The following is a 72,089-nucleotide window of genomic DNA, read 5'->3' as shown; positions in this document are numbered from 1 at the left end:
CTAGTGGAGCAGCTGCTTTGATCCAAAATTGACCTGTTTTTGAGTGTTTTTCAGTGGAGAACTGGTTTGCAGTGCTGTGGTTTGCTGACCTTGTTCCTCTAAGGGTAAGAACAACATGTTTAGGGACTTTGGATCCCTTAGATTATTGACATTTCATGCTCTATGTTGTAAGGCACAAAAATGTCTATAACAGTTGCCCCCTAAAGTATGAGGTCGTTTATCGGGTGAAATGCTTTATTAGGAGGATCCGAAGTTCATCAATCGTCGGGAGGTGACCTGTAACAAAATACAATACAATACATTATCTTTTCATACTTTCTTTTCATGATCTAGCTGAGGCGGGCATTTCCCATGCTCAACTTTATAAATACATTTGTTGTACATAAACAGACGATCGTCTGATAATAGACTGATAATTCTCTGCTTTTAATTATCATCCTTTTTTAGTAGGATGATCATCTGCTGCACATGTCTATGTTTTTATCTCCTGAATATATATCGCAGCCCGGATGGATGAAACTAGATCCGGGGTCTTCAAACTTGTCCGATCTTCACTTTAGTACAAGTCGATCCATGTGAGAATTTCTTGAAGTCGAACATGGAAAGACATCGCTTGATTACCAGTCAATAATGTAAACTGTTAACAAGCGCGAGAGGAATCACCGATAATGATGATGACCCTCAAGGTACTGCAGCACAATTCACGTGGTGTGAATATAGGATTTGACGTCGAACACCACGCAAAGTCTCATGGTCGAAGGTCATTAATGTATACCTATCGCTGGGAGTGAGAAACTTGCCATTGAGGCATGCAAGCTTCAAAGTACTGAGGGGGTGTTCCTAGATCAACTTCTTGGATAGTGATCTGATGTCGACAAGAAGTGATCCGTCAAAGGAGGGCCTTAATGAATCCCACATCAGTGACACGGAATGGAGCTAGTGATGATGGTGAAAACGATCTGTGAAATATGATTCAGGGTGGCGGTCATGGAAGGATGAAAGATGATGTACGGTAGTGGATGGGACCCGGTTGACACTTTCTGAATGACATCTCTTGAACATATAACGACACTGATGTGATGGATCGGTAGCATTACCCCATGTATGGATGGTATGGCGAGACCATGGTGAAGGGACCAGTGAATGATAATAACCCAACTCGATATTTACGGAGGCAAAAGTGTCATGTTCAAGAGCGACTTGCTACCATTAAGCTTTGAGGTTCTTCCCAATTTTTCCCCAGTCAAATCTGACCAGTACCTCTTTATTTTTGTCAAGCTTGAGGAGGATAACATATGCTTGATCTATAACCTGCCCTTCGGGCAAGCCCATCGCTATGTTTTTAATGAGCTTAGCGATAGGGAAACTCGTTCTTGTCTAAAGACAAGTTTGTCGCTATCTAATATTTTTAACGAGCCCAGCGACAAAGACAACTCGGTCCTTTTCATTTTTAGAGAGTCTGAAAAGGGTACATAAAGTGGACTCCAGGGGTCCTTTTTCGTCATCCAATCCCTTAAGTCCGAAAAAGTATAAAACAATACAGAAGGGATGAATGTTCGATATCTTTATCGAGCCGAACTAGACAAGCGCTCGATCTTTTTGTGCAATAATCCCTCAGGTCCAAAAAGATTAAAATCTAGAGGAGGGATAGCTCTTCCGGTCCTTTTAACGAGCTGGAAGGCCAAAACTCGGCAAACTTTTCATTTTTTACGAGTCAGTGAAAAGAGCTCAAAGAAGACTCGTCTTTTGAGGAACGAGTGATAAACAGGGATAACAGCAGATTCCAGGTACAGGTTGGAATTTTCCAATCACGGCAGTATTACGAGGATGGCTAGGTGGGATCACTCTTCGCAGCTGTTCCTCAAAATAGGTAAACAATCAAGTGGATGTGAATGATCGGCCAAATGAAAAGTGGAGGTGACGGTGCACAAACACGACCAAGGCTTTTATGGCTGATGAATTTACGGTCTCAAATGGTTATTTACCGGTTCATTTTTTCTGAATGAGCTTGAACTCTGGGGGAAGCCTGCTCACAAGCTTACGTTTATTTTTTAACGAGCATGAATTTCCGCATTAAAACTGCTCGGTTCTTGCGTTTATTTTTTAACGAGCATGAACTTTGCCAAAACTGCTCGTTTTTACTAGTCATAAAGTAGTAAGGTCTCATGGAAGATTTCTATTTTTTAAGGAGCTTCATCTCCCTACGCTTTGCTCCATATCCTCTCTTCATGCAAGCTGGGTATCGGCCTATCCTACGGGTTAGAGGGGTTAGTCCTACCTAAAACTAAAAAGCCGCCCGTGCTTGCCTTCCAAGAGGTTTGCATGCCCCCAGGTATAAAGTATAATTTCAAGGTTGCCCCTCCTTTCCCCTACTTTTGGTTTTCTTTGGGTGTTCGCAGCTACTTGTCGTCTCGTCAGTCCTAATGTTAACGATACTTGTCTTCTCGTTATTTTTAACGGGTCTTACGCGGTACTTGTCTTCTCGTCAGCCCAATTTTTAACTGACCTTCGAGAGATCGCAAGAGAACAGCTACTTGCGACAAGAGAACAACTACTTGCGACAAGAGAAGAACACTTCTCAATAGACAAAACATTGGTAGGTTTGAGGGAGGCTTACCTCTTTCAGGTTACCCAAAGATTGGTTTTATTTGCTGCCGCAAATGAAACTCTTTCTTCGGCGATGTCTATCATTAGGTTATCCAAAGATGGTTACAATTTGTTGCAGCAATAGAATCTCTTTCTTTGGAGGCTGCCCCTACTTATCCTCTAAAACATTTGTTTTAATGGGTGAGGCTTGCCTTTTATCCAAAGATGGTTACTACTTGCTGCCGCAAACGGATCCCCTCCTTTGGTAGAGCCCACCTATTTAGACAAAGGTGAATGACAACGCTCCGCCACACACTTAACTTTAACAAGAGAATCTTATTCTAGAACAACCCCACTCCCAATTACCCCTTCTGAGAGCCCATCTCTCTCTTTGTCTTCTTGTCCTTCTTCTCCATGAAGATGGCTCAGAGGAAGATTCTCAAAGATGAAGGGGGGGATGGGGTACAGACTAGTCATATTCTCCCGCGGAAATTCTACTTTACACCCAAGGTTTTTTCTGCCTCCAGAGCAGACCAGGATGCATGCCCCCTGGGTTCCGGCCTTCTTTTCCCGAATCACTCGCCTTCATCAGGAAGAAGAACCGGAGGTAGAGACCTTTCTTGATCAAATAGACCATTCAGGATAGGTATGTGACTATTTGCGATGCGTGATCCCGGAAATGAAAGTTGGTCTACGAGCTTGACCATTCTTCCTTCGTATGGAAAACACATTATTCGAAAGAGTGAGGAGACTATTGCTTCCATGCAATATATGTAGTCTCGTCCAAGGAGTAGGTTATAATCCAAGGGTCCTTGGACGACCATCAAGCCCATCTTGACAGCCTTCCCTTTCAAGGTAATAGGCACATTAGGTAGAATCCCTAATGGTCGACTGGTTCCTCTGTCAAAACCCGAGAGATTTCTTGTCTCAGGCAAAAGCGCCGGGCAACCCAGTGCTTTCCAAGCAATAGAGGACAAAATACTCACAGATGCCCCTTCATCAATGATAGTTCCAGCCATCACCATTTTGTATATTTGGACTATAATTCTAAATGGTATACTGGCTGGTAACCGGGGTCTGCCTAGTTGGTTCCAATCAAAGGACGCAACTAGGTTGCTTGGTGGTGGGACCGAATATACGGCCGGGTATGATCCTGACGATGCTCCTTCCCGCGATAAAGGAGTGGGCACATTGCCCTGATGTTCATCAGAATCGGTATTGACGAAGAGAACCTGGACGGTGTCATCCTTACTCTCTTCCGTGAGGGTGTCAACTGAAGATGAATCCTCAGTGACTGTGGTATTTGAAGATGAAACTTCTGAAGGGAGAACCGGGTCAACTGCCGTTTCGACCTTTGGACTTTCGTCCGGTCCGGATTCAGTAGGTTCACTTTCAGTGACTGACACTTCAGCTGGCCCTCTGAGCAAGACAGCTGTATTTTCGACCAACGAAGGACCTGGCGCGAGTTTTTGATATCCAGGAGGAAGTAGCACCGGTGCCACCGGTTGATCTTCCAAAACTCTCTTTGCCTCGTCTAAAAAGGGACAACGGCGAAGGGTGTGATCGCCTTCACACAGTTCGCAGGGGAATCTCATCCCCTTTCGTCGTCTGCGACCTTCACTTTCGTTGGTCGACGGTAAGCATTCAACCTGGTTGTCAGAGGTTGATGCTTCCGAATCGTGCAAACGAGGGGACCAGTCCCTTAGTATCCGGGGAATACTGGGACAATCATGGTGGAGGTGGTCTCCTCTACATATGACACATGGCGATCTGGGCCCGGTCCGTGCTGTGTGTGGGTTTTCGTTAGATACCTTTTGCTTGCCCCCAGGTGCCTTTGGCTCCTTCTGCTTCTTTTCTTTCTTCTTCTTTTCCTTCTTCTTTTCTATGGGAGCTCCGCTTTTGGCGGCTTGACCTTTCGAAGAAGAAGGATCGTAGGAAGGCTCATAAGAAGTGGAAGGCTGGAGGGTAGCTCTAGGTTGGTCTAACTGTTGACTTGACTGTTCAGGAACTGTGGTGGTCTGAACTACAGCGGTTGAGAATAGCCAAACTGGCAGGCCAATCGTCAGTCCTGGAAGCGACAATGTGGCCATGTGGGGCGCACCAACTTCTCCCCAAGAGGAGAAAGGGCTAGGGTTCCCATCATGTGGAATCCCTATGTTGGTGTGTTCCATGTTCTCAACTTTAAGATCAACGTAGGAATCAGGGGTAATTATGTTCCGTTTAAGATGAATTTTATATGACGACGCTTTTTTAAGACACAACTTGCTTTTTCACTTTTTAAGAGTCGAGAAAAAGCTAAAGATGACTCTAGTCTCCTTCGATGTATTAACGAGCCCGAAGTGACAAATGCTCGGATGGAATTTTTCAGTTATAGAGTTTGAAAAAGGCCAAAAGAAACTACTCTGGAGTTCTAGGCAAGGGTGTGCCAAACCTTTCGCGAAACCACAGAATACGTTTTACGGTACGAGTGGTCGATCTTCGTGAATGCTGTGTTCACTGCATCGCGATCAATAGGGCGGCCGACACGGCTTCCTATGGATAAATGCTTTGTTCCTATAGGGGTCCCCCAATATACGCGACGGTACGCGGGGGCACAAGTCCGTATTAGTGCTATCGTCCCTCAGGAGGAATCACCCACCTTCGTAGAGATCGACAGTCACTATGTTTAACGACGCCGGTTCACGTCTCTACCTAGACCTCTACTGTGTTTCGTTATGTTTCAAAGCGTTGTTAGATAAATTCAGTTCTTTTTAGGTTGATCTTGTTTAGCAGTTTGCCTTTATGGATCACCACGTGATGTATGAGACAACTCCTAAATGCAGTCTAAGAATGATAAGCAAGCTTTTTCAATTCTTTCAACTTATGAAAACCTTAACTACTGAAGGAAAAGAAAGACATCATCTTTTCAAACAGATCATAGAGCACACACTGATGCACTTTTCCTAAATCGACATGCAAGCTGTCAAAATGCACATGCACAATGCAAGTATTTCTTTTCTTCTTCCTTAATGTTGATGTATACAAAAAGAAAGTTGTTGTATAATTTCGAATTCGATTTCAAGCGTAAGCAAACAAGTTTTGTCCAATAATCAAAAGAACACCTTAAGATTCACTCGTTTCAACACAAGAAATAATGAAATTCGAACCATATAACGAAAGTAAATGCTCAAGCAGCTATGAACAACAATAAACTAACTCTTAGAATCACACCGACACTTTCTCACAGGTCTAGATCCAAGAGGTCATAGCAAGACTAGTTCGCTTTCGCTATGGGAAACAGTGAATGACAGCAAGAAATAAAATAAGAACAATCACGGTTTCTTCATACAACTGAGGGGGAATGAAGGCAAAGAGAAGTGGTTTCAGCTGGGTATACAGGTTGACAACAGGCTGCAAAAACAATACTGAAAACTGGGCAACAGACAGTGGGTAATCCCAGCTGCACAAGGCAAAACTGGATCAGCGCAGGTGCTGCACTGTCAATCTGAGATGCAGCGCAGGTAGCCCCTTCGGGACCTGCGTTGTCAGTGCAGGTAGCCTTTGTTGCAGCTGCACTGATGAGACAACTCTCGTCTCTCTCAGATTCCGGCTCACAGTTTGCTAAAAAATGAACGGTTTTTGGCCAAATCAGTTGCTATCAGTCAAGTATACTCTAGAGGATGATTAAAGGAAGATGAACACTATCACAAAGAGCTAAAAAGAGTCCTTGTGGATCAGCTCTTCAAATCATAAACATGCCCAGCACTGGGCTAGAGTAGCTGCCCCTCTACTTTGCATTCGAAGGACTCGAATGCAGTTCGATTCGGTACTCTTTTGTTTAAGAAATGAATAACAAGAAACACAAGCTACCAACAAGACACGATCCCCAGTGGAGTCGCCAGTCTGTTGTGGGGGAAAGTATCCAACTCGGAATGACCCTAACCCACTCTAAGGGTGACAGTTCCTTAGCAACAGCTGAAAGCAAAGCTATCTAAAGTTTCTTCTTTATGACATGCAAGAGATAGAAGGGAGAGATCCACTTACCGATGTCTTGCGCAAATGGTCGATCCTATCTCCTTTGTTTGCCGCTTGCTCCCAGCTCCAAGTCTTTTCACGGGCCCAACTACACGAGATCCTGCAAATAAGACAAGAAAAGGAAACTACAAGAGGCATGCATGCATAAATGATTCAAGGATTAGCATAAATCAAAGACGCAAGTAAGACAATACATCATTGAAACACATGCGAATATAAGAACCTCAAATGCTTTATTAATATATGGAAGTAAGGTTCAGGTGGTGATACAACCATGAGAGGTCCAATCCAGCATCACCTTCCCGACGGAGAGAAATCTCTTCTTCACCTCCCTCAAGCAATCACCCAATGCTCACAACTGTAAACCAACAGCAATTCTTCGCGCTAAATTCCGGCCTCTAGATCCCATGGGATGAGATCCTTATATAGAGTTTTGGAGTGAAGATAAGCCATCTTGATGTGTGACTTATTGTCCTCTTCAACCCCAGTTGTTCTTCAGTCCTTCACTCAGAGTTTCTGCCTTCCACTTGGAGTTTTAGAAGCTCTTAACTCATCATTAGGCGAATCTTATGATCAAGTGTCTTTTTAGAAGCTTCCTAGGCACTGGCACTTTGAGAAAAAGATTCCTCCACATGTCCAAGTACGCCCAACGCAGGTAGCCTTTGTTCTACCTGCTATGCATAGCAGGTAGCCTTTGTTGTACCTGCTATGCAGCGCAGATGCCTAGTGGAGTAGCTGCTTTGATCCAAAATTGACCTGTTTTTGAGTGTTTTTCAGTGGAGAACTGGTTTGCAGTGCTGTGGTTTGCTGATCTTGTTCCTCTAAGGGTAAGAACAACATGTTTAGGGACTTTGGATCCCTTAGATTATTGACATTTCATGCTCTATGCTGTAAGGCACAAAAATGTCTATAACACCGTGGCTTTGAATATTACACACATTCGGGCGGTATCCTACCCAAGGACTGTAGCATGGATTGACCCAACGAGTGATCTAATCAAATTTAACCCACGGGTAGTGTATTGATGAAAGAGTCTAATAAAGTTTCACTGCTTAGCATTTTTATAAGAAGCAATGGCATCAGTGGACTAACATTATTATACTTTGGCATTGGTGGATTGTTTTATAGCCATGCATCCATTTAAATGTATTCAGTTTCCCAATGTCCATATTCAAGTGCCAGCATGGCCGCATTTCTATCAAAACATGGCTTCAGCTTCCCAACGTCCATATTCAAGTGCCCGCATGGCCACGTTTCTACCAGAACCCTGAAGAGAAATGACATTTGTAAGCACATGCTCAAAATTGCATGTAGAAAACCAGAAACAATAAAAATACAAATGTTTTCACGCTTTCTTAAAAATGATTTCAAGGTTTCTTACCATGAGTGAATTTTAGTTTCCATTGCAGTGATTATGTACAAAAATAAATCAAGATGCAGACTGTGATTGGCGGCCTGAATCAAAGGGAGAAAGGCATGAAGTTGTTGGATTCTAAAAGGGAATGACATTGTTGGGTTGTGTAAATAGAGTGGTGGTCTAGTCACTTAAAATGTATCAGCCTTAGAAAGCTATGAAGGTTCTTGCATAAATCTTTTGGTTCATGCCTCTGTTTCATAGAGAACAATTATTGCTATTGTACTTTCGCTGCCACTGGACACCACAACTCAGAGATTGAGAAAAACCAATACTCGATGACAACTGGAGCACTAAGAATGTATTAACTCACGGGAGAAATCAATTGAGGACAGGAAAGGTCGAGCAACATACCAATGGTCTGCCTGCTCCACTGTTCAATCTAAGCTCCCTCTTCCTTCAAGTCTAGGAATTTGAAATCGGTTTGTTTTTTCCTTCTGGTTTTCTTTGTACAGTTGGTTATGGCGTAAAATAGCAATTTGGCATAAGCTGGATAAGGAATAGAGGTCATAAAATTGTCGTGTATGTGATTTGATGTCAATTTTGGTATGTGGGAAGTCATATTGTTATTTATGGAAGGTGATTTAACAGGTCTATGTGTTGTGATTTCAAGTTCCACTGTGCTTTCTTCACAGTTTTTTATGCAACATGTGAGTAAAGGACGTCGAACCTGAGCTCTAAACTTGACATGCATCCTAAGGAAAGGACCTAGAACCATAGATGCTTAAGAAGGAGAACCTTAGATAAGGAAAGTATACCTCCTGAGAAAGATAATGAAGGTCATGCCAACCGTTTGGAGATAAGGTTTGGGAATTCAGCACCGCTGAAAATGGAAAAGCTCAAGCAAATGAAGGACTCTATACATTGTGGGAAGTGCTGGAGGGTGACGTATTTGTTGGGGTACTGTTCCTGTTTTTTAAATCAATATTTGATTCAGATAGAATATATATAATGTAAATGATTCGTATTTGTTGGGGTTACTGTTCAAGTTTTTCTTTTATCAGTATTTGATTTAGATAGAATATATATGATGTAACATGTGAATATTTTGATGATTCCAAGTTTTGACGCCGACAAGCTAATTCATAAGTAGGCTCACCCACCCATAGTCAGCAGTATCAAGGGAGTAGCTTCAGCCTCACTGACTCCCGATGGTGCAACTAAGGGTAATTAGTTTGGCAGTCAGTAGTTTCCTTCACCCTTCACCCTGATTTTGGTTGTCCTTATTTTTATTATAATAGAAGCACATAGAAATATAGAAATAAAGATTGATTATAATAACTCAAATGAAGATGATGCACACAAAAATAAATATAAAGGGGAAACCATTTTTCTTGCAATCAAAGGGTATAATAGTTCATGGTGAGTTTATGCTTACCAATCAATTATTTTTTGTTTTTGGTCTGAGTCCTCTTTTGGTCTGATTCCTTCTGGATTGGATGCGCTTAAGAATGGTGCCCACAATTTGCAGTAAACCAGTGGAATTCACGTTTTTCCCATTCATGCAGTTATGTGGTACTGCTGAAGGTACACCTATTTTGGAGTTGGGAGCAAAGAGAAAAGCAAAGCTAATTGCAGTTGTAGGGAGGTGCTGGGAGGTGTAGAGGCTTTTCCACCAATAAGATAGACATGAATCCTAATCCCATGAGGCCGTTGTCTGCTTCAATGGCTTGATCTTGATGTCTGCTACAACTTTTTGCAATGAAATCTAGATGTCTGCTGCAACTTTTTGCAATGAGGCTATTGTCTGCTTCAATGGCTTTGCAACGAGGCCGATGTCTGCTTCAATTGCTTCAATGGCTTGATCTTGATGTTTGCTACAACTTTTTGCAATGAAATCTAGATTTTTGCTGCAACTTTTTGCAATGAAATCTAGATTTTTGCTGCAACTTTTTGCAATGAAATATAGATATGGAAGGTATGCATAGCGCATCGAACTAGTCCCTGACATTGAAATTTTAATTCTCAAATTCATTTATTCAGGCCATAAAGCTCAACGCTCATTCAACCCATCAAGCTCGACGTTGAAAGATGAACCAGTACATGCAGAAAGCCTGTGGTATGCTTTCTATGTAGTCTGGTGGCATGGTGGCATGTTTTCTGTGTACTCTGGTGGCATGTTTGTGGGGTGGCATGTTTGTGGGGTGCCATGTGTGTAACTTACCTGTTACATATGTATAATAGGGATATATAATTGTTGAACAAGATATATAACAATGGGGATATATAACAGTGGATATAGATGCAAACTAAACATTTCTTGCTAGAGAACTAATGTTGGCATTAGTTTACACTGTTGAAATCTATTGAAATCTATGAAGAAAACATCACAAAAAAATACACATAATATATGAAGAAAACATCATGAAAAAATACACATAATATATGGTTTGCCTCTGGAAGAGGCTAAATAAGACCATGAAACAAAAAAATTACGGGCTAAATGACAAAACTATGGTTAAAGTGAGAAAAACATTAATTTATAAGTCATACAAGCTCACAAAAAGTAATGCTAAGTCATACAAGCTGACACAAAGTAATCACAAAAAGTAATGCTAAAGTAATGCTAAGTCATACAAGCTGACGCAAAGTAATGCTAAAGGGGCCATTTCGATTACTATAGTCCCATGCCATTGCCAAGCACTAATAATACTGTGCTAAAGGGGCCATTTCGATTACTATAGTCCCATGGCAAGGATGGCAGGGACTAATAATACTGTGCTAAAGGGGCCATTTTGATTACTATGGTCCCATAGCAAGGATGGCAGGGACTAATAATACTGTGCTAAAGGGGCTATTTCGATTACTATAGTCCCATGGCAAGGATGGCAGGGACTAATAATACTGTGCTAAAGGGGCCATTTCGATTACTATAGTCCCATGGCAAGGATGGTAGGGACTAATAATATTGACTGACAAATACAAAGTTGGAACATAAAGTGATATTCTCCAACTAATTTACACAGCTGTATTAGGTGATATCTCCAACTAATTTGCATAACTGTATTAATATTTTATATTTTGTAAGGGATATTATGCAAGATCGGGTTAATCTTAAAGTGGATATAAGAAGTTGAACTTCATGTGCTATTTAGTCAGACCACAGCATACTGTGTTAATGAACACTTTCGTTTAGCTTTGTAATTTCCAGTAAATATAGTGTTTGTTGTTGTAATGTTCTTTCCACATGCTGGGTCCACTTTCCATTTTATCTTATTTGGAGATAAATTATAAAATCATTTCAAAATTGGGGTGTATAAGTATGTCATTTCAAATTATTTATCTAATTTAAGTTGGGATATTTTATCTTGAAACATATGATTACTAAATTTCAAATTATCCATAGGGATTTTGTTGAAATTTGGTGTTGGAAGGGTAACAGATCTATGGTAGATTGACTTTGCAATACAGTCACAAACCAATGCATATAAAATATTCACACAACTACATAACAATGCAAAGTCAATGCTATGTAATCGTGAACTAGTGTATTTTGTTGTGTCTGAAACATTTTATTTGTGGGAAGAGGTTAACTCTTGTGTTCAGCGAGTTCATTGGTTTATCATGCAAAGATAAATAACATTGGTGAACTAAAGGAATGAAACAAAATTCCATGAAACGATTCATAGGTTTATGAATAAAAATATGAACTAATTATCAATGAAAGTGTTTATAATTAATAGTTAAGTTTAAAATATTTTATTAAGTATATTTTCGAAATTAATAAATTAATACAATCATTTAAAAATGTCAATTCACTTTATATAACAATTGGAAAAAAAAATGAATTCGAATTTAGAATTTTTTTTCCAATTCTCGATTACACTAGAATCAACCATAATCCATAAAAGATGTTCATAATTTTTTTTTTGGGAAAAAAGCATACTAATGGCTAAAAACTCAAATAGCATAATACATGTGACATGAAATTGCTTTTCCAAATTTGTCGGCACAAGCTAAACTATTGTTTCATGTTTATTCCTTGAAGTACATTTTGAAATGTAAATTGATAAAATGTTTATACTTATCCTCAAAAATTTGATAACAATGTGACGAATATTACCATATATAAACAAGTGAAAAAAAAAGTATTCAATTAAATCAATATCAAAATAATATAAATTACAAAATGACACATTTATGAAATAAATAACATCAAAACTACAAAGATCAATTTTTTCTCTCATTCTTCCTATAATTGAAGAAATCCTACCAGGTCTTCATAAATAAAAGTATTCTTATGTGCACTAAGATGCAAATATGCTATAGAATTTCACAACTTAATAACAATGAAGAAGTAATTAACGATGGATGCTTCCACTTTGATATGTAGATATTATAATAAAACCCATTGAAATATTATAACACGTCAGACTTGTGCTTGGCAAACTATGAAATCTCACACCAGGGTATTCATTCAGGTCCTCTATACACAAGAGGGCTAAATGGATTAGCCTGCCAAGGAATAACTTAGATATGTACGATTTTGCAATGCACAAATCTCAGGCCTGCAAACATGGAGAGTTTGAGCTCTGACGATGACAGCCTGCTGGCATGCCATTGTGGCCTCTGGAGGGACCTGATGGGGGCATATGTGAACCCTTGACAAGCCTACTGAAAGTACCCCCAATAGGATTTCTTGCCATTACACCTGCTTTGCCACCTGTATTTTCACCACCAAAATTCAGATTACTTGGAATTAGTACATTCTCTTGATCATCAATATGCATACCTTTTTCTTCTTTTGTGGCAAACTGTTTTGCATGTTCAAGGTAGTTGTAAGGGCCAACCCTGCCACTAGATTGTACTGAAAGAATAAGCAGCAGAAGCAGCAGTGTCAGCGTGATTAGGTTCATACTGGACACTATCTGATTGCAGCTGTAAGAATATCTAGCGAAACCAAGATATAGATAGATAAAGGTACGGGATTAAGTTGGCAGTTCTCACATCAGAAGTAGGAATCCTCAGCCTTTCTTCATCGTATTCTCTCCCTGTACCTATTTGAGGAAGATTACTTCACACCGATCAAGGAACCAGCTAAATCTCCATCCGATTCTGAACCCTGAAATCTCAACGCTGATGCTGATTCAAATAGAATAACCCTTCTTTCTTTCGATTATTGAGCAGACATCATCTTTTTATATCTTAAAATTGCAAATACAGGCTTAGATTGACTAGTACAGATATTATTGTCCATAGTTACTGTTATTAAGTAAGCGTGATGCATGAAGATGCTCGACTGCTTTTTGGGTTGATTTCTGTCCATTGCAACTTGGCAAATGTAATTCTTCATGGCCCACTCATAGAGCTGTGCAGAAACCTCACGGAAACTCATTATTCAGTTGATTTTTATTTATTTACTCTTTTTTAAATACCATTATGTCTCACCATAAATTCATTACCTCTACGTGGCCTTCCAAAAAGGGTTGCAAAGGAATGTTCGTTGTATACTAATTCTGCATAATCTCATAAAATTGTTGGAGAAACTAATTTCAACGGTCAATTGATGTGTCATAATTAGTTTTAGTTCAATTTTGATTGGTTGAGTTTCAGTTGAGTTTAATTTCAGTATTTTATGGTAAATATTTTCTATGTAGTCTTATTTTGTTAGAAGTAATGGAGAAAACTAAATTTACATTATTGTTACGATGATGATAGATTTGAGACTCTAATCTTAGTTCTCATATCTTAATATTTAGGAAGTGGTTGACACCAGCTGATTCGTGTGAAAACTTATATATTTATAAAAGTATTTGTACACTCTCCAAATATCTCAACTAAATAGTTTATAATTAATATATTCATATTTAACTGTCGAAAAAAACACTTTTATGTCGCATTTTTTGTTTTTACCGAACTCTATTTGAAAATTCGCTTGACAATAAAATGACTTGTCTGTAAACACTCCTAGATGCCAGGTTGACAACAAAATGATCAGTGTGTAAAAACGATGTTGTTTACCTATTCAAATTTTTTGTTTACCTAGATTTCATACCATTGTGATTATTTGTAAGATTGATATTTTTGGTTATCCAAAATGTATTTTTATTACATAAATAAATTCAACATTTAAAAAAAAAAATTAAATATTTTAATTTTACATATTAATTTGTAATTTTAATGATATAGAGTAAAACAATCCGGTAAAAGCTAACAAACCTGTTATCGAGTATTAAATGACTGCTTAGCTGCAAGTTCGATAGCCATATAACAGGCTCGTTAGCCCTTTCCAAAACAATCCGACTAAACTCCTGCACAGGGATGTATTTATTAACTAATTATTAGGTCAATAATCAATATGCTCTCATTAGCTTGACGTACGTCCATGAATCCATGAGTTTTCTAATCACTGAACTGTGTGTCTGTTTTTAAACGTGGACAAGTACGTATTTGTTAGGTGAATACGCTGAAGCATAGCAGAGAATAACACTTTAAACTAACTGAAAATGAAAGCCTTTGGAGTTTGAAGTATACTATACTCCAGTCTCCAGTAATTATATGCGATGATTATTATATGTTCTGTTGTATCATCAATTTCAATGTACCAGCGTTCGTTCGAGAAGGTACGAAACCTGTTGCTTTTCATTATATTTTTCTGTGCCCGAAAGCTCTCTCTTACCAAACAAACAAGCATTTACGGATACATACCCATCACCAGGGTTGGAATTGACAATTATTTTATTTATTTAATTTTACCTTCTGGCTTTTTATCCTTCTTGTGAAGTAAAGTTATGTTTAAATTATTTTTCCCCTAAAGAGTAATAAAGATTTATTAAAAATTACTTTTTAATAACATAATTATTTTACCACCACCTGGAAATATAGCATAATATAACTAACACCAATAGGGTTCAAATAAGTAACTAGGAAACAATAAGGCTGTTGCCTCTGTTATGGCTGCAAGATGGATATGATTCATAGTTTGGATATGGTGGTTTGTTATCACCTATTTTCCATTGGGTAGCCTATGTAAAATTAGTTTGAGACATGTTGACTTTTTAAAAGCATGTATGGAGTTAGTAGCTGGTAACAGGGATTCGGGACTATTTCTGAGTTTTTATACAGTGGATTCCATCCTAAATTTAGCGAGTTCAGATTTAGTTTTCCAAGCAAATAATATATGTGAAAGAATGTTTTTGGGAAGCTTTTGATTTTATTAATATTTAATGTTTATGCAAGGTAAATTTTGAAAAGTAACATTAATATTATTTTTGTTTTTTTCTTTTTCTTCCAATTTTTTTTTTTTTTTTTTCAAAGAAAAAAATTATATAGATTATATTAAGAAAATATAATGAACATTGTATACAGCAAACCAAAAATTCCGTATTGCCTGGAGACCCACGGCAGAACAGAATAAACTATGAAAGTGAGAATATGCACTGTTTCCTATTCATGATAATATGCCTCTGTTTTCTTTTTATTTGATTTGTAATGTGTAAATATTTTGTACCCTTTATATTTCAGTAGATGTTTCAATTCATGCATGATGAGTCATGTTCACAAAGCTTGAATTATCAGCCTAAAATAAAAAAATTCAAATACCTAAAAGCATCTCTCAAATCAAATCAAATCATACCATCAAAGCTTTCCGAAAACACCCTTTCTTTCTTTTGTCACAACTATAACGAGACACATAGGTACTGACATAATTGCTACTGATAGGTTGCATATTTTCAATAGGTTTCATGTAAATAATGGTTGAGCATGATGAAAATCAATATCTCAAACTTTGTCGGAAGCTGATACATTTTTGTTCTTGTTATTCATATGTCTACTTAGTAATTTGAACTTTGCACACTTTGCACGCATATGTATTAAGGTAAAGGATGTACAAAAATAATGAAAATCAAAACATTTTTTAATATTTAGCCAGATGTATCACCACTTTTGTAAGGATGTACACATTATTATTATGAAACCAAACATTTTTGGCTACGCCAAATGCCCCCAACAAATGTACAAAGGAAAACCAAATGCCCCAAATGCCCCCAACAATTGTACAGAGGAAAAGCCTGGAATGTTGATTTGAAATATCGTTGATATAATTGTTTATTTGATTCATTGAGCTATTCAATTGAATGCTTTTTTTCTATATATGATCAGGAATTTTACTCGCTAAAAACACAAATAGCATAATACATGTGACCTGTAATTGCTTTTTCAAATTTGTTGGCACACTGGGCACAGGCTAAAACTATTGTTTTAGTGGTTTTATTCCTCTCTTAGATTTTGAAATATAAATTCATAAAATGTTTATATTTTGAAATATAAATTGATAAAATGTTTATAATTGAAAAGTTGATAACATACATGTAACGAATATTATCCTGTATAAAAAAGACAATAGATTAAATTGCCCATTGAATCAAATAAACAATTATATTAACGATATTTCATATCAACATCAAAATAATATATATTACAAAATAACGCATCAATAAAATAAATAACATCAAAACTACAAAGATAAATAATAAATTTTACCATGTACTCATTAATAAAAATATTCTTATTTACATATAGACTCCACTGTAATGTAATGTAATATGCATTAAGATTGTAAATATGCTATAGAATTTGTCAACTTAATAACGTTGAAGAAGAAATGATGAGAAATGAACTTATGTGGGGCTTAGGGATGAATATGAACGTGGACGAGGATGTCCTTTTGTCCTCAACATTACTGCACAATGACCAAGGAACCAGCTGAATCTCCATCCAATTCTGATCTCTTAAATCTCAACGCTGCTGCCACTTGTGTCACCCTTCTTTCCTTTCACATTTTGAACTTTTCTTTCGATTATTGATCAGACAGCATCTTTTTATATCTTGAAATTGCAGTGAAATACAGGCTGATAGACTAGTACACATATTATTGTCCATAGTTACTGTTATCAAGTAGGCATGATGCATGAAGATACTCGACGGCTTTTTGGGTAGATTTCTGTCCATAGCAACTTGGCATTGTATTTCTCCATGGCCCACTCAGCCGGCTGTGCAGAAACCTCATGGAAACCATGTGTAAACACTATTCAACTGAATTAAAATATATATATATATATATATATATATATATGTGGGGGAAATACTATTACGTTCCCATTAGTTTTCTATCACTGAACTGCGTGCCTGATTTTAAACGTGGACAAGTACGTATTTATGAGGTGAATATACAAGAGAATAACAAATGAAACTAAGTAAAAAGGGAAGCAATTGAAGTATACTATACTCCCTCTATTATATGCGATGATTACTACATGTTCCTTTTTATCGTCAATTTCAATGGACCAGCCTTCTTTTCCAGAAGGTACGAAACATGTGGCTTTTCATTCTATTTTTCAGTGAATGCTTTATCTTACCAAACAAACATAAACATAAACATGCATGTACGGATATATACCATAGTTACCAAATTTGAATTTGAATTTGAATTTTATTTGATAGGAAGAAAATTCAACTCTATAAAGTTCAATATGGAAAAAATTCGACATTATATATCTTACACATAATTTTTTTTTAAATAAACCAAAATTCATTAAATCTTTCCCTACCAAGTATATTTATGTTTACTTATTTCCAACGTTAATTTTTTCTATTTATTTATTTTCAAGTGCAACTAAGGTTTCCATTTTCTATTTTTTATTTTTTTTAATATTGGATTTATCCCTTTTTTTTATTTTTTTTAATAAGACTTATCCATTGTGAAGGCAATTTTGCCATTTTATAATTTTTTGTAATATAGAAGTTACTGTTTTTCTATTTTTTTAATAAAAGTTGTGGATTTGAAAGTTTACCATTTTATATCTTTTATAATTTTTTCTAATATTGATTTATCATTTTTCTATTTTTTTATAGGAGTTATCCATTTAACACTTAAATTTGTCATTTTATAATTTTTTCCAATATAAAAGTTATGGTTTTTTTTTTTTTTAGGAGTTACCAATTTGCAAAGAATTTACTATTTTATAATTATTTTTAAGATAGAAGTTATCCTTCTTCTTTTTTGCAATTTGTCATTACATAGAAATTACGAACTAGTTACCCATTTAACATTGAAATTTCTCCATTTATAATTTTTTCAAATATAGAAATTAGGTTTTTTGTTTTTTATAAAGGGGTACCAATTTGCAACCAGTTTATTATTTCATAATTTTTATTAAGATAGAAGTTATATTTTTTTGAGTTGCAATTATATAGAAATTGCTAACTCACCTCTCATTTAAAACAATTGAGTCACATGATGCCTCTATGTATAAGAGCTATTTATATTATTTAATGTCAATGGCAATATTGATTCATTTTTAATCAAATTAATTATTCAATAAAAATTTTACATTTTAGTATCAGCAATTTGTTTTGGATTATACCATATTATGTCCTAAAACAATTTGTAAATAATATATAATGAAATACCAAAATCAAACTAAGATTAAAATAATCAATTTTATAATTAAATTGTTAACAATATTTAATATTTTATAGAGAAATTTAATAGAAATTGTATTTTTTTATAATATAAGAATTATTGTTTTTTATTTTCGCTTTTATAAAAATTATTGTTTATATTTTTTCCAGTTTTCTGGTTAATCCTCGTATAAAAAAAAACCCTATAAAAATATTATAAAAACTAAAAAAATTTAAGATTAAAGATCGCTGCATTATTTTTCAATTCTCAAATTTCCACAGGTAAAACTCGATTTACTTACTCTATGATTTTATTCAACACCGAGCCCGCGCTTCATTGTTCTACACAGCGCAGTGGACACTGAACATAACTGATAGAAAACTTTGATCAAAATCATTCAACACTGACCGGTACGAATTGGAAACCAACGAATTATTCGCCGTACCAAACCGAATCAGTAAATTTCCAAATTTTTTTTTACCGGTACAACCGAATTTGGTAACTATGATATATACCATTACCCATCATCCCAACGTGGGGTAAGCAGCACCCCACTAATGGTATAAACTGCTATCCACTAGTTATTTTAATGACATGCCTCGATCATTTCATTATTATTTTTTTAATTAAAAATATATGTATATACTATACTTAGTAGTAATGTAAGTTAAATATGTGATAAAATTTGATAGGATCCATCCCACTTTCTTATAATACATTTTTTATTACTGAATTTTAAAAAATTAAATTATAATTTTGTTATAAATTATTATTATTTATAAGGGTATAAAAAATTAATATATAAGTTAAATATATATAATAAAATAAAATATAGGATTTCATATTTATAAATATGATTTTTTTAAATTTACTATAAAAAAATTATTAATATAAAAAGTTTTATATTGATAGTATATGATGGTTATATAGAATGATTATGAAATAAAGTACAAAATATATATAGAAAAAGAAAAAATAGAAAAAATAGAAATATTGGAATCACGTTGATCACTAGTGGGTTTTTTATTTCCTTTCTTCTTTGCTTTTTTGATCCAACCTTCTCGAGGTGTGGCTACCAAAGCTACATTAAAATTGTTTTGACAATCTAAGAAGGCATTCTTGTCATCTTTGTCAAAGCCCAAGGAGGCTAATTCATGGGTGCACTTCATGGCATCTATTGGAACATTGTTACTGAGTTCTTCTCTTCTAGTTAACAAAACTTGGATCTCACCTCCTTCACAATGATTTTGGAGATCTAAATTCTAGGCCTCATCTGATGGGAGCATGTCATTATCAAACTCATCATTTTCTTGATCCGAGGAAGAGGAGTCCTCTTCTTGAGGAGGCGAGCTGCATGGCTTCCATGCTTTAGATCTAGGCTTTCGTTTTACTGGTTTTTGAGAACAAGACTTCTAAAGATGACCCGTTTGATGGCAAATCTGACACTGAAAAGAAATGTTCTCATAGTTCGAGTTGAATCACCTATAATTAATTTTGTCAGGCAAGCCTTTGCTGATGTTGATTTCTATGCAAATCATGCCATAGGTGAAAACTCCACAATTGTTTCGCGAGGAATCTGCAACCATAAAATGACCCAAGGTGTTTCTAATACCCAGAAACATTGAAGAATTTCATAGATGGGCTGGAAAATTCAGGAGCCTAACCAAAATGGTTAGTTTTGTGATCACAACTATGGAGGGGTCAAAATCTGGGAACCAAGGGATTAGGAAGAGCCCAATGTTTCCCAAAAATCAAGATCCTTTAGAAAGACCATTATGATAATCCGCATCATTGTAAAAAATGATGATGAAGAAACCCTTGGAATAGAAGAGGGCCCTGCATGCCCTTGTCCAAATTGAATGGATCCATTGGTAAAAGTTTGTACATGGCCATAGCCCATTGAAAGGGAATATGAGGCCATTAACTGTGAAGAACTTGTAGATTCCATCCAGATTTGAAAGAGTGATTTCACTGAACGAACATACTTAACTTTGTCTACTATAAAAGGACCTGGAGCAACTTGGGTCTGAGCTGCCTTGCTTGAGGGCATTGGATGTTCCAGAGGCGGCTCTGCACTTTGGGGAACCTGGTTCTAGACCACATCTTTGTAAGAGAAGGCTTGGGAGGAGGAGGGTTTTCCCAAAGCTCCCCCACATAGTTGAAGAGCCAAGAAAACTGTGACATCCATGCATCAACATAGAGAGAAAAGATATCTTCCACTTTATTACCTTCGAAAAGAAGGAATAATCTAGAGGGTAGCCATGTTTTGAGTTCTAGTGATAGCTTGACATCTTTTACCAAATCCATAAATTCGACCCAAAAAAACATAGAATGCCCAGAAATCAATTTGATCGAGATTTGAAAAGGCCTCAAAGTAGTAACAGACTTAACCTTCTCACCAGCGGCTTCCCCAACATCTATCTGCTTCAAAATTAATAGTAAACCCTCATCGCAAGGTGTTGCATATTCCGGGGTTTTAAGCGAGGGCTCTTGCTCAACAAGCATAGCTTCTCTGTGATAGTGCTTTTTTTCAATAGTTTCACCTTCACTGTTATAGGGCTCTTACTCAGAAACCCCGACTTCTCCATTATAAACAATGCTCACATTTATTTTGAACACTCCCGGAACGCGCGCGCTATCTTGCCTTCTGCTGAGCGTCCCAGCACGATGGACCATCATGCTTCAACTCAACCCGATTTTGAGAAAGCCTTTGCTTCTCTCGTCCCTGATAATAACTCTGAAAGGATCCGACCTTCTGCCTCCAAATTTATCAAAAAACTTGATGAAATTCCGGAAATCCCTCTTCCTCTTTCTCTTCCAAGGAGATCGGCTGTAGCCTTAGCTGAACGAGGATTGGTTGGCCAGTTTACGGGGCTATGGCCCTCCCCTCGATCCGTCCAACGTTGGGTGGAAAGAAATTGGAATGCCATGGTCCAGGGAAAAATTGCCATAAGGTTTTGTGGAAGAGGTTTTTTCACCTTCCTCTTCGAATCAGTGGAGGATCGCAATCTAATTTTCAGGAATGGGCCGTACTTCATGGACACAAGAGGCCTTTATCTCAACCGTTGGACCCCGGATTTCGATCCAGAAATGGACGTACCCAACGCAGTCCCTGTATGGGTTCGCCTTCCGCACCTGCCGCTTCACTGCTGGGCTGATGAAACTGTTCGAGCGATTGGAAATGCGATAGGTAAATATGTGGACAGATCTGAACCAAAGGAAAATATGTATGCATGTGCGAGGATCTGTGTTGAGGTAGACTTGGGCAAAGGTCTTCCAGAGGCAGTTAAACTCAGAGTGGACCAGTGGACGCATATTCAACAGGTGGACTATGAACAACTTCCCTTCAAGTGTAAGGTATGTCATGAGTACGGTCATTTTGCTAATAGGTGTCCTAAATCTAAATCAGAAGCCAATAACAATAATTCTGGAACTCATGAGGAAGCATGGGAAATAGTAAGGAAAAAGAAGAAATCAAACCCTCCCCCTGAGTCTGAGGTGCCTCACTCCGGAACCCCTCCCTCCCCCCCTGTCTTCCCCTCGTCCTCCAACCCCTTTGGATCCCTTGCTTCAGAGGACCTCCCTTCTCCCCCACCCTCCCCCAAAGGCCCCAGAATCTCTCCCTCTTCCCCCCACCAAGCTTCCCCCCTTCACTCAGTGGAAAGGAACTTATCTAAAAACAAATCGAAAATGTCCGATGATGGCCCTCAACCTGATCAACCAGTTCTGACCCGTATTGATCCCCCTTTGATCGCCTCGAATCCATCTCAGCCAGCCCTCGGACCTCAGCCCATCAGAATTACCAGAAGTTCCTCCAAGGACCTTGGTGCATCCGGTGATATCCACAAGAAATCTGGACCAGGCAGAAAATCAGCCAAGCAGCATCGGGAAGAAAGCACGCAAAAGGACATAGCTTTAGGGTTACAAACCCCTATGGACTCCTTCATTACAGGTTCTCAAGAGAAAGACACAGCAGCTAAAGAATTTGAGAGGCGAGCACCTCCTCGCTCGAACTTTTTATGATGAAGCTCTTATCTTGGAACAGCAGGGGTATGGGGCACCCCTCTAAATCAGCTGCCCTAAGAGACCTTCTTCATTCAGAAAGGCCTGAAATTGTTCTAATTCAGGAAACCAAGCAAAATCAGAATGATATGCAGTTAATCATAGAAGCACAAAATTCCTTTACAGGGATCAGTAGTAACTCCAGAGGAGCCTCTGGAGGAATCACCACTATGTGGAATAAGCAGCAGTGGAATTGCAAATCCTCTGTCCTCAATCCAAACTGGATCAGGACCAACCTCGTCAACAAGGAAGAAAGCTGTGATTTAATTATTTACAATGTCTATATCCCCAACCATTTCCGGGAAAAGGAACAATGCTGGAATGATTTGAAGCAGGAAATAGACAAGGAACAGAATTCAAATGTTATCCTTGCTGGAGATCTCAATTTAATTCTCCATGCTAATGAGAAAAGGGGGGGCGCCTTCAACCCCGATCCTTTCAGAAGGCAGCTGGAAATTATCATGGCTGAACACGAATTGATGGACATCATTCCTAAAAATAGGAAATACACTTGGAACAATAGACGTCTGGGGCCAGGTAACATTATGGAAAGGCTGGACAGAATTCTGGTTAATGTTTCCCTTCTTTCCTCCTTTGCAGCAGGTCACACCAAAATTCTTAGCGCCACAGCCTCAGATCATTTCCCCATCCTATTAACGTTGGAATCCCACGCTAATTTGGGACCAATCCCTTTCAGATACAATCCATTGTGGAGAGATAGCATCGAGGCCGAGTCAATTATAGAAGATACATGGAAGAATCACGTGGAAGGCTCTCCAAACTACATTTGGGAAACCAAAATTCGAAACACAAGGAAAGCTCTAAAGGATTGGGCAAAAGTCAGTTACCAAGAACCAGAAAAAATAAAGGGAAAAATGCAGCAGAGTTTGGAAGATATTTACAAACAAATAGAAGATCATGGATACACTAACCAACTAAAAAGTAAGGAATGGGAAGTGCAGGGACAGCTAACTCAAATTAAGAGGGCGGAAGAAATCAAATGGAGGCTCAAGTCGCGAGAAATATGGCTAAAGGAAGGTGATAAAAATACGGCATACTTCCATAAGCAGGCCACAGTAAAAAAATCAAGGAACATTGTTACTACTATTACAGATAGTCAAGGTAACCAGCATGATGATCAGGAAGCTATTAAAAGAGCTGCCTTCCATCATTACAAGTGCCTTCTCACTGAAAATCAAAGCGCCATGGACTATACGGCCTTCCTTCGGCACCTCCCAGGAAAAATCTCTGCTGAGGAGAATGAGAGGATGAACAGCGACATAACTGAGGAAGAGATAAGAAAAGCTATCTGGACTCTTCAACCAGACAAATCTCCAGGTCCAGATGGCTTTTCTATTAATTTTTACAGGGACCATTGGCATTTGATAAAGAAAGATCTTGTAAAAATGATGAAAGGAATACAAAGAAAAAAGAAAATGGGGGGTTTCACAAATTCAACTTTCCTTGCCCTCATTCCCAAGGAAACCAGGCCCACTTCCTTCTCTAGATTTAGACCAATCTCCTTGTGCAACACTTCTTATAAGATTTTTGCAAAAATCATAGCAGCTAGACTCCAGCCTTTGCTTCCTTCCATCATATCTGAAAATCAGGGGGGTTTCATGACCAACAGGCAAATTCATGATTCCATCTCTTTGGTTCAAGAAGCTATCCATTCTAGCACCTCTAGACAAGAGAAAGGTTTCGTCCTCAAGCTTGACTTAGCCAACGCCTTTGACCGAGTAAGACACTCTTTCTTGTACGCTGTCATGAGAAAAATGGGCTTTAATTCTGACTTCATAAGCACCATTGCCGCATGCATCTCTGGTCCCTGGATCTCGCCTCTCATAAATGGTCGCCCTTGTGAAGCTTTTCAATCTTCAAGAGGACTAAGGCAAGGATGCCCTCTCTCACCCTATCTATTCATCTTGATGGCTGAATCCTTCAGCAGCAACCTTGATTACAACCGAAGAGTCGGCCTCATCTCTGGTATCAAGTTTGGGAATGGAGTCAAAAATATCAATCATTCACAATTTGCTGATGATACCCTGCTCATTGGCGGGGCCTCCACCACAATAGCAAGGCGCTTCAAAAATCTCCTCGATCAATTTATGGAGTGTTCTGGAGGAGAAGTTAACTTTCAGAAAAGCTGCATCTATGGATGGAACATCTCTAATCAAACAGCTCACAATATTGCCAATATCTTTGGAGTAGCCTACAAAGAAACCTGGGATCACTTCACCTATCTTGGGATGCCGGTCACCTTGGGTGCTCTCAAAGCGTCCACCTGGAATGAAATAATCGACAAAGTCAAAAGGAAGGTACAGCAATGGGGGACCCAATGGCTTAACCCAGCGGGCAGACTAATCCTGCTTAAATCAGGTATTTCCTCCTTACCTTTATATCGCTTCACTCTTTACCAAGCTCCTGCTTCGTTCCATAACAAGCTAGAAGTTGCACTCCGCAATTTTTTATGGCAAGGAGGGAAAAAAGAAAAAAATAGATACAATCTGGTCAACTGGAAAAGTGTAATTCAATCTCCAGACAGAGGTGGATTGGGAATCAGAATGCCCAAGATTCTGAATCTCGCCTTTGGGATTAAAATGGCTTGGAGACTTATAAGTGAACCAAAAGCCTGGTGGAAACAGGTCTTTGAATGCAAATATCTTTCTGACCATAGACAAAGACTTCTTGAATCTGATATTCCTATAAGAGACTCCACCAAAATCTGGCAACTTTGCAAGAAAGCAATCCCCACTCTTATTCAAAACACCTCAAAGATCCCGGGGGATGGAAGCAGTATCAATTATGCCACTGACAAAATCATGGGCCTCCAACCCTTAAACACTGTTGAAGAAGCCATTCCCATCATCCTTTACCTTCACAGCAAAGGCCTTCAAAGGCTGGACCAAATCTCAAAATGGGATGCTGAGAGCGGTGCTTGGCTTAGCTGGGAATTCCCATTTATTCCCCCAAACTTGGATTCTAGCTACCAAGTCCTTCTTAAAAATCTTCAAAACAGAGCCCCTATAAAAAAAGGAGCATTAGATGGGCTTAGATGGGATCCCACGGGCTCAGGTTACTCCATTAAATCCGGTTACCAATTCATCTGCAATAATACTTATCAGGCTCCGGTCTGGAATCAATGGAGAATAATTTGGAAATCTGAGGCAATCCCAAAGGTCAAATTCTTCATCTGGCTGTTGCTCAAGGGCAGAATACTCACTTCGGAAAATTTGAGAAAGAGAGGGATATATGGTCCCTCAATCTGTCCTAACTGCTGCTCCGAGGAGGAAACCATCCACCACCTATTTCTTGATTGTGCCTTTGCGAAGAAATGCTGGACCATCATGGCCAACCTGGGCAGCATAACATGGCATCCTCAGCAAAACATTGCTGAGACAATCCAACACTGGAGAAGGAATTGCCCTTGGAAAGATAAGCGAAGCAAGATTGTTAAAAGAACCTGGGACATCATCCCCCACAACCTCCTCTGGAAAATCTGGCTCACTAGAAACAAGAAAATATTCCAAAATAAAGAAGGCAATGTCTGGGAAACATGTAGCAGCGCTCACCTACTGGCTCAGGAGACGATGACTGTCAAATGCTCAGGAACAATTAAAGCAACTGATTATACAATTGAAGAGAGGATCATGATCAGACATATTCTAGGCAATCCAAGCCATCATCAGAGAATTCAGAGAAATGTCATGAAACTCCAACATAAGACCAAAGAATGGGAAATAAGGCTACCATCTCAGGAATTCAAAAGATGGCTAATGAGTAATAACTGTCCAATCCTATTCTTTGACGGAGCCTCCAAGTCCAACCCAGGACCAGCAGGTGCAGGAGGTATTATTTTAGACGAATCAGGAGAAGAAATATGCAGCTACGAATGGAGTTTAGGGGAAAAAACAAATAATAACGCCGAGGCTCTTGCTCTGTACCAAGGACTGCTGCAACTAAAAAATAGGGGAATCAAAAATGCACTTGTTCTAGGAGACTCCTCTATAATCATTGGCTACATGAACCATTACAGGATATCCTCAAACAGTAGTCTTCAACAGCATCTTCAACGCATTAGCCTCCTCACCAATCACTTTGAAAAAATCCGATTCTGCCATATCCTTCGCACATACAATGGGGAAGCGGATAAACATGCTAATAAAGCAGTTGGACAACAGGAAGGAGCACTGAGGCACAGTCAACGAGCCTTCTTCCAGCCTCTGCCATGAACCAGGTCGACACGGACAAAACCCAAGCGCGCAAATTCAGCAAGCGTGTGATGGGGATGGTAAAAACAGCCTTTGGGCAAATTTCGAAATTCTCAAGCAATCACACTCAGGATACGACCCTCAGATCAGCTGACATCCCAAGGAAAATTCTTAATCACAGTGAAGGACGGAGGAATGATTCTGCTACCGCAGACAATCGTCCTAGAGATATAGGAAAATATCTAATTATCACAGAGGATCGGATCTCTGATAAGAATCCAGGTTGCTGCAGCTGGACCCGATCCATAAATTCGAGTTTAGGAAGGCATTTTATTGTCTATCAACACTGCGACCAAGAGCAGCCCCGTGAAAGTGGAGAAAGCGCTCAGGATCAGCCACGACGGAGACCACTTGCTCTGGTATCGGCTTTCTATTCTTTGCATAACTTTTCTCTAATCAATCTTACGGTCTTTTTCAGGAAAAGCTTTGAAGGGAAACCTAGAGATCCAGATCCCCTTCTTCTCTCTCAACGACCTTGCTGGCCGTCCCCCTGCCTCTCATCTTGCTCCCTCAGCTCGCATCTATCCGGCTCTTCTCCCCTATTTTCAAGTTTTCATCTCTCAGTTCCGCGCGCTATCATCCAGATCTTTCTTTTTTACCTCTCTCTGAAAATCAGATCGGTGGGCTCGATCCTCTGTCTATCTTCTGCCAAGAACCCGCGCTCATCTCCCATATCTTCAAGTATTTATCTTTCAGCTCTGCGCGCTAACACTCAGATCTTTCCTATTTACCTCTCTTTGAAAGTGAAGACGGTGGGCTCGATCCTCTGTTTATCTTCTGCCAATAAACCGCGCACTATTACCCGGCCCTTATTCTCTTGCAGTCAGAAGGAATCAATAGACCATCCTTGTGAATCTGTTCCTCCTAGAACCTATCCCCCTTTTGTAATGGCTCGCTCTGAGCAATGTTTTCACTGCCGCGACCTCCAAGCTGAATTCGACGAGGTCAGAGCTCAACAACGAATTCTGGAAGATCAAGTGCGAAATATGGAAGCTAGGCATGCTGAGCAGATTCGAAGTTTGGAAGCAAAATTCGAGGAGCAGTTCAGAAATCTCCACGCTAAATACCGTACAGAAATGAATTTGTTTCTCCACAGGGTTCACTCACTACAGGAGCAGTTCAATGGGCTCAACAACAGATGCATCCATGCCGAGGAGTCGCTGGCAATTCTAAGGGAAATTTTGGAAGCAAAGCAGAAAGAGAAATCAACATCTTCAAGCGCGAAGCCAATGGATGAAGAGCAGCATCCCGAGGACTCCACAGCGAGAAATATCAGTCATATTTCCATTGACTAATTATGTATTGCAAATGCAAATTTTTGTGTCATCAGTTCGTCCGGATCTATAGTAGTATTAGCTCTTTAGTAGTCAGAATTTTCAGAAACCATCTCAGAGATAGGAAACTCATGCTCTATCCTTGGACATGTAATGCTCTCGAAGCAAACTATGTACGGCTTCATGCCTTATCACTTTTTTAATCAATATATAGCAACCGACTTTTAAAAAAAAAAAAAAACAATGCTCACATTTATGAGTAAACTATTGTCGTTCACTTCATTACCTTCTCCCGCTACTGTTTCGGCCTCTGCACAGTCCGAGTCCCAGGTCCGAGGATACTAACAATAATATTTCCAAGAGGGGACACAAATTCACCTTGATTTTTGCTCTTAACTAGTGCCAAACCATTTATTGCAGTGGAATCCTCTGGAATGGCAGTTCTCACAGGGTTAATGAGTTGCAACATCGTGGCTTTTGTCAACTAACAAATATGTGATTTTTTAAAAATTAAATGAAAAGCAAAAAAGCATAATTACTTTTGACAGAAATTTTAATCTTTTATCCTAATCATTACAAAAAAAATTGTAAATTTTTGTGGAAATTAAATACCTATCATTCATAATTAAAATTCTAAATGCTTCATTCCAAAATAAACACATATTCTAATTATAATTTTTTAAAAATTAATTAATAACTTATATATTAGTTTTTAATTAAAAAATATTCATAATCTATTTTCAAATTAATTCATAATTTATATATTAAATTTTGGTTAAAAAAATAAAAATAAAACAATACACTAAATATTTTTAATATAATTGTATATTTTATACTCGCAAACTTTGAAATCAATAAATTTTCATTTTACCTAACAAATGATATTATTCTATAATTATATTTATAGATAAATATAATCTATTATTATATCATTTTCTTCTTTGTTTCTAAATTATAAAATTATATATATATAGAGTGAGTACTTAGCAACCATTATATCAATAATTTCTTTCGAGATGGCTAAAGGAAATAGCTGGAAAACCACGTTTAAAGTGTTACATATTTATTTTTAAATGACATTTGAGTGATTTTTTTAAAATAAAATTTGAGAGATATGGATGATTTTATTTATATATACAATAATTATCATGTAGTTAGAGATTATTTTTTGGTTTATTTTTTATTAAATTTAATAATATAATTTTTAATTTTATTTTTGAATGTATAAATAAATTTAACAATTTAAAATTATAAATTTTTTTAATGTATAAATAAATTTATTAGTGGAAAATTTCAACCATTTAAAATTTTAAAGTTATAAATGTTTTAGAAAATTTATTTAATTTAATTTAATTTATTTATTTTTTAAATGGTTTCTTTAAATTTTTATTTTATAAAATTGTTTATATTTGTAAATATTAGATATAAAATGTAAGATAATAAAATATAGTTTAGTATAATTAATATAAGAAATAGGTTTTTTTGGGAATCTCACAATACAATTTTTAGGCAAATTTTAATTTATTGTTGTTTAAAATAAACTTTTGAATATATAAATGGATTCAACACCATGAGAAATTTGGGAGGCATTTGAGCTTTGCCAAAAAAAAAAAAGAAAAATTCAAACTTATGACTTTTACAAATTTGTATCAAATTTTGAATAAAATTGACTAGAAAAAAATACATTGAAAATTATCCTTTTATCTTTTAATTAAATTATGAGATAAAATATTAATTTTAATTATACAATGCAATTTGAAATTAATTAAATATTAACCCATAGAGTGACACAATTATCAATTGCCATGTTATGAAGTATTGCCTAAGCAATAAAATTCAAAATTCAAATCTTGAATAAGCCAATAAAAAAAGAGTAAATATTAATTAAATTTAAAAATTCAAATTAATAAAAGGGCCTTGAACTTTATAATCTTCGGTTTGAAAGAGGAGGTAGACATGGATACTTTAGCCATAGCCCAGATAGAATTACATATAGATTACAACTTGAAATAGCGTGTCTCACATAAGCAACAAGGTTGGGGATGACTAAGAATAAAGGAAGGCTGATTCGAATAAAGGTTAGCTCTACTGACCACAAGTATGACATACTTAGTAAAAACTCAAGCCTAAAAGGAACGAGAATATTTATAAATGAAGATCTCATTCCAGAAGATCAAGCATAATTAAGAAAGGAGGTTCAAAAGGTAAAAGAAGCTAGGAAGGAAGGAAAATGGGCAACAATCTGAAATAGAAAAACCATTATTTGAGATAGAAACCAAAAAGATAGTAATAAATAGAAATTCAACATGCTCTAGATTCTTTCTTGGAACTGTCGGGCCTTTCCATGGAACAAAGACCCCAAGCTAAGTTGGATCTCGAATGATGTTGATATTATATTTCTTGTTGAAAGTTGGGAGCACAAAGAATCTAAGGTCCCTAACATAGATGGCTTTGCACTATGGTCTACCTGGAACAAGCGATCCTCCCATAGAGGCATTGGGGGTATAGCTTGTTTCATTAAGAAGAACATATCCCTGCATGCTAGGATTTATAAAAACGACCCTTACAACCAATATAGTTGGATAGATATTACTAACATTACTGATAAAAAGATCTATATAGCAATCTGCTATTTCCCCCCATCGATTCTAACTTCTATAAGAAAAAGAATCTAGATAAAAATAGTCCTTACAATGGTTTAGAGAATCATATTTCTAGCTTAAGGTATGAAGATAATATCCTTTTAATGGGTGACTTTAATGCTTGAACTTCAAGCAACCAAGCTATTCTTCTAAGCAATCATTCCAAACCTAATCCTCTTTGGTTAGATGAAGACCCTACTTTGGCTAACCGGTATAAAAGGAGCTTTGAAGACCTCAGGGAGAATTTGTTTGGATCGGAGCTAGTCAAGCTCTATAGTGCTTAGGATCTCATAATTTGTAACAGTCTAAAGAAGTGGTCCAATTCTAGCCAGATGACCTGCATCCATGGGCTTGGTAGCAGCGTGGTAGACTATGTTATTTCCAATCTTCCTTTATACAACTAAATAATAAATTTTGACATCTTAAACGACCATGAGCCTGACTCTGATCATAGGCCTTTACTTATAACTCTCAATTTTGTCATGCATAGAGATCCCATAGAAGATAATCCTTATAGCCAAAAGAACTTAATCTTTGATAGAAATAAAAATGATCTCTTTCTAAACGAATTAAAAACTAAGTTGCTTCCTTTATCTAGTATAGACAACATAAAATATCTATATCATAATTTTACTACAACCCTCTCATATTCTATTAACAAGTTCACAATTGAAGTTTCAAGTAATAAAAGAAATAGAAAAACCAACACATGGTATGACAAAAATTGTAAAAGTGCGAGGAGAGAAATTAAGGAAGCTGTTGATGAATATTTTAAAATTGGCAAGATAAAGATATACAAAGCCCTAACTAAAAGGAAAAAAAGGCAGTATATTCATAAAAGACAAGAGAATCTCTTACACCTCTCTAAGGTAGCTCCTAAGAAATTCTAGAGACAGATTCTAACTAGGATAACTAAAGATAGCAATAAAATTGCTTTACACGACTAAAATTCCTATCTTAAAAAGCTTTATGAATCTCCAAATGTCATGGATAACTTTGAAACCCTGCTCACAACGAAACAATTTTTCTCATTAGAAGACATTGATTTTGGGGTTAAACGCCAGGAAAATGGGAAAGCTAGGGACGTTGAAGGTTACCGGGCGGAAATATTAAAAATTGGAGGTCCTGTCCTCATCCCCCACATCCACAAGCTTTTCAATCAAAAGGTCAAGCAAGGGTTCCCTAAACCATGGACTCAGAGCCTCATTATCCCTATTTTTAAAAGTGGGGATACAAATGACCCCTCTAATTATCGAACAATTATGATCAACCCTCTCTTACGCAAGTTATATGGTATTATTTTGGAAAAGAAGTTGAGCATATGGCTTGAAAGTGAAGGTAAGCGGGCTAAAGGCCAAGCGGTTTTTAGAAGGCATCACTCAACAACGAACCACCTCGTTATGCTTAGGATCATTGTGGAGGAATGTTGCAATGATAAATCCAATCTCTTTTGTTGCTTTGTGGACTTTAGAAAGGCTTTCGATACGGTTCCTAGAAACAACCTATGGAATAGATTAGAAGAGATAAAGGTTCCTTTCGAGTTGAGAGCTTCCGCTATAAGGTTATATGAGAATGTAATTGCCAAGCTAAAGAGCAATGAGGGGTGGTGGAAAGATATTAAGTGTAATATCAGAGTTAAACAAGGTTGCCCCCTCTCCCCTACCATATTTGTCATTTACATCGACAAGCTAGAAGGTTGTTTAGAGGAAGCAGGTTGTGCTGACATGATCTTAGCTGGGATAGTCATCATCCTTCTTCTCTATGTTGACAATATTGTTCTTCTCGCAAGGTGCCCGTCTGATCTTGATAAGCAACTTAGACTTCTTAAGGATTTTTGTTCTACCATGGGTATGACTGTTAACACTGACAAAAAAAAAGTTATGATTATCAAATCTAAGAAGGACACTTACGTTAATTTTATGTATGACAATAGTAACTTGGAGGAAGTGTCTTCTTACAAGTACCTAGGAATTGATATTCATCATAAGCTCAACTGGAACTATAGCATTGAGAAAAGGATTAATGGGGGGTGGAAAGCTTTTTTTGGTCTTGAAAATAATTGTAAAACGACAAACCTCATAATGTGGGATAGAAAGAAGTTCCTGTTTGAAACTTTAGTCACTCCTGTTATCTTATATGGATGTGAGGTTTGGGGTTGCAGCCTCTTTAGAGAATCTTGGAGAAAGATTGAGCAAATCTAGAAGCGTTTTATAACGTATATCCTCAAAATTAAAAGCAATACACCCTATCCTATTCTCCTTATAGAAGTGGGTCTTCCCCTATCAAGAGCCTAGCTATGACTAGGCTTCTGTTGTACAAGTACAAACTCAATAACATAGGAGACCATAGACTTCCTAAGCTAGCTTTAAATTCTAGCTAAAACCACCTAAGGCTCAAATGAGGTTGTATAAAGACACGAGGGCCTGGATAAACCATTGGGAGATCAACGAGAATGTTGCATTGCAAAACATTAATAACATTAAAAATATTGTTACTTTTGAGTTCAAAGAAAAAATGTGGTGTGAGAAAGTTTTAGCAGCTAAAAGAAAATTAAGATATTATAAGGAGGTCATCAACCCCACCCTATAAGATCAAAAGTATCTCTCTCTTTTAACTAGCTCAAAGAAGAAAATTAATATAGTCAAGATTAGAACAAACTCTCATGACCTCCATAGTGAAACGGGTAGTTGGGCAGTTCCTAAAACACCATGGATGGAAATGATCTACCATCCCTGTGAGAATATGAACATCGAGGATGAAATCACTTCCTCTTAGAGTGCCCCGCATACAACCACATTAGATCTCAATTTCATAATCTTTTTTGCACTACTAACCTTCCTAGCCTTTTACGATGTCAAAATTATAGTGAGCTCGAGAGGCTTCTCTCCAAACTTTTTGAGCATAGGAATAAAATCTTAAATCAAACTAAGTAATTCATTTCTTTAGGTTTGATAGACCAAAGTTTAGTCTTAGTGAACATTAACCATCATCATCAATATTTTTTACCTTTATATTATATTCATGTTAATAAATATTTTATAATATTAATAATATTTCATTATTTATTTATAGTTTCATAATTTCATAATTAATTTTATTTTATTTTATCTATATTAAATTATTGGGAAAAATTATAATATTTATTAAAAAATATACCACATTTCTTTCTCAATCTTAAATTTAAAGCTTCTCATTAACTTGATGTTAAGCCAAATGCATGGCATTCCAGAACTTTTGATTTAAAAATAAAATTTGAGGAAATTAATATTTATTGATATATTATAGTTTTTTATTCATAAATTAATTAATAGTGGTTAATTATGTTTATACTTATTATTATTTTGGAATAGTTTTATAGAATTTTAATTTATAAATTATTATTAAGTGGATGAGTGATTTAATTTTTACTAAATATTTTATAATATTCATAATAGTGTATATAAATTAGTGATTTAGATTAATATTTAAAGTGGTTATGTCTTTTTTACCCTTTTAAATTTATTGATTTAAAAAAATTTCATATAAACAAGTGTTGTATTAAGACATTTCTAGTTTTTAAGACATGTTTGTAAGCTATGTTATTGTAACAAAACTTATTTATAGTTTAAAAATCTACATCATAAAGTGGGACAAATTACGTTCCATGCACACACACACACACACACACACACACACACACACACACACACACACACATATATATATATATATATATATATATATATTAATTTGAAATAAATTCGCAATTTAGTTAGTTTTTATGCATCTTTTAATATTAGCAGTGTGATATGTATAATGAAGTAAGTGTTTTGATTCTTATTATGCATGTGTGCCTATAGACATTTACCAACAATTTGATATATATAGTTTTTTTTTTCAATGATAATTTTATAGTTATTATAATGATGTTTTTTATATCAGTGTTGCAAAAATCACGATATTTTCAAAAAGTCACACTTTTTTTGTAGCGGCGATTAAATCGGTGATTTTTTTTGCCTTGAAAACATCGTGATTTTATCATGATAAAATCTCAATTTATTGGAAAAAATCACGATCAGACTAGAAAAAATCATGGGCTGGTGAACAACAACTTTTTAAAGCCTTTTTTTGGGTTTTTGTCATTCAATTTGCAATAGAGGGCAAGGGTGAGAGCTAAGGAGGAGGAGAACTCATCTGCAAGGGAAAGAGAGGAGAAAAGTGAAGGAATTTAACATCCCAAGCAAAAAAAAATTGAGTTTGGACCAAGTTTCTTTAGGAAGGCACGATTTTCAGCTGTGGGAATCAAATTGTTCCTAGTTTTTTGCTTTTTCCTTGCTTTTCCTTTGATTTTAGCCACCCATATATTTTCTATGACTTTTTCTTGGATTTGAGTGTGTTTTTTTGTCATTTTTGTTGCATTTGTCAGGCCAGGCAGTAACTCTCCAAAGGCAGAAAAAGCTGATTGGTATGTTTATTCCATAGGTACGTTATTGTTTTATACATTAGGAGTGATTGTTCAGTTCATCTTCCGATGACTGTTCACATTCCTGATTTATTTATTTTACAAATTCCCCAATCATGAAGATTAGGTATCAACATTTCCTCCCTTAATCTGAAGGGATGTTGGTGAGTCCAAGCATCATTCTGAATCGTTCAAGCTTTTCCTTTCCAAGTGCTTTGGTGAAGATGTCTGCAATTTGCTCATTTGTGGAACAATGACGGAGATGGATTGTTTTGGCCTCAACATGATGTCGAATCAGATGATATTTAGTATTGATATGCTTTGTTCGATCATGGAACTTTGGATTCTTGTCCAACTTTATTGCAGAGGTGTTATCAATCATGAGTGGAGTTGATTGTACTTGTTTTACCTGCAAATCTTCAAGAATTTTCCTGAGCCACACAATTTCTTTCGTTGCTTCAGCTGCTGCCACGTATTCTGCTTCAGTTGTGGAATCTGCTGGAACTTATTGTTTGCGTGATCTCCAGGAGACAGCTCCTGATCCAAGACTCATAGCATATCCTGAAGTAGATACCCCAGTTTCTTTGTCTGCATCGAAGTCTGAATCAGAGTATCCAATCAAGCTGAAGTTGTCCACCTGTGTATACTTGATTCCAAGGTCTTGAGTTCCCTTCAAGTACCTTAGAACTCTTTTTGCAGCAGACCAATGTCCCTCACAAGGCTTTTGCATGAACCTAGAGAGGATTCCAACAGTAAATGAAATGTCTGGTCTAGTAGTAGTGAGGTAGATGAGGCTTCCTACAAGCTGTCTATACTTTTTTGCATCCTCAAATTCCTTTCCTTCAATAGATGTGAGCTTTATGTTTTGTTCCATTGGAGTAGAAAGAGGATTGCACTCTGTCATGCCAAATCTGTTTAACAAATCTCCAATGTATTTCTTTTGAGAAAGAAATATGGATTTTGGATGTTGGGTTACTTCAATGCCAAGATAGTAATGAACATAGCCCAAATTAGTCATTTCAAAACTTTTCCCTAATTCCTTCTTTATGGATGCAATGTAGCTTTCATTATTCCCTGTCATTAAAAGATCATCTACATATACCACAAGATACACAACTATTTTGCCAACTTTCTTGACAAATAAAGTTGCATCATCAATATCAAAATGATTGAAGTTGAGTTTCAGAAGATGCTCAGTTAGTTTTTCATACCAGGCTCGCAGTGCTTGTTTGAGGCCATACAAGGACTTCACAAGTTTGCATACTTTATGTTCATGTCCTTTCACAGCAAATCCTTTAGGCTGGGACATAAAAACATTCTCTTTTAGATCTCCATTGAAGAATGCAGTTTTTACATCCATTTGATGGACTTTCCAATCGTTCTGAGCAGCTAGTGCAAAGAGTGTCCGGATGGTGGCCCGTTTTGCTGTGGGGGCAAAAGTTTCCTCATAATCGACCCCTTACTTCTGTGCAAATCCTTTCGCCACAAGCCTAGCTTTGTGCTTGTCAAGTGAGCCATCAACTTTGTACTTGTTCTTGTAGACCCACTTGCAGCCAATTGGTTTGGTTCCAAAAGGAGGATCAACCAGCTTCCAAGTGCCATTCTTTATGAGAGCATCATACTCCTTTTGCATCGCTTCTTTCCATTCATCATGAGAAGCAGCTTCTTTGAAGGAAGTTGGTTCAAAATCTGTAGACAACTTCAATTCACAATCATAAGTAACATCCATATCAACAGGTGAATTAGAGTCATCTACATCACCTCCATTTTTTCGGTTTGAATTTCTGGTTCCTGTTTTTCCAATTTCATCAGGATGAACACTTTCAAGTGTCTTTGTCAGCCACTTTGGGGGACCTTTCTGAGATGGTCCAGGCTTCTCTGTTGATTGAGTTGGGACTGAATCAAGATTGAGTCTCCCAATTCTATCAATTACATCACTTAAAGCATCATCCGTTGTTGGAGTTTCATGCAAGGGAGATTGTTCTTCAGAAGAAGATTCCACATGTTGATCTAGTATAGGAATCCCCCCTTCAAGACGTGGAATCTGATTATCAAATTCTTGAAATGATTTCGTTTTTGTGAATCTATCCAAGCGATCAAGTTGCCGCTCAACAACATTGTCAGATTTGGATGATTCAAGAAAAATGACATCTCTAGATACAACAAACTTTTTATTTACTTCATCATAGAGGTGGTATGCTTTAGAGGTGTTTGAATACCCCAGGAAGATACACTTACGACTTCTAGCACCAAGTTTGTTTCTATGTACCTTTGGTATCAAAGCATAACAGGTGGAACCAAAGATCCTGAGATGTTTTACCAAAGGAACATGTCCATACCACAACTCATAAGGAGTCTTGTTTCTTATAGCATTAGATGGAAATCTATTCTTTATATATGCATCACATAGAACAGCATCAGCCCAAAACATTATCTTTACATTTTTGAAGAAAAGCATGGATCGTACCACATTCAAAATTGTTCTATTCATTCTTTCTGCTACACCATTCTGTTGGGGATTATAAGGTACAGTTGTTTGATGTTTGATCCCATGTTGGCGAAGATAGTTTTCAAATTCATTTGATGTATATTCTTTTCCATTATCAGTGCGAATAGACCCAATATGAGATTGTGCATCATTTTCAATCCATTTATGAAAATTCTTGAATGTTTGAAAAGCATCAGATTTGTTCTTCAATAAATAAACCCAACACATTCTGGTGTAATCATCAATAAATGTCATGATATATTTATTTCCATTTGCAGAAGGAACAGGCACTGGACCACATAAATCTGAATGAATGAGTTCAAGCTTCCTATGTGCTCTTGAATGTGAATCATGAAAAGACTGTTTGCTATGCTTTCCTAGAATGCAAGCATCACATTGCTTATGTTTCCTAGGAATTGTAGGCAAACCAGCAACACCATTTTTCTTCAATAAGCGGAGACTGTCATAGTTTAAATGTCCAAATCTAGCATGCCATAATAAACTTGATGGAAGTGTACCTTCTTCATGATGAGAAATATATGAGAAATGTTGTGCATGAGCAGAGGTTCCTTGCAGTTTGAGAAGTCTTTCTTCTTCTATTCCCCTCATGACAAGTGAGTGGTCAGATGCTTTTCTTACCTCAAACTTGCCATCAAACATATGAATGGAGTGACCTTTCTGGCGGATGTGGACCAAGGACAGCAAGTTTCTCTTGAGCTGTGGGAGATATAGAACATGATCCAGAAGAAAGTCTGGAAGACCAGGCAGTTTAAGCCTGATTGTGCCAAGCCCTGATGGCTTGATTTTTGACTGATCTGCAAAGTATACTGCTCCATCAACATTGTCAGTGAAATCTTCAAAAAAATCTTTTCTATGAGTCATGTGACAGGTTGCTCCTGAATCAAGCAACCAATCATTTTTTGAAGAAGCAAGTGAAGCATTAAACAAATCTTCATTTACTCCAATGTTACATTGTGCCTCAATATAGTGAGCGGATTCAGGTGCTTTACCTTTGTCTGTATCATCAGTTTTACCTTTCTGCTGGTTTATTTTCTGCTCAATTTTGTCCCATGGTAGCTTGCATGTAGAAGCATCATGTGATCCATTTCGTTTGCAACGAATGCAATGCAGATCTGCCTTTTCTCCTTGAGAATGTCTGCCCCTTGCCTCTGAAGTATCTTCCTCTTCCTCTTTGTCCACCTCTTCCTCTTGTAGAATCTTGAGCAGGATGCTTTTCTTTATGAGCAAGGCACACAGTCTCTTCAGAAGATTCAGGAGTTGTCTTCTTTCCAAAGGCTTTTTCTCTTTCAGCAAACTTTTTCACAAGAGAGTCAAAGGTTATATCTTTAAGATTTCCTTTTGCTTGTAAAGACTTAAGATAATTGGAGTATGTAGGATAGAGTGCCTTGAGAAAAGCAATAAGAGGGATATCCAGCTCAACCTTAGTGGATTTAATATCAAGCATTATAGACTTTACTTCAGATGCAAGAACAAGAGGATCATTATTTTTCAGTTCAAGAGTGAAGAGTTTAATCATGAGCTGAACAACTTCAAGTGCAGAATGTGAGTCATAGAGTTCTTTCAGCTTTTGTAAAGCTTCAAAGGCAGTTGAATATGATGAAATATGGCGACTTACTTCTTCATTTACAGATGCTGTGATTAATGCATAGGCTTTTCTGATCTTGTTTTCCCAAATGACGAGCTCTTTGTCTGATGTAGGTTGCACTGGGTCATTGTCTCCTTCTCCGACACACACTCCCTTCCACAACTCATTGAAGATGAGGGTGTGTTTTATCATCTGGGACCATTCAGGGTAGTTCTCCTTGCCAGTGATAACTATTTTTACCATAGAGAAGATTGAATGCATTCTGTAAAAAAAAAACTTCTGCTGATAGAAAAAAATACTTCTGCTGATATACAATGAAATTGTACTCAAAAGGGCAAAAAAATTTCAAATACTTTTATGTACTGTTTCTTCAAATCCCTTTTAATGCAGTCATGATCCATTCATGAGACAACCTCCCTTTATCAGATAAATTCATGATCCACCAAGAAGGTCAATGTTATCAGCTATATTATAAACAGCCAGACGTTTCCAACTAGAACCAAAGAGCTGGGATGCAGAGGTTGATCTACGTCTTTAAATTAAACTAGCCATTATAAAAGACATATGAAGAAATCAACTTGCTGGTTTTTCTTCTAAGAGTATAGCAGCAGTAGTTCCATGGCTCTAATGTGAAATGCAGGTAGATATATACGTCAGGAACAATATACAATAACTAACAGACTTATATGAGACACAATACGCAGCTAGTCAAAGTTGTAATGCTTATCAACTGCTTCAGACACCTCCCAGGTGCATTTCATTCCCTTAGGGAACACAACCAAATCTGTGGGTCCAATCTCAACATAGTCATTGGAGCAACGAAAACGCACCACTGCCACACGAAACTCCACGCGACACGCCCATTAAGCCTCCACATACCAGGAAGAATTCGACCCGAATGGCTGGTTCAATTCATAAAAATTATACACAGAAAAACAAATTCTGGAGTTTCGTTCCACTGTCAGCACGAATGAGTTTCTCTTCATGGCGGCTATTCTATTCTATTCTAGACGTTTATGCTGCTACTTACATTTTCTTCAAATTTTTCCATGGCGACGGGTGGCAGACACATAGGAGCTTATACAAACACCGTCCAAGGCAAACAACGTTCAAGGCAAACCGCGTCCAAGGCAAACACAAACAGCGTTGTATACATTATAAATCCAATACAAACAACGTTGTATACATTATAAATCCAATACAAACAACGTTGTATACATTATAAATCCAATGGCTGAACCGACAGCGTCCAAGGCATATACAAACAACGCGTTCAAAACATAAACAAGGCATATACAAACACCGTTACCAGCTTTAATGCACTGCGCATTCAGAACGATGATACCACACTCTTATCAGGCAGCGTTCAACAGTCCAGCTGCGCCCTCCACGATGGAGATTTGCATCACCGGAATGGCACCAAAATCTGGATTCCACGTCTCAAAAACCTTCCCAACTGGTAAGAGGATGAAAACCCTGGATCAGGCAGCGTTCAACGATGGATGAAAACCCTGGATCAGGCAGCGTTCAACGATCTTGTCGATGGCGTTTTCGCTGCGCATGGAATCCCTCAGAACGGTGAGAGCGTTAGGTGAGAGAACGTTAACAACCATGAGCGTTGGGTCCAACGCATCTCTGGGCATGTCAGGCTAGCGACAGAGGCAGAGCAGTGCTCAGCACTGAGGCAGTGGCAGACTATTTCAGGACAGAGGCAGTGGCAGAGATGAAGGGAGTTACGACTATTTTTAGGACTGGCTCTGATACCATGTCAGGCCAGGCAGTAACTCTCCAAAGGTAGAAAAAGCTGATTGGTATGTTTATTCCATAGGTATGTTATTGTTTTATACATTAGGAGTGATTGTTCAGTTCATCTTCCGATGACTGTTCACATTCCTGATTTATTTATTTTACAAATTCCCCAATCATGAAGATTAGGTGTCAACAGCATTTAGTGGAGAGGGTTTTTTTTGGTCAAAGTTTCAAAATATTGATTGTTAGTTTTATTTGTTTAAATTCTCTCTTGTGCCCTAGTTTTTTGCCATGATTTTTTCTTGGGTTTGAACATGTTTTTTTACATTATTGTTGCATTAAGTTGAGGGTTTTTTGGTTAGAAATTCAAAATATTATATATTAAATTTTAATTTCATTTGCTTAACTTGTAATCCCTCTTGTGCCCTAGGTTCAAACTTCAATCTTACATTAAAACTCAAGAGTTCAACAAAGTTACAAACATGCCAAGGAAATTGGACCCTATGTGGGAATTTGATGAACATGATGGAGGGTTTGATAGATCAAATTTGACTTCCAAGTTATGCAAGAAACATATGGTAGGGGTAGTATATAGATTGAAATTCCACTTTGCAAAAATTCTTGGACATGAATTAGGGATTTTCACAAACAGAACTCCATAAATCATTCGTAGAGCCCTCAAATCATTGGAAGATATAGAGACAACTAAATTGACCAAGGTAGCTCTAAAGAGTCAAATGGTAGGGGGTGGAGTGATGGGATTGGGAGGTGACCGTGAGAGTGGTACTAGTTATTTTTCATCATCAATTTCTACAACCAACCCCACAACTTCTTTATCATTTTTTGTTCCTAGAATCACACCTAGTGCATAACCATCTATTAGGCCAGCTCTTAAAAAAATAGAGAAGAAATAAGCTGGCGAGTTGTTGGGAAGGTGTCTTCTTTGGAGTGATATTTATTTCAACATTGCCAAGAACAATTAACTTTTCCAATGCGTGATTGATGTTATTGCTATTTTTTGGCTCGGGGTACAAAGCCCCTTCCTATGACGACTTTAAAGGGTGTATTCTTCATTATGAAAAGGTCGAATGCAATAAGAGATTGGAGGAGTTTACGGGGTCATGAAAACACACAAGATGCATTGTGATGTCAGATGGTTGGACAGATCAAAGGGTAGAACCCTTATTAACATCTTGGTTAATTTTCCCAAGGGAACAATGCTTATGAAATTCGTTGATGCATATGCACATATCAAATATGCACCGTTATTATGTGATTTGTTGGAGTTGTTTATTCAGGAGATGGGCCCAAAACATGTTGTCCATGTCATAATGAACAATGTTGTACATGTTGTTTCTGGCAAGATTCTTATGGAGAGGCATCATATCATATTTTGGACACCATGTGCTAAACACTACATTGACTTGGTGTTGGAGGACATAGGAAAAATTCCTTTTGTCAATAATATTGTTGAATCATAAAAAACATCACAAAATTTACATATTATCATGCATATGTGCTTCATTTGATGAGAACATTCACCAAAAATAAGGAGTTGGTGTGCCTTGTTATTACATAGTTTGATACTAGCTTCATATCTCTTAATTCCCTCTTGGATTCTACGTGGGATGTGAAGAGAATGCTTCTTTCAGACAAGTGGCGCCCTTTGTTATTTAGTCGCAAACCAGAGGGAGAGGCCATATGCAGGCTAGTTTCATACTAGGAGATCTTCTAGGTAGGAGTGTAGGAGGTATGTAACATTACTGAACCATTAGTAAAGGTTCTTTGACTAGTTGATGGATACAAGCACACAATGGGCTTCTTGTATGAGGCCATGGATAGTGCCAAAGATTCCATTCACAACTATTATGATGATAAGGGCGATGAAGGGTTTGAGAAACAACAACTAATATGGGTAGTGATTGATGAGCGATGGAACAATACACTCCATCATTCCATTCATGTTGTAGGGATCTACCTGAACATCGCATTTTATTACTCCTATGGTTTCTTATTTGATGCTGAGGTCATGCATGGATTCTTCACTTGTGTTCATATGATGGTGTCATCTCCAGCAGGGCGTGTAGAAATATCCAAAGAAATGGAGATATACCGGATGGAAGGTGACACATTTTGCTTTGACATGGTTATCCATGATAGGAAAACCAAAATGCCAAGTAAGCTTTAGTTTATTTCAATTTTTAAATTTCATTGTATCTTCATATTTTGCTTGAACTTTCAAATTTCAATTGTTTTCTTATGTTTATCATATTTGTTGTGGATACACGGTGGATAATATATGGTAGCATAGTACCCAATCTCTAAATTATTTCCATTCGAGTGCTCAACCAAACATGTAGCTCCTTCAGATGTGAACACAAATAGAGTGTATTTGAAAAGATACACACCAAGAAGCACAACATGTTAAAAAATTTCCAATTAATTTTTTGAATTCATTAAATAATAAACAATATAATTTTTTATTTTTTATAATTATTAATTATTAATTTATGAGCCTTGTATAGGTTGGAGTCCCAATGCCTTAATGACATGCTCTACATATACTACAATCTCTGATTATGAATGAGGCAACTTGAGAGGACACCTGACAAGGAGGCCATCTAAGTGGATGGGATTGACACCACTTCTACATGGAGGTTTGAGGTTGAGAGGCTTATCATGGAATTGACCCTTGATTGGTTAAAGGAGAAGGAATTGGAGGGGGTAGCAGCTGTAGAGGAGGAGGAGGAGGTGACACCACCTACCATGGTCACTAGTAGAGGACGTGGTCTACCTCCTACGGCTCCTAATTATTCAACTTCTAGAGCACAACGAAGTCCACTGCCAGCCCTAGGGACTTCTTTATCTAGAGGGAAAGCTATTATATTTTCTCATAAGAGGCGCAGAGGAGATCAATGATACTAGTTACTTGGTTCATTTCATTGTATATTATATTATGACTCATGATATGAGATACATTATTGTATTTTTTGTTCATATTTTGAGGTTGAGTGAGGACTTCGTACTCAGTATTTAGAACATGATTCATTGTTATGTGTGCTATAACACTAGACATATTACACATCTTATATATTAGTTCTTTTTTCATATTTATGTGTAATTTCATTTATTTTATGTTGTGGAAGCTTTTGATATTTTTTTTTCCAAAGAAAAAAACAGTAACTTTTATTAAAAAGATAATGAAAAGTTACATCTAGCATATGCACTGAAAACCGCCACAAAGGCTCGGGCGCTTTCGCACCCCCTACAACGTTAGAAGACTAACGTGCACATAGAAAAAGAAAAAGAGAAGAGAGAAGAGAAAAGAAAAGAGGCAAAAAAACTGAAAGACTCACGCTTCAAGTCTTTCTCCCTTTTTTCTTTTCGACCTTACGCCACTCTCCTTGAGTGGGCTCGGTCGGCACTATGACTATCTGAGTTTCTGTATTCGGAGGTCCAGCTTCTTTGTCTGAGTCTGAAGAATCAGATTGATGTTGTCGTTTGATGCCTCCCATGCTTGGATCCTCTCTTGTCATCTCTGTCTGGTTGTTCAGTGTGGTTCCCTTCTGAAACTCCATTTCTTGAGATACCTCAGTCTTCTCTGCAGGGATCTCTTCCACCTCTGCTTCTGATTCTTCTTCCTCTGAATCTGGGGATGAAAATTTCCATCCTTTCTTCTGCTTCCCTTTCTGTTTCTTTTTACTGTTTAACTTCTTGGCGTCTGGGCATGTGCTTTGTAGGTGACCTGTCTGTCTACAAAGCCTGCATCTGAAAGCAGTGTTTTCATAATCCAGTACTTGCAACCAATTTTGTTGTTTGTAGATCAGCCTTATATTTTCCGGCAACCCTTTACTTAAATCTACCTCCACGCAAATACGTGCGTAGGTGTAGATCCTTTCATCAATCCTATCCATGTCTGTTTTGATATATTTCCCTATGCTGTTCCCAATGCTTTCCAGGACTTGTTCATTCCAAAAGTGCAGTGGAAGATTGAATAATCTAACCCATACCGGCATTTTGGTTACAGTCATTTTGTTTGGATCAAAATCTGGGAACCATGGGGTCATAAACAGCCCCGATGTGCCCCAGAACCATGGCCCAGAACTGATGACTGTATCTCTGACTTCCTTGGATGTGAATCTTACTATAAAAAACCCCTTTGAGCATAGATGAATATCGCATTCCATGGTCCAGCTGGTGAATATCCAATGGAAAAGGTCCAATGGCTTGGGCCAAAAGCTGTTGAAACGGCATATAAGGGCTTGCGTTTCATAGGACTTAACGAAATCGTCAAGCCCTGGAGCATCTAAATTTAAAACTGGGGTTGTCTCTGACTGATCTACAATGTATGGCCTGGGTATATTCCCGCCTTGGTCTGAAGAGGACCCTGTGTCTCTGCTGCCCTGAAGAATGTTTTTGTAGGATAGCCCTCCCTTGGGTTGGTGCTGGGGTGCAGGTTTTTTACCCCTGTCTCCCCCTAAGGAGCTTGGCTGTCCCTGAGACGGAGCCCCTCCTCTCAATCTAAAATTTAGAGAAATGGTTGATCCTGGTCCGATCTCATAGCTATCCATCGTCCTAAGATCCTGGAGAGACCGCCTGCCATTGACCAGGTGTTGGATTTGAACTAGGTATCCCATTTCTGCCAAGATCTGTTGTTTCAGCTCCAAGGAGGTGCTACCTGCATGGATCCATACTAAACGAGTTTTTCCTTGAGGAGGTTTAATCAAAATCTGAAACCAAGAAGTTGTTACCTTCTCTGGCTGTAAGCAAACCTCCAGATCTGATGCCGTTTTATTTGTTTTTCCTTGAAACTTTCTGGATCTGGTAATACTTTGCTCGATCTATGGTTGGTACCCTCGATCTGTTGCCTGGAAGCACGCTGTGCTCGGATATAGGCTAGATCGGGTAGATCTGAGCCGAGACAACGATGTTTGAGCCCCTGCGTTATGAGAGGGTTCGGATCTACACCATACATCCGTCCCCTGCCGGTTTTCTGTGCATTCTGAATTTGGCAGTGACTGGTTTCTGAGATCCATTCGTCACGGCAATTCCTTTGTATAAAAAGGCTGTTAAGGGCCTTGTTCTCCCGCAAGAGCCAGGTCTCTTCACATTTCCAGTTGAGAAGATAAAACCCCGTTGTTACCCTCGCCTCCCATTCTCGCTGAAGGCTTAAGTTTTCTTCCCGTTGCAAGGGTATATGATTCCTTTCGTCAGCGAATATCCCCGATATATGGCCGCACTGGTCTGGTGGTATATAAGGCGCTTCCCTGCAAAGAGCATGCCTTTTCTCTGAGAGCACTTGCAGTAATGACAAGCAGCCCGCATTGTTCACCGTCGTCCCAGAACCTGGCTTGAGATCGACCCCTAAGGCGTGCTTGGGATTCGATGCGGCGGCACCAGAGAACCTGCTTGCGCAAACCCTTACCATCACCATTGCTCCGGATCCTTCCATATATGAAGTATTTGGGTAAGCAGATTAGAACATTTGCCGGAAGCTTTTGATATTAAAAAAATTGAAAAAAATGTTTTTTATTTTTGTATTTGCCAATTATTTGTTGACTTTTACTATTTTTCCGAGTTTTTGCGATTATTTCTTATTTAAGACCCTTGCCGATTTCATCCTAATTGTGATTATCGCAACATTGGTATATATGTCAAAATAAATATATCCTTCAACATTAAATAAATTTAATATTATCTAAAGGAAAAATAAAATCAATAATAATTTATTCCGCGGAGAGGTGCTCTCCAACCTAGTAGTAATATTATGTCTTGTTTAGCCCTAAAAAAATTAACCTTACATGAAAACATTTTTACTCTATTAAAAAACACCTTAAAGAAAAATAACTTCACCGTATTCACCCATTGTCTTCATATGGAATATAGCCTATTTAAAGAGTGAAATTAAACCAACCTATATCCATCTAAACTCTAGATCTACCAAGAGAAACGATGAATCAAATATCTTTGAGATGCAAACCTCTTTTAGAGTGAAAAGAGATTTGATCCCTCTGAGCCCTTGGTAGATTTTGAGTTAATATGGATCTAGGCTAGTTATAAAAGTACTATTTTTTAATACATTCAATCAAACTCGGTTAATTAAAGTGTAATATGTCTACATGCCATTGTGCTAAATCCAAAAATATAATCCTTAATAATTTGTTCTAGAAGTATTATTTTTTAACTCATTGAATCAAACCTTGTTGTATCTAGAGGCGCTATTTATCTCAGTATTGTAGAGATATTGTAATGTAACATGATGTTTAATATTTTGACTCAGTTAAATTACATAATAATAATAATAATAATAACAAACCTTGGAGTCACTTTAATTGTGGATCTTCCAAGTGCCCAGAGAAATCAAATCACTTAAGATGCAAAACTCTTTTAGAGTGAAAAGGGATTGGAGAATTAAGATTGATCTAGGATAGTTTATATAAATACAATATGTATACACACTAAAGTAATACTTTACACTAAAATAAAAATTTATGAAAATTAAAAATGATAATCCAGATTACTTTATTAATCAAATGCAATTGCATATATACAAGTGTTGTCTTAAGATAGGGAGACTATTTTAGACACAATCTGTTGGTTGAGGAAATCTCTCAACTACACACCAAACTAGGAAATGGATCCTAACTACTAGGAACAGACTCCTTTACTTAGTGAGAATCACAACTAGAGACAAGTAGGAATTAGATATTCCAACACTCCCCCTTAATGAGTACTTGTCTCGATATCAGTTTGCAAAATCTAATTGTGGTCAAATATACCAAAAAGAATATGTTGATGTCCATATAAAGGAGCAACCATCCACCGAAATGCATGGGTACTAATCGCTGCAACCACCAGTCTTGTAGGATGTCCTTCACATACATGGTTCTTCCAACCATTATAACTGCACATCTGTACCTATACCTGTAAATCCCCCTCCATCATTATTAACCCGTGTTTTGTCTAATTACCCGTAACCATGCTCTGGGTTTTAACAGATCACTCCCAACCATGCCACCAAGGGCTCTTAGCCAACACGGCTTAACTCAGCCACCAAGGCTCTTCATGTCAAAATGATACCATGTTAAAATGAGATACCACTAGGGCACTCCAGCCACCATGGGCCACAAACCTGCCACTAAGGCACTCCAACCACTTTGGGCCAAGGGTTTTGTCTGCAAACCCTAAACAATGTTTACAGGAATCTTTGTCCCACTTCGCTGTTAGTGGTTTCTAGATTCCCACGAACTGTGTGGGGATACACATGCCTTACAAGGCTTACATTTCACACTCCAACTCTTGGAGTTACCAGGTACATACACTACAACGACCACTACAAACATCCTAGACTTGCTTACTAATGTATGTGACATATACTATGAGTCTGCCTTATTTCAACACACAATATTTTACCTTGTTTGTCCATCCATTGTTGCATCAACCAACTTCTCCTAGAATCATACTTAGTGCTTTCATCTTGAATCTTTCTAACTTCAATTAGCAATTGCTAGAGTGATCAATTCTAACTAATTGCATTTACATGGTGAGTTGATCAGGCTCAACATGTTTCACTTACAAACTTAAAAAGAATTCAAGAACACTTACACTAGTATGCCCCATTTTCATAAAAAATAAACTATTGTTTGTAGCCCCACTTGGTTCAATCTCTTTTGTACCATTGATCTCAAATCCACTCTTCCACAGTGCACGACTTGTTCACATGTCCTGAAATGCAAAAAAACTTTGTCCCCGAATTGTTCTTGCGGCCAAAGTTAGCAAACCACTCAGGGCCCCTGTGGAGTATGGTTGGCAAAACATCCACTGTCTCCACATTTGTAACTGTTGTTGGACAGCCATAAAGACCGGTATTGGTTCCTTTACAATCCGCTTCGACGCCATAGATGCGGTAGCAAATTACATAACAAACCCTAGAATTTCTTAGTGCTTAGAAGAGCAGTTGTAGAGATGACAACCAATATACCCCAGAATTGACCAGATCAGACACAAACGGGCAGATCGAACTTGTGATGTATGGTGAGAATTATGGACGATCTTGAAGAATGATATCTCGGCCTCCGAAACTTCCAGCTCCTCTGGAGAAAATAAAATGAAAAAGAGGTTCCACAAAATGGGGCTTCCCCTTGAGCGCAACGAACTTTATCCTTGGGAACCTCCTGATGAGTATAGCGGGGCTCACCACGTAGTAATTTCCGATGAAAACCAGCTGCCTGCTGCTCACCTCGATTCGAAACCACAACTTGCAAACTAGGGAAACCGCGTTCCTGTCCCTATGTGATGACAGGAATGCCAATACGTGCTCCAGCAGTTCATCAGGGAACAAGTTCATCCTTCTCACCAACATAATAATAATTGCAATCCTAATAATAACAAATATGCCTCATGCATACAATGCTTAGATTTCAAGACTTTTTGTAGAATCTAGTGCTCAGGCTAATGGATTCCATGCTTAGGCAAATGACAGCCGACGAATTCCCTGCTCGCTTAATGTGAAGGAGTCGATACCACCACTGCTCACACTCCGATCCGCTCACACAACCCACATTGATCATCCATTGAGTATGATCCACCTGAAGATCGACCTGCACAACAATAGAACCACAGATCTGATCCATAGATCCACCGAACAACAAATGAAACAAACAAAATAATTATCAAACTTTTTATTTTCTTCAGCCCAAGAGCGGCTAAGCCCACGAGGGGCCAGGCCCTCTGGGTTCTGATACCAAGATAAAACATGATAATCCAGATTACTTTATTAATCAAATGCAATTACATATATACAAGAAGTGTTGTATTAAGATAGGGAGACTATTTTAGACACACAATCTGTTGGTTGAGGAAATCTCTCAACCACACACCAAACTAGGAAATTGATCCTAACTACTAGGAACAAACTTCTTTGCTTAGTGAGAATCACAACTAGAGACAAGTAGGAATTAGATATTCCAACATTAAGATTGATCTAGGACACTTTATATAAATACAATATGTATACACACCAAAGTAAGACTTTACACTAAAATAAAAATTTATGAAAATTAAAAATATTTTAAAAACAAAATTTAAAATAAAATAAATTCTATATAAATTTAATAATGTAAATAAATACTTAATAATTCAAATAGGTTTACTTAATAATTCAAATATGTTTAAAAGAAAATTGTTTTGTTTAGTTATCAAATCATTACACTAATTTTATACAAGTTTATTTTTATTTAAGTTTTCCGCTTTCACATTATACTTTACTTTCTAATAATTCAGAATGAGAAAAGGAGTGGGTTTTAGTAATTTTTTTTTTCATTATAATAATTTATTAATTCATTATTTGTTAATTAGAGTTAATTTTTTTGGTTAGGAAAATGATTATTATCTTTTTTTATCAAATTTATATATTTTTTAATAACATGATGAATTTTATTGCTTTAGTGTACCAACAATCTTACTTTTTCCTTTAATTTAAGAGAGTGGTTAATTTCTTACTTATTAATAAAATTATTATTTTTCTTTTTTTCATAAAAAAAAGATAATGTCTAAATATACTAAATCATAATATTAAACATTATACTCATGTAATACCCCTCAATGAAAAGTAAATATTTAATTTACTTTTACTGTAGTGATGTGGTAAACTATGGGCTATGTGGAAACCTTAGTGGGAAATTTAAATGTTTAAAGTTATTTTAATTTTATTTAAAAGTCTACTAGGACAAGCCATGTAATTTTTAGGAAAAAGACACTAAATGAAAAAGTTTTCAGTTACCAGAAAATTAGAGGACAATCACTCATTTTCCCTAGAGATAAATCAACTCCATTGGGAAAAGAAGCCAAAATGGTATGAGAGCAACCTAAGGAAACTAAAAAGGGAGAGAGAAAGAAACTAGTACCTTGAATAGCACATTGTTAAGGGAAGGCAAGACACAACCAGTTAAGGTATTCTTGAGTTGGTTGGGGCCAGTGGAATCCCTAAGCCAGACTTGTTGATTCTATGAGTTCCTGGGTTGTACTTGTTATAGTCTGAGATGCCTTTGGACATACCTTGTTAGGCCTTAGTAAAACAACTGCTTTGGAAGAGGAAAACTGGCTCGAGGGGAGAATTAGTGGTTTTCATTCTCATTAGTTGGGAGGAGCGGTCTTCTCCTCTGTAAATCTCTTGGCAGCCTGACCTAAGAAAGATAAGTAATTAATTTGTGGTTCCTAGAACTTAAGATACATTTTTTATATTTCTTGTAATGTGAAGTTTTTTGCAAGTTTTGTAATGTCTAGTGATAAAGAAATGGAATGTCTTTCCTATAGAAAAATTATGTGATTGTGATTAATGTTGATGAAAGAATTGAAATGTAAAAGGGAAATATTATTGTGTACTTTCAAATGGAAGAAATATTTGTTGTTATATTACAATGGGTTAAAGTTGAAATCATTTAGTTCTAGTTCAACATAAAATTTTTTGTTAACAGACCAATCCATATTTCTATAATTATTTATACCTAAGCATTATAGTAGAGCGAATGGAAGGTCCCAAAAAATATCAGGTCCCACCTACTTGCTATAGCAGTGGTAATATTTTTTAATAAAATGCAGTAAAGAACCTAACCCAAATTTCATAATGAAATTGAAGTATCAAAAAGAGGTGCATACATAACTAACAACTATTATTGAACAAGTATTATGCTAAACTGAAGGGTGGAATGGAAACAAAGAGAAATTGAAACTATAATATAACTGAACCATCTATATGTCGAGCTAAATAAACTTAAATTACAATACTGAAAAGAATAATAGAATAAGCATATTACATAGAGCATACATGGTATAATTTAACTCAAATAAGAAATTATAGTGAATGTCAAACCCCTGTTGGTCAACTAGATAAATTAACTACAATATACAATTATGTACCTTGATATCAGCCATAAGAAATAGTGCATGATAATAAACTTAGTGTTATGTGCATTAAAAAAAAAAAAAATTATGATGAAAACATCTCAACGAACTCCAAAAGAATACATCAGCAACTACAATCATTCAATTTGCAAAAACCCTAAATAGTCAAGGCTGTATAATAAAATGAGACAAGAAGTATAAGTGTTATACCCTAGGGTTAGGGTTTATAAGAAGACAAAATACATGCATACTTTCATAATACATTTTCTGAATGGAACCTTTTATATGAAACCATAATAATTACATGAAAATAAATTAAGTCGTTCAAATGTCAATAATAAGGTTCTAGTCCAAACCCTCCATGGGATGAAATACAATTTTCCTAAAGACAAAATTAAATATCTTTCAACTCTTAGCAAGAATGTAGCAATTAAGCAAGGGTTACATGTTATTCGCATCTCCTAAAGCAAGAAAATTATCTAAAAAACCCTAAAGGAGCTCGTGGCCCAACACTAATTTAACATGGAAAGGAAAGAATGTAAACTTCAAACAAAAAAGTTAGCAGTGTCAGAAACCTAGAAAAAGGAAACAAACTTGTATAAGAATTAAAATGCAGAAAAACCAAGTCGTAGTAGCTCTGAAGAAGTGAACATTTTCTTTTAATTTGGTATAGGAGGTGAAAACCCTAACCTGTACACACGAATGCACAAGGAAGATAAAATTTAATCAGCGTGAGGCATGAATATATTCGAATAAGGAAAGTTGAAGGAATACTGAAATTAGGGTTTTTCTTACCTGGATACAACCTTTTATCATGCGTATAGGTATCACTCTACAAGAGGCAAAAAGAAAATTTAAAATTGCAAACCTTAACAAAATCCAACCCTATTAAAATACCTACCATGAATTACAGTAAGAGCTAACTAAACAAAATTAAAAATATTACCTTCTCTTAGTTGGATGATTGAAGCTTTGAGACTCCGCACTTGAGAAACCCTCAAGCCAGACCGCTCCTGCCATAATCTTCAATTCTGGTGGTTGAAGTCCAAATAACTAGAGAAAATTAGTAGGTTATTTTTGTAAAATAAATGATGTTTAAATGATAACAAGAGTAGCTGAATGCTTTCAGCGTACGTGGGATTGACAGAGGCCCAGACACCATAGAAACCTCAAACCAGGTAGAGTTTGTTGTAGATCTTTTCCAGTAGAAGGAAGCATGCAAATGAACGACAACAAGGATGGGAAAATGGGGTATTTATCCTTAATGGATTTTCTATGCTCAATATTGTTAGATATAAACCTTGAAAAATCAATGGTGATATTATTTTATAGGTGTATGAATCACCAGGGCCTGAGAAATAAGGCTATGCATGAAAACTAGCCTGCGGAGAGTACTACATTCCCAGGCACAAGTTATACAACCACCTCATTAGATAATATGATAGGTAGGGTTACAAAAATCCTTACGTATTAAATTATAAACATGTCATGTCAAATGTTTAAGTTTGAAGTGTTATACCTACTCGAGACATTGACATATAACCTTTTGAGAGTGTAGCCCAAGATACTCTTTCATATGCATAGAAAATGAAGAAACCAAAATCAAATTGTTATATAATAAAGTTACATCATGGTCACAGAATTAACCAAATTTCAAGGTGCTAAATAAATTAAAGTTTAATCCTAACCTTTTATGGTTATGGTAATCTCTGATATGCAGATCGGTAACAATAGAAATATTTAGTAATATATAAAGTTAATTTTTTTTGTATGGTGTGTGAATGTTATTTGTGGTATTAAGGGTTCAACACTATTACTTGTTTAAGGGCAACAATACAAAATTGTGTTGTGTTACATAGTAAAGAAGAATTGGAAACATGACAATTCCACCTTCAGGGCCAATTCTGCACCCTTACCTAAATCAAATCCTGAAAGATGGGTATAGTTAGGTGAACTTCGGGTGATATACATTACGTTGTTTTAAAAATAGTACAAAAGAAAGGGCATAAATCACTAACTAAGAGCCAGAAATGAACCATAAATTATATATCAAATATATTTTTGTGTCATAAAGCCAATGTAATGAGAAGTGAATAATCTTGTTATAAGTACATTAAAAAGGAAAAAAGATAAATTTTGTTATAAACTTGATTATTGATGGGGTACCCGTAACTATAAGTATTGATAGGTTGGGTACCTAGGAGAGCAAGCCACTATGTGGATGACCTAAGTATTAACACATGTTAATTAGTAAGTCACATTCTGTAACTATGGGACAGTGAACAAAGAGAAATTTATGACAGTAAGGAAGTATATGGGTAAATAAAGCAGGAGACATACATGTGTAAATAAAGTAAAATATCAAGCCCCATATTTTTAAACAATTATAAAATGGCTATGTTAAGAGATGAGGAGTGTTGCATACAAAATCACCCTGAAAAGTTTAGGGTTATCTACATGGTGATTACTTGTTTCTAGTTGCAAAAACCTTTCGTTAAATTGCAAAAATTATGTTTCGACACATAATTTATAAGATTAATAATTATAAATATGTTTTAAATTAAAAATTTACTATAGATTATTAAAAAAGGATACATATACAAATGGGTAACAATTTTATTGGTAAGTAATACTTAATTATTAGGTACAGTTGGGAAGTAATTACCTGAAGGATATAAATTACCTCCTCACACATATACTAGATGAGTAACCAAGAACCTGGATGAGGTAGTGAATGAGGGAAATAATTGGTAGTAAAATAATTTTTTAAATCCTAACAAAAGGGTAATCTTACATGTGTATGGGAAGTAAGCAAGAAAAAGGAATAACATGTAAGTATCAAAATAATATGTTTCCTGTTTGTAGTGTTAAGAAGAAAATCATACTATGAAAATTGTTAATGTTGAAGCTATTATGCATCCTATAGGTTGCGTCTAATTAGTTATAAAAGGTTTTGATTGGAAAAAAATTAGGACAAGACAATGTCGACGTGAGGAATTCTTGAGCTGGTTGGCTAGTGGAATTCCAACTGAAGCATGTGTGCTCAATTTGAGAACCCTAGACTAAGTCTCGTTGGGATCAAATAGTATTTAAGATTGAATTATGCAGGTCACTATTCTTGATTTGGATTAGATCATTATATTGTTTGTCATCCATCTCAATGCATTCAGAGTAAAACAAGTGGAGGAATCAGCTCACAAGACTGTTTTTAACAGCGAGACCCAGTTTGGTGAAACAGGGTATGAACCTTCCAAGAGCATTTTCAGGCATCAAAAAATGTTTTATGGGGGTAAAAAATTGTTGATTAGGCGCATCATTTCATGTTGTTCTACACATATAGATATTTCCAACAACGCAAGAATCGTGTCAATCAGAATATGTATGCAAAAGTTATGCCACTCATAAGTTGACCTTCTTGTTTTCACACCTATAATTCGGGAGGATGTTGTGTCAGCTCTCATTATTCATGGAAAAGGGGTTAGCCATGTGATTGTGATGTGAAAGACTCTAGAATATTCTATATTGTAAATCTAGTTAAGATTTGATGTCGTAAAACTTAACCACTAGTAGGCTAACGGGTTGTGTTATACAGGCCACTAGGAGGAAGAGGCATTCCATTCTTTCGAGAGCATTTTGTTCCATAGTTGAGAAAAGTTAACCAAGAGGGATAGGAGGCAAAACATGTAGGGAGGATTTGTGTATTGTAGCAACGCATGTGCCATAGGCCTTACTTATTTGTACCTGCATCTATATTTCTAGACATAGAAAGAGAGAGAAGCTACCTCACCTTCCAATTGGGTTTTCTCTTGGAAGGATTTCCTAGAGCATATTTTGTGTCTTATGTGTGTTTGTGAGCTCATTGTTTCATTCTCTCTTTTTTTCATAATTTACATTTGCGTGCTTGCACTAATTACAATTAAATCTACATATCTAGAATTTTAATAAAAATATAATAGTGTCGTATCTCATATTTCTAATATAATATTATCAAATATGTTGTGACGAACAGTCCAGTGGAATATCCATGGTAGTTTACATATCATATTGGTATCAGAGCCAGGTTTCTTTAGGTATTTTGTGGAGTTTGTAGGGTATCTACGTTGATGGGGTCGAAAATCGTAAAACCATAATCATGGTTGACAAATCTATAAATGACCCTCGTGATTCTGTAGAGGTGAGGTTTTTGCAGCTGGAACAATAAGTCATAGACATAAATCACAATGTAAAACTCATCATGGTGGCCTTGAGCAATAAGATTGGGATATTTTGAGAAGATGGGGGTTTGAATGTAGATGACAAATTAGAAGGGGGATTGCGAGATCGGGAAGAAACAAAGAACCGGCCAAAGAAAGAACCCATAAAATATTAACCCAGTTTGAGTGTTGTGAATCAATCTCTATTTAAAATGGAAGAAAAATTTGATATCAAGCCATACCATGGCAATATCAATGCTTTGAAGGTGAGCCATTGGTTGTAGAAACTATAAGTTTGTTTCAACATCCATCAGATCGAGGAACAGAAAAGGACCTCATTCGTGTGGTTGAAATCAGAGGGCCATGCACTGACTTGGTGGGAGAGCCACATGGAAACCCTGAGGTTGGAGGTAGAACCTCTAGTGACTAAGTGAGAGGATTTCAAAACCCTCATTAAGTCACATTTTTGTCCCATTAAGTATGAGGAGGACCCATAGATCTGGTGGAATTACTTCAGGAAAAAATTGAGCCAAAGTGTGTAGGAGTACACCATGGAATTCAGAAAAATGGCTATAATGTTGGGTATCTCTCTAAAGAACCCAGATGTACTCCTCAATTATCTGGGGGGTCTACATCACCATATGTGTGAGAAAGTGATGATATTCAAGCCCAAATCGGTGGACAAGGCTTGTGTACAAGCACAATACCTAGATAACATAGGCATGAAGAGGGTGTAATCAAGTGGATCGAAGCAAAAGGAATAACATGATGCTTCTAAGGAGGGAAAGAAGAAGAAAAGGGGGAAAAGATAAAAAGACAACAACCACTGCACACCAGTGCAAAGATCCTAGCAACCACCACAACCATTGCGCCATTGATGGCCATATAGAGAAGAAGTGTTGGAAGTTGCATCTAGAGCTAAGCCCAAAGAACAAGAAGAAAGTTAAGAAGAAGAAGAATCTCATGGCCACTGATTCAAGTAACCAATTTAAAGAAGCTCAGGCATGGATGGGAAGATCATTTGAACATCAATGCAGAAGGAGGTCAATATGAGTAGCCTTCAACTGCAGGAAGAGAAAGAAATGACCAAAGCCTTCCATATAAATATCTAGGTCATGAAGACAAATATTGATGCTCTTTTTGACCCAAGATCGCAGACAAATCTAATTGCAGTAGAGCTGGTCAAGAAATTGGGGCTGTAATTTTGTGACCATCCAAACCCATATCCACTAGGATGGGTAAATAAGGATGCAGAGTTGAAGGTAACTAAACAATGCAAAATTAGATTTGCTATCAACACTTATTTTATTGATGAAGTAGATCTAGATGTGGTTCCCCTTGATGTATGTGGAGTCATGTTTGGGGGTCCATACATATACATGCATGATGCAATATTCATGAGGAGATCCAACCAGTATCGACTCTTCATGGATGGAAAAAATTTCATCATCAATGCGCACAAAAGCAAGTGAAAAATCTCACTATTAAGTGCCAACCAAGCCAAGAAATCAATAAGTTCCACCAATAAGTATGTTTTATTATTTTTAAGAGAAATCTAGTTTGAAGAGGAGTAAATAAGAGGCAAGGCATCCCTAGAGGAGTGTACTAAGAAATAGAAACAATAAATGGAGGATTTGTTACAAGCATACAGGGATGCGTTCAAAGAGCCTAAAGGGTTACCACCTAAGAGAGAAGTGGAGCACGAGATCCAGCTATTGTCGGACTCCCCATTGCCAAATTTTGGGTTGTATAGGCAATCTGTTATAGAAGAAAGTGAGGTGAAGAAACAATTATAACATCCGTTGGAACAGGGTGTCATTCAACCAAGTATATCACCATGTGGGTCACCCATCATCATTGTGCCAAAGAAGGATGGGACTTGGTGGATGTGTATAGATTACAGGGCATTGAAAAATCACGCTCAAGAACAGATACCCCCTACACTAGATAGATAATTTGTTGGATCAGTTGTAGCAAGAAAAATACTTCACCAAGTTGGACTTGAAGTCTGGATATCACCAAGTTCAAGTCAAAGAATAAGATACCTGGAAGACTGCTTTCAAATCTAGGCAATGTTTGTATGAGTGGTTAGTCATGCCATTTGGCCTATGTAATGCACCAACTATATTTATGAGATTAATGAATGATGTAATATGCCCTTTTATAGATTAATTTGTTATTGTTTGTTTGGACGATATAATGGTATATAGTTCTACTTGGGAGGATCATATTTCATATTTGATGCAAGTTCTGGAAACATTGAAGAAGCACCAATCATGAAATGGTATGTGATTGGTGGAGGAGATTTGAAGATAGATCCTTATAATATGGAGGCCATCATGAAATGGTTGGTGCCTACTAATGTTTCTGAGGTCAGGAGTTTCATTGGGGCAACATAGTAACCTTAAGAAATTCATAGCCTCATTTTCAGTGCTAGCAACACCACTCCACACCATAATAGCAAGTGGAAAGAGTTTGTAGTGGGGAAAAGGTTGCAGATGGATCTCGAGGAGTTAAAGAAGAATATCAATCAAGCACTAGTTTTGACATTACCAAACTTGCAATGACCCTTTGAAGTGGAGATAAATGCAAGTGAGTATGCTATGGGATTTGTCTTAATTCAGGGAAGAAATCCTATATGCTACCATTCTGAAGTATTTTATGGGGAAGTTCTTAACTACCCTACCTATGATAAGGAGCTCCATGCCATGGTGAAAGTTGTGAAGTGGAAATATTATCTGATGGGAAAGGAGACAATAATCCACATAGATCACCAACCATTATAGTACTTGCAGGCCTAAAGTAAGCTACAACAAACCATGCATTACAAGTGGACGAGGTTTTTATGCAATTTCATTTGGTGATCAAGTATAAGAAAGGAAACACAAATAGGTTGGCCGACATGATTTCAAGGCCACCCACATCGAATATTACAACTTTGGGACTCTTATGCACATGAAGCCATTTACCCATGATGCATACAGAGAGGTATATTAAGAGGATGAGGACTTCAATGAGGTGTATCAACAGTTGCAGAGTCATAGTCATGTTGAGGATGACAATAGCACCGTTAACTACCATCTCCAGAATGGGTTACTCTACAGGCTAGATAAGCTATGTGTTCCTAAATTTGACCGACTGAAGTTGATTAGAGAGGCTCACACCTCTAAGGTTGTAAGGCACTTTGTTGTAGGGAAGATCATGTCTAACTTGTAGAGGTATGTGTATTGGCCCAAGATTCAAGAGTAGGTAGCTAAGTTCATAAGAGGATGTATTCTTTGTTGTACCAGCAAGCCTAGTAACACGAAACAAGGTTTATATCACCCCTTACCTTTAGCTACTCGTCCTTGGGAAAGCATTTCCATGGAATTTTTGGGAGGTTTACCGATGACCAAGAAGGGAAATGACTACCTGTTCGTGGTAGTCGACAATTTCAGGAAGATGTTTGTTTTGATTCTTTGTAAAGATACCATCGATGCACAAGAAGCAACAAACTTGTTCTTTGGACAAGTCTGGGTGCACTATGGGATACTGAGGAGCACCATTTCAGATTGGGATACAATATTTCTCAGTGCATTGTGGACTACATTGTGGGAGAAGATGGACACAAATTTGAAGAGATCTACAACATTCCATCCACATATAGATGGGTAGACAGAAGTAGTCAACAAGACTTTGGTGTAACTTCTAAGGGGATATAACTAGAAGCATTCGCGGACCTGGGATGAAAATATGGTATTTATGCAACATTCTTATAATAGAGCAATCCACACTTCTATAAGAAAGTCCCAATTTGAAACTTGTTTTGTATATTTGTCTCCTTCACCATTGGACATTGCATATGGGAAGCAACGAGGAATGAGGGAAGATATTACAGGAGACACTTTGAGGGATGAAAAATTTATAGAGAAGATAAGGAAAATCCATCTATTGGTATAGGAAACACTACAGAAGTCACAGGAGAATTATAAGGCCAAGCATGATCAACAAAAAACAGAGAAATTGTTCAAGCTGGGAGACAAAGTATGGTTATTGTTGAACAAGGAGAGGTTGCAGGGGCTTGGTAAGAAAATCAAGGCTCTCATGTATGGTCCCTTTGAGATATTGGAAAAGGTGGGTCATAATGGTTATCGACTCAGTTTACCACCATACATGCGCATTTACTCAGTTGTGAATATGGATAAGTTGAAACTCTATGAGCTTTCCATGCTAGATCAAAAAGAGGAGTTGGTCCTACCTTCTGTGGAGGATTTGGCAGCAGATGCTCAGGCAGGGTTCACAAAAGATACTGTTTTGTAGAAGATATCCAAAACTGCAAGGGAAGGGAAGCATGACCTTTGGCAGATCGGGTTGAAGGCACAACTTCTAGGCAAAGCTAAATGGTACAACAGAGAAAAGGTGGAGGAAAGATTTCCTCACCTCATTCAGTAGAAGATTTTGGGGACCAAAAGCCTCCAAAAATGGGGAGGTATGATTTATATTGGATCATTATATTTTTTTCATTCATCTTTATGCATTCAGAGTTGAAAAGGTGAAGGAAAAATCTCACGGGATCATTTTTACCAGTCGAACCACGTTTGGCGAAACAAGGTATGAAACCTTATGGGAGCATTTTGACGCATCAAATGACATTTTTTGGGGATAAAAATTATCTACATTAGCTTCATACATTTTCATGATGTTCTACACACAAATATCTTTCCAAAGGTGCAAGAAGCGTGTCAATCAGAGTTCATATGCAAAAATTATGCCACTCAAAATTTGACCTTCTTGTTTTCACACCTATAATTTGGGAGGATGCCGCGTTATTCATGGACAATGGGATAGTAATGTGATAGTGATGTAAAAGACCCTAGAAGTGTATATATTGTAACTTTAGTTAAGAGTTAATGTAGTTAAACTAGTAGGCTATTGGGTTGTGTTATAACTGGGCCACTAGGAGGAAGAGGCATTCCATTATTTCGAGAGAATTTTATTCTATAACTGAGCAAAGATAGCCAAGAGGGATGGGAGATAGAGAACACAGGGAGGATTTGTGCACTGTAGCAGCCCACGAGCTACAAGCCTTACTTGTTTGTAGGTGTAACCATATTTCCAGACAAATAAAGAGAGCGAAGTGGCCTCACCTTCCAGTTGGGTTTACTCCCGAAAGGGTTTCCTAGAGCATATTTTGTGTCTGATGTATGTGTGATACTATTTTTTTCGTTCTCAGTTTTTCTGCATAATTTCAATTTGCCTGCATGCACTAATTATAGTTAAATCTATATATCTTGAAGTTTAATAAAACTGTAATGGTGTAGAATCTCATATTTTTAATATAATATTATAATATCTGTTGTGACAAACTATCTAGTGGAATATCCACGACAGTTTATGGATCAATTTTGAACTATTCTTGATGTGAATTTGACATAGGGGGAAACTTAGTGGTTTGACTAGTCTAATAGGTTGGGTGGCGCACCCTTTCCCATGTGAATATGTAGCTAATTCAAAAAAGAAAAGAAAAAAGAGACCATAGCAACATTGTGAAACACTCACGATTAAAAGTGTATTAGAAGATATTGGAAACCCTGTAATACATAAGGTCAAAATATATGGTGTATTAAGGAAATTGTCTGATTATATTAACGATAACTTTCGCCAAGGAGTGAATGGTGATATAAAACACATATGGTTACATAATGTATGACTTAACTTGAAATATCTTGAGTGATTGGTGGGAACGGTTGGAATCATTTTCACCGAACTAAGCTTTCGCAAATAATAGGTGAACCATTGAAAGTGGCGACAAAAAAAATATAACCTAGGTATAAATAAGTCTAATATAGTAATAATTAGCTAGTACAAAACAATTCAGATTTCATTACTAATGGAAACAAACTAGTAAGGGAATTAATAAACTTTCTATTGAAAAACATCTTCATGAAGGGATTCATAAAAGACTGGTTACAACAGTGGAATAAATGGTGCAAAAGTTAAATAATTGAGAATTGTTTCTCGTTTAAAACCAATGAATCAGAGGCAAAAATTGATAAACTATTATAATAACATGCGATGGAAGGAGACTAGTCTTGGGAATAGAGAAGTGGGTGATATATTTGAGATTTTTAGGTTGGAAGAAACATAATAATAATATTTGGGTCACACCAACACAACGGATAAACATGGAATCACTTTAAAATAGTGTTGTTGATACTTAAAAGATATCAACTTTATACTAAATTTAGTAAGTATTAAGTGAGCAAGATTAGAGTCAATTACAAAATAAGGAGATTTATTAGGAAGGAAATGAAATGGCCCCAAATATAGAAAAGGGATCTAGATAGCTTTTGAATTTCCTATACTTGATGGACATAGGACACTCAATATTGTTCTGAGTTGCAAACTCGTCATATCAAATCGTGGAATGATTCACCAATTAGTCTAATTTATAGCCATGTTGCGATTGGAAAGGTTGAATCTGATTGAAAAAAGATGACCAAAGAATTTTGATTTATCAAAAAAATTGTTAATTGTAATCCTGATATCTAATGATTTTATACGAAGTGGAACAATCGGATAAACAAGAATAAAAGTAGGTTAGACTATATGAGCAATCTAGCAGAACTACGAAAGAAAAAAATCATATATATATATCTATATATATATATATATATATATATATATATATATATATATATATATATATATCTCTCTCTCTCTCTCTCTCTCTCTCTATATATATATATATATCTCTCTCTCTCTCTCTCTCTCTCTCTCTCTCTCTCTCTCTATATATATATATATATATATATATATATAGATATATATATATATATATATATATATATATATATATATATATATATATATATATATATATATATATATATATATATATATATATATATAGATATAGATATAGATATAGATATAGATATAGATATAGATATAAAGGTAAAATGATATAACTTCAAACTGAATATTCTTAATATAATATTTTATAATTTAGGAAGAGCAAGGATGGAGGTAGGTAGACGATTTTGATGGTAGGGCTAGGTAAACCATCGTTTGGGTTTACTGTATGTTGAGGTGAAGCCAACGCATATGCCTTTGACTGTTTACGGTTTTTCCTATTTGCATTGGGATTCAAGGAGGCGTTGTTATTATATTACCGTTTCCTCACTCGAGGCAAGTTCCGACTTCTTTTGGGCTTGGTCTTGCGGTCTAACCATTGCTTTTATCCATTGTTCTTACAAGATTCAGAGGGGTGGTTTCCTTAGCAGCCTTGATTTTACCTGTGCGTGTCAGTGGTGAAGGGTTCTAGCCATGGGTATCATGCCTGAACGGTTACAGTCTCATACCCTCGACATTGGAGGGGGTTTTTTCGGCTTGCCAAACACCATTCCTGTGGCTTCTTCTTACAAACCCGGGTCAGCGAACAGGCGGTCTCAATATCCTTTTTCTTGAAACAGACCTCGGGTTTTCTACAGAAGTTGGCGCCTGGATGGATGAGTAGCTATTAGATTACTCTTCAGAGTCTCTGACGGCAGAAGACATCTAGGTCAACTACTCACGCCCGTCATTAGTTGTGTCTGCACTGGAGGTAGACCATTTACCGGACCCTCAGGTCGTGGAACTCACCTCACTCATGGGTGATATGGAAGTCACCCTATAGGAGATGGTTAAAATTCAACCAGGTAACGACCATGTTGGAAGGACTATTTAGTCTGGGAGAGGGCTCTGAGCCTCCTTTTCTTACCATTTCTTCACCCTTCGAGCTCCAAGAATGATCTTAGGCTCTTCCGAACTGTACAAATTTGCAAGGAGGTGGGGGTTCATCAGTGGCAGGGAGTAGCGGCTTACATTCAGTTCACAGGGTTTAGTTTCATCTCAAGCTGGTCTCCTAGGCTCTGCTCCCTTCTGAGATGCTTACTTTCCTGGATCCACTCCACCTTCAGGGTTTTGCAACGACATTTTTGGGCAAGAAATAGGCACTGAGGATATTAGGTCCTCAGGTTCAGACGAGAACGGCCAAGCGGAGGGTGCATAAGCAGACCAACCACAAAGGTGGTGTGAAAATAAATCAAGGAACTCAAAAATCAGAGAAAGGGACCACTGATTGGTTTTTGGGGAGGGCATTACAACAACCCAAGCAACCCTAATGGAGATTACAATGCTTTTGGGCAAGGTAAGGGGCAGAACTACACACCTGCGCGATTGTGGAAGTGGACCGCAGAGGTATGGGGAAACCTGTTGATGTAGCTGCCAAGTATCATCACCCTGTCTCGGGGATGGTTCACCTTGATTTTTTCACATCCAGACCAAGTTGACTAGGTGTTGACGAGGTATTGGCACATCAAAATGACCCCGTTGCTACTGAAGTGATGGTCGTCGCTGTTTGACCTCGAAAAGGAAAACCTCAGTGCCAGTCTGATATGGGTACGTTCGTTGGGTCTTCTGCTCTATTTTTGGGCTGATGAGTTATTCAAAGTCATTGGAGATGATTTAGGGGTGTACCTAGACCATGACATGGCATATCAGGATACTAGTTGCATGGCCTTAGCTCGCATCCTGGTGCATCTTGATACCAGAGATGGCCTGGTGGAGAGCTATTTGCTCCAAATGGGTGCCATCACCCGTAGAAAAATTCTGGACTACGAAGGCATCCCCTTCCGTTGTCGCAAGTGCCATGAGGTGGGGCATATTTATAAAGATTTCCCTCAACTATCCGGGCTGCATCAGAATCCTCCAAAAACACTAGTCTCGACTTGAACACAAACGATTGAGTAAGATTTCCCTCCTTTGGCAGATTCTCCTGAAGATTCTGAGCCACTCTAGCAGGGGTCATGGATGACTTCCACACAACTGGACTCCATGATGTTATGAAACCAGCTCACAAAAAGATAGAAAAGATAGATGAACACCTTAGAGATAAGCCTCTTCAAGGGGGAAACCTCCTTTACATTACATAAATGAACAATTCTTAGATGATACAAATGAAAAGACCTCCTTTCTATATATAGGAGTCTAAGGGGTCATAATATAATCAGAGCCAACATAACGATAATAATGTAACGACACAACAATAACAATAGTGGGCTTCTATGGGGCACAACAGTAACAATATGGGCACTACATGGGTACATCAATATAATAAGGGGGTTGTACTAATAACAATAAGGGGTTACACTAGTAGTATAGGGGCCTAACATGCCCCTCTCCTTCGAAAACTGTTGTCCTCAACGCTTGAGTAGTTCTTGATGCTTCTGTATAAAATTCTTGTCCTCCCATGTGGAATCTTCAGTAGGTAAGTTCTTCCACTTGATGAGATACTATAAAATTGATAGATTTCGTAGCTGTTGGGTTCTTGTTTCTGTGACTGCTCCAGGTTCCAATATGATTTTTCCTTCCTCTTCAAGTTTTGGCAATATTTTTTGAATAGGGATCTTCTGGAACTTTTGAATGAGTGGCCATACTTCTTCGTCCTTCTTCCATTCATCCCTTACTTCGTTTATCCAATCTGGTTGGATAATAGAAATGGCGCACAACAATGCTTCCACATCCTCATCCTTTCTTGAGAGTGCATCTGCCACAACATTTTGCTTCCATTTTTTGTATATGATTTCAAAGTCATAACCCAACATCTTTGTGACCCATTTTTGTTGTTCTTCAGAGGATAATATTTGTTCTAAAAAGTATTTAAGCCTATCATGATCTGTTTTTTACCTTGAAGTGTCTTCCCATTAAGTAGGGTCGCCATTTCTTAAGTGCATTTAGTGTTGCCAACATTTCCTTCCCATAAATAACTTTGTGTAAATACCTTCCCTTGATTGGACAACTTTCGAAAGCAATGGTTCTTTGATCTTGCATGAAAACAGCACCAATTCCATTTCCGGAAGCATCACATTCCACAATAAAGGTTTTTGTGAAGTCTAGTGTAGCTAAGACCAGTGCTTGGCACATTGCCTCTTTAAGATCTTCGAAGGCCTTTGTTGCTTCTGGAGTCCATGAAAATGCATCTTTCTTCAACAATGTTATTAGAGGTGCTGCTTGTTTCTCATAATTCTTAACAAACTTGTGATAATACCCTGTCAACCTGAGAAATCCTCGCAATTGCTTTATGGATGTGGGGATTTCGCATTCCTTAATGGCTTTAATTTTGCTAGGGTCTAACTTAACTCCTTCATGAGATACAATATGACCCAAATATTCCACCTCTTGTACTCCAAAGAAAAATTTGGATCTTTTTGCATATAATTGTTTCTCCTCCAATAGTTGTAGCACCCTATCAATGTGTTCAACATGATCCTTCCAAGACTTGCTGTAGATTAGTATATCATCAAAAAATACTAACACAAATTTTCTAAGGAAGGGTTTGAAAATGGAATTCATCAAACCTTGAAATGTAGAAGGTGCATTGGTAAGGCCAAAAGGCATGACCAAAAACTCATAGTGATCCTCATGAGTTCTAAATGATGTTTTTGGAATGTCTTGAGTCTTCATTCTGATTTGATGATATCCTGAACGAAGATCTAACTTGGTGAAGTAAATTGATCCATGCAATTATTCCAATAATTCATCAATGATAGGAATGTGAAACTTATCTTTAATAGTGAGCTTGTTGACCTCCCTATAATCCGGACACATGCGCCATGATCCATCCTTCTTGTGCACCAATACTACTGGAGCAGAGAAAGAACTTTGGCTAGGTTGAATTATACCAGCCTCAAGCATTTTTGCAACCATACGTTCAATTTCACTCTTTTGGGCATAGGGCTATCTGTATGGCCTGATGTTTGGAGGAACACTTCCTAGAATCAAATGAATAGCATGATCATGATCACGAATAGGTGGGAGACCTTTGGGAGTCTCAAATACTTTGGAATGATTGTTCAAGATTTTTTGGAGATCTGGAGCAATAGATGATTTCGATGTGGAAACATCTAGCGAACATAATTGTGCAATTACACCTCGTTGTTCCTTTTTTAGAAGCATTGTCATACAGTTAGAGCTTATTATCTTTCCCGATTTCCCTACAATACCCCTTAATTCAACTTCCTTTCCTTCCGCATAAAATTTCATGAAAAGTTCTTGAAAGTTAAAAGCTATTATACCCAAGGATTTTAGCCATTGGACTCATAGTACAACATCAGCACCTCCCATTGGAATGGAAAGCATTGGACTTTTCAATACGTATTATCCCATGGATAGCTTGATATTATGGCACTTTCTAGAGCAATTTATCGTTCCTCCATTTGCAACAATCACTTGACACTCTGGTGCTGGATATAGGAAGCAATTCAATTCTTTTGCTATCTTACAATGAATAAAATTGTGGGTACTTCCTGAATCAATCAACACTATTATTCTTCTTGATTTGTCCTTCTATCTTGATGGTTTGAGGAGTGGTAATTCTAGCCAATGCATTACAAGATATGGTCAGATTCATCTCTTCTTTATCTAGTCTTTGTTCCTAGAGTATATCCTCTTCTTTTGACCTTTCTTGCTCCTTTTCTTCTTCCTCTTCACAATATATGTAGAATAATTTCTTCTCAGCACACTTATGACTTTTAGTGTATTTTCTATCACAACTGTAGCAAAGCCCTTTTTCTCTTTTTTCTTCCAATTGTTGTGGTGTCAACCTTATAGGTTGTGGAAGGCTAGGGGAAAAAACACTTCCATGTTTATAGTTGTGAGTGGTATGCTTCCTGGTTGCCATAATTTTGCTTTCCATTTTTCTTGCTAACCTGAATGCCTTCTCTAATGAATCAGGTTCCCAAAGGCGAACATCATGTTGGATATTATCCTTTAATGTCCCTATGAAAACATCAATCCTATGCTCCCCTAGAATACTTTTTATCCTTATGTTCAATTTTTGGAACTCCTCAATGTGCTCCATTATTGAACCCTTTTGTTTGAGACTTATCAATTGGCTAAAAAAAGTGTTGCTTTTTGTATCCTCATAATGCACTGTCAATTCTTCCGTAAAAATTGCCCAAGTGATAATTTGTTTATGAGAGTAAAGCCATTGATACCATACAAACTGATTTGGTTCCAAATATAAAGTTGCAATACATACCTTTTGTGTGTTTTACACATTATTGAGATCGAAAAATTGCTCCATTTGTAATATCCATGTTGCAGGATCCTTGCCATCAGACTTCCTCATGTCGATTTTTGGAATATGGTGGGTTTTCAATCCAACATTAGAGTCTATGGAATCATGATTAACATTTCTTTTGTTCTCATCATGAGTTTCCTTTACTACCATTTCACCATTAGTGACCATTTCTTGTAGCAACTTATTCATATTTATCTTCAATTCTTTCATCTTATCATCCATGCCATCCATTTTAGCATCCATGCCATTCATCTTAGCTTCCATGCCATCCATCTTAGCTTCTACGCCTTTCCTTAAAAAATCCATCTTAGCTTCCACACCTTTCTTTAAACCATCCATCTAAGCTTCTACATCTTTCTTTAAACCATCCATCTTAGATTCTGTTACTTTTTGTGCAAGTGACACTTGTTGCACTTGGTCTCGTAATTTTGATATATCATGTTGCATTTCTTCCTCTTCTTCATGAGTCATGTTAGAGCTTTCAGGTTGCTTACTAGGTGTTTGCATTCTATTTCCTCTGGGCATCAATTACCGATAATAATGTTTTACTGTGCCCTTTGAATTCCTTCAAACTAACTTTTCAAACCAAGCTTATGCAAAAATTAAAAAAAAAACTACACACCTTTTTTCACTTTGTAGGAGCTTGATATTGAATCTGATGTATCTCTGTAATTTCGGATCATCCAGTTATAAAATTGTGATCTGTAGTAGCCCTCTGCATTCTCTTTCCAATGCCACCAGTCTGATCCAAATTGGATTCTCCAAGGAAAAGTTATGCACAATCTCCCAAGATGACCTGATTATAAACCTTTCCAGAGGAGCGAACTTGTATGAAATGCCACGTGTCACTATTTCGACCTTTGGCTCTGAAAAATATATAAAAGAAACTACAGTCCATCCTCTTTCTGGTACCTTCTTACAATATTTCAATCCAATGCTCAGAGGGAAAGTTATGATGATTTTTTCCAGGTCACCTGTTTGGAATGTAATTCATGAGTCTACAAAAAGACCAACTTCCTCAGATCATATCTTCGCAAATATAGGGCGAAAAGCTCTAAAATTCGGACTCGAGGTTCAGTGAAATTTCGTCTCAAAAGGGTTTTTTTTCGCTTCTGAAACGTCACAAAAAAAATTTATAGCGAAAATGCCACAATGACCTATTTGGAGCAGCGAAACCCTAGAATCCAAACCTCTGATACCAAATGTTATGAAACTAGCTCACAAAAAGATATAAAAGATAGATGAACGCCTTAGAGATAAGCCTCTTCGAGGGGGAAACCTCCTTTACGTTACACAAATGAACAATTCTTATATGATACAAATGAAAAGACCTACTTTCTATATATAGGAGTCTAAGGGGTCATAATATAATCAGAGCCGACATAACAATAATAATGTAAGGGCACAACAATAACTATAGTGGGCTTCTATGGGGCACAATAGTAATAATATAGGCACTACATGGGTACATCAATATAATAAGGGGGTTGTACTAATAACAGTAAGGGGTTACACTAGTAGTATAGGGGCCTAACACATGATCTTGGAGGCTCCCCTCACCAAAGCACGGGCAAGGGATTCAGCTTTTGTGGGTACTCCTCCCCCCCCTTCTCCTCTATTATCAAATGAATATTTGGGTTCTAATTTTGTTTCTACTTCTATGAGTTTATCTGGGTCATTTTCTGAGGTTAGCAAGCTATGCTCCCCGGTTTGTCTTGTTCTTTCGACCCCCTCTTTCCCAACCTCCAATCCTTCTACCTCCACTGAGCTACCCGACTCTAATTAGCGGGGTAGCCCATCTTCCAGTGGGTCTCATCGCTACTTCCTCCACTCACTTCCTGCCGCACCACTGTCGACCTATGGCTTGGAAGTCGATCCTCCCCTCCAATCCCTTTAAAACTTCCTCGTGGTCGACAATCCAAACTCTAAAAATCCATTAAGAGGGCATGTGTTGAAGTGGCTTCGGGGGTTCAATCCCCTATTGATTGGGTCCTTAGAGAAAAGGGAAACCCACACAATGTTCTTCCATGATTTTTCTCTCCTTTAATTGCAGGGGTTTAGCTAGCCCAGACAAAAAATTGGCTCTTAAGAGATTATGTCTTTCAGAAAGACTGGATGTCATTTTCTTGTAATAAACACTAGGTGAAGGGAGTCTAGTACATTTTTTGCTTCTAAGTTTCCTACCGGACTGGGAGTTCCATTTTTTGGATGTCAGGGGTCGGTCAGGCAGTTGTGCCATGGGCTTTAACAAAAGATCCATTAAATTACTCAATGCCTGGGGAGGTGAGGGCTTTTTGGGTGCTGACATATATTCCTTGGAGCTAAACAGGCCACTCAGGCTCGTCAACATTTACGGTCCTTGTCACAACAAGGAACTATTTTGGAACAGACTTATGGAAGTTGACTTTATGCAATCTAGAAACTTACTTATAGGGGGGGATTTAAATTTCTCCCTTGGTCTGGTTGAATCATGGGGTAAACGGGGCCAATGTGATCACCTCTCGGCTTATTTTGAAAACCTGTTGGACTCTTGCAAGTTCCTGAACATTGACTCTGCCAAGTACAAGCTGACTTGGAGGAATATAAGAATGGGGGCAGGGGCGCTGGCTAGACGGCTGGACCATTTTCTGATCAAGGCCCCTCTCCTGGCTAGTTTGAACCTTTTTCGCCAATGGGTGGGTTTAGGCGGGATCTTAGATCATTCCCCAATCTTTTTGGAGATTAGGGATAATAGCTTCAAACCCCTGACACCCTTCAAATTCAACTCATCATGGTTACCTGATGTGGATTTCCGCAAATTAATCACAGACCGTTGGACTCACAGGTAGGTCAGATGATCTATCCTCCCCGGTTGTGGTCATTTCTAAAAATTTGGCATGCTTAAAATCTAAAACTATCATATGGGAAAAGGATAAATGAAGGAAATATGAGGCCGACCTCCTTTGGATAGAGGTTGCTCTCAAAGATTTGGAAGCCTCTCATCTAATCTATTAAGCTTCGGTGGAATCAAAGGCTCAGTTAATCTTCTTGGAATCAGAAAGAATTATATTGCTTTGACTAAAAGAAGGGCACTGGAGGCTAAAGAGCAAAGCTCTCTAGCTACAAGTAGGGGATGAAAATTAAAAAAAAATTCAAGAAAATGCTTAGGGAAGAGAGTGAATTAACACAATCTAGAAGCTACATGATCAAGATGGCAGAAAGGAAAACTCCTTTACACAACTGACTGATATGGGGGTAAGACATTTCTCTAACATTTACAAAGCTCCTAATGGTATTACCCTCCCTAAAATCATCTGAACAGTTGAAGCATTATCTAGATTTGTTGAGCCCGATGATATGGAGACCTTAAACTATTTGGTCACTAGAGGAGAACTAGAAGTTGGGCTGAAATTATTTAAAAAGGATAAAATTCCAAGCCCTGATGGGTGGCCGACTGAATTCTACATCTCCTTCTTGGAACTTATTGGAGATGATCTATTACAGGCCATTGAGGAATGCAGAAGCTCAGGCAGAATGTATGAAGGTTTTAATGCAACATTCTTGGCCCTCATCCCCAAAACTGACAATCCTTCATCCTTTGATGATTATCGTCCCATCTCCCTCTGAAACATCATTTACAAAATCATATCCAAAACTATTTCTCTTTGTATTAAACCTATCCTTTCTCGGATGATTTCCAAGGAACAATTTGCTTTCCTCAGTCAGCGCCAGATCCATGAAGCTATTGGGACAGCTCAGGAAGCCCTCCATTCGATCAAAAAACTGCATAAGAAGTCAATCATCCTTAAGATTGACCTCTCCAAAGCTTTTGATCGAGCAAGTTGGTCTTACCTCCAGCTCACTCTCACTCATATCAGCTTTCCCCATGCTTTTATATCTTGGATTATGTGTTGTCTCTCACCGGCCTCATATAGGATCCTAATTAATGGTGTTTCCTCT

Source organism: Pinus tabuliformis, chromosome 7 (genome assembly GCF_031772625.1).
Source record: "Pinus tabuliformis cultivar Carrire ecotype Pingquan chromosome 7, CPIR1, whole genome shotgun sequence".
Lineage (NCBI taxonomy): Eukaryota > Viridiplantae > Streptophyta > Pinopsida > Pinales > Pinaceae > Pinus > Pinus tabuliformis.
The sequence above is the reverse complement of the archived record's forward strand: the minus strand, read 5'-3'. Positions refer to the sequence as shown.